Below are 72,089 nucleotides of genomic sequence, written 5' to 3'. Positions count from 1 at the left end.
AAAGTTTACAAATTGTTTTTTATATGAAACGCCTTTAGAAAGCAAGTGTACTGTGCATACTCAAGTTTTCTCTAGTCCCCACCACTCCCTAATGTCACACCTCACAATGTCTGTTACCTCTCTGGGATCAATAGCAGGATTTCTCAACCCAGCACTGATGATTCCTTGTAGTGCTGCTTGTCCTGTGCACTGTAGGATGTTTAGCCACACCCCTGGCTTTTACCCACAAGATGCCAGTAGCACCCTCATTTACTACCCATGGCTGGAAGTTTTCTGACAACCAGAGAGGTAAAGCAATTTCCTTAAAGTCTCATTAGGAGTAGTTCTATGATTTCATACTCCTGGCATGGTGCCCTTTCTTCTATAGTATGGATAGTAAATCCCCACATCACTTATTTTCACATTACATAAAGAATCCCCTGAGCTGCCTAAGCAGCATTTATAAGAGGTAGGTTACTTGCCATTTTCAATATATAGTTTGTGGTAAAATGGACAGTTGTCTAATTCTGAGGTGATGCCCCCATCTCTAAACTCACCTTTCTAACCCAGTAAGTGAGAGAAATAGTGGTACCTGAGATCAAGCCTGTCTACACTTATATGGCTAGAGGATAGTTGAGGCTGACATCATCTGATTGGTTGGTGCCTATGACATGCCAGTGGTGAAATACTTTGAATATCACCCTGCCTGTCTTGTTGGGTTGTTGTGATGATTAAGTAAGACAGTCCAATTATGCTTGACACATTGTAAACTCTCAACAGCTATGAGCTATTGTTCTTACTGTCTCAATTCATAATCAGGTAAAATAAGGAAGTCCTCTATACTGCTTTGACCTTATATGGCACCCCACTCCCCTCCCCTGCTTGTCCCAGCTACAGTGGTACATTCTTGTTTCTCTACCTTGGCAATTTGGGCCAATTCTTGCCTCAGGGCCTTTGCACTTCCTGTACCTTCTGCCTAGAGTGCTCTTACCCTAGACTTTAATTTTGTTCCTTCTCATTATGCAGATTTATGTTCCAATGTCACTTTCAGAGAGTCCTTTCCTGACCTCCCTCTATAAAAGAGTACCCAATTCTACATACCCTTGGGCTATCTGAACTAATATTTATTATTATTATTATTTATTATGTGTCTTCCCTCTTCTTCACAAAAGAGGAAGTTCGTCTTCTTTGCACTATAGCTCTAGCATTCTTTCATGTCATGGTGGTAGCAGAGAGCCTAGCGTACAGCTCAAGTGCTCAGTAAATATTTGTGAAAGGAATACATTAAGCATAAACCCTGAGTCCAAGTCCAGGGCTCTTTCACTCCATTAGATATAAGCCTATCTAGAAGAAGATGAATAAGACTCATTGACTAAATGATGGATTCATTCATTGATTCACTGATTCATTCTTCAGTGTGTTCATTGATTCACTCATCTATTCATTCACGTATTCATTCATTAATTTAGCAAACATATACTAGGTACTCTGTTGGGAATCTACCTACTCTGTAGGGAGAAACTCAAATGAGCAAATTTCAGTTTCTATTATTATTCTTCATTATCATATGCAAGCAAGTAGGAAAAATTGAGGCTCCCACCTATGAAGAATGAAAACATGTTTTTCCACATTAGCATTTCCCCCAAAGTCTCTAGAGCCCATTGCCAAATAAAATTTCATACAGAGCCTCTACTATGTGCCAGGTGCCATCGAGGCACCATAGATTCTGAAATGGATAAGGTCTTGTTCCTAGACCCAAGTTGGTTTTGCATCTCACTGTCTTTTACTTTTTGTTCCTACTGCCTTATTCCATTGCTTATTACCTCTGGCCTGGACTATGGCAGAGATTTATATTAGAAAGCACACACACATGCCCGTTGTTGGTCAAGACAGTTCAACTACTGGCAGGGCTCTGGCATGCAGTTTGCTGTGTTCTTTTCTATTTAACTACCACCAACTCATTCTAATTCTTAGGATTACCCTCTTTTTCAAGGCCATCTGTGAGCCAGCACACCACCTGCTCAACTCTTCTCTGTTGTGCCTTTTTTAAAAGCATATACACCCTTTTCATTGTAAGGATTTTACGTCTAAACATTTTGTGTAAATAGACAGGAATAATGTAAGTAATGAACCATAGAGAATGCTCTGGATGTCTGTGGATCCTGACACACTTTCTTAGGTGATGCTTTTAAGGTCCTTTGTTTGGGAAATCAATCTGGTTGACTTTCTCTACTGGGTGCTAAACAGAGGAGTTTTAATTTTGGGTTGGCAGATGGCTGTTTTTGTTGGATTCTCAACCACTCTTAGAGCTCACATTCCATTGAACTCTCCGTATAAGTGCCTCTGGAGCTGTGCTCTGCTTTGGTTTAAGAGGAAAGGGCTATTCCCCTTTTGCTTCCTGAAATTCTTCCCCTATAGTTTGTGCAGCTGTTCAACAACTTTACAGATACCTCCATCACCTTCTCAGCTCCAGCTTCTGAAAGTGCACCTCATCTCTCCTAATTATCCCCATTGACCCTTCTGCCTGCTCAGGAGATGCAAATGCTAAAGGATAGTTTTGACAAAGGTTTAAATGAGTGTGTGTGGGTAAAAGAGCTCAATGAAGCATTCAGGCCTTGCATGTGAAAGAAACATCACCCATCTAGGGCTTTAAACAACAGAATGTCTTGTTGCCTGAGTGGAAATTCGACATCAGAGCAAACCCCATTATAGAAACTCAATATGCCATCTAAAGGGATGACCACTCTTCCCTTTACAAGAGATTTTAGAGCCAATCTTTGTTGCTTTACCATTGTACTCTGTGCAGTACACACAGTTTAGCAAGTAAACCAGATTCATGGCTTCCAGAGTGCCTGAGGATAAAAGGGCTGAAGAAGTTTGCTGGTTCTCAGTGGTCATTCCAGTGTCATTGTATTGCTTTAATATCCCTAAACCTTGATGCTGTTCCAATATGGTCTTTTGCAAAGAGGGAATTGATTGGTGCTCAATGAAAACACTGAAAGTTCTTCATTTCATGACTGTAAAAGAGACACACGACAGGGCACTACCTGAATCTTCTGTTTTTTTTTTTTTTCCGTCCTGCTCATACACTCCCCAGACGTTTATTGGGGTTCTTGCTAAAATTCATTCCTGTGTTCACCTATCAGTCAATATCAAGTCACCACTTAGCCTCAGTCATATTTTCTCTTTCCTGATGTAGTTCTCCTGATTAGAGTCTTCAACTTCCAAAGTCACGCAGGGGAATCTTAACCACACTATTCCTAAGGTTAACCTTGATTTTAACACCAATACTTATGCCAAGGGGACCATCACCTTAAGGTGTTGGTTAAGGGTCGTGCTATGGCCTGAGCTAGTGCAGTGAAACACTTCCCAGTGCTTTGTCACACATTTCAACCTAAACAGCATTCACAGAGCCCTTTATGGTGGCAGCTTCCTTTGACATTGCCTCTAACCCCTCTAGCCATGGTCCGTGAGGCCAGGGTAGGATACTAGACACCATTTCTTTTTCTTCATCATCATCCAGTGTTCACAAATACTTACTCTGCCCCTTTCAAATGAAAACGAAAGCCCTCATGAATGTCTATTGCAGCCACACCCACACATGTCTGAATTTTCTTTAATCACAGCCAATACCATCTGGACTGTGCTAGGAAAAAGAACACAAGTTTTTACCTTTACAGGATGACAGAACAGAACTGATAAGTGTCATCACCATCTGTCCACGTGGGATTGACTTTGTCTCCTCCCCTACCATAGCTATGGTCTTTTGCTCTTTAGTCCCTGGCCTGTCATCTTCGTTTCTTGAGATTTTACATGAATTCACAGCCTAAGCCCATAAGGAATTAAATGCAGGTCTTGTGTGATTTGGCCCCCACAACAGAGACTGGGCAGGCAGGCATCTACACAACTCTCTCTCCTTGAGACTTGGCTTTGTTCTGTTGTTAGTCTACCAGGAGTTCCCAACCCCAAGCCACTGACCAGTACCATTTAGGAACCAGGCAGCACGGCAGGTAGTGAGCAGCAAGCAAAGCCTCATCTGTATTGACAGCTGCTTCCCATCACTCTCATTACTACCTAAGTCCCATCTCCTGTCATTTCAGCAGAGGCATTAGATTCTCACAGGAGCGTGAACCTCATTGTAAACTGCCTATGTGAAGAATCTAGGTTGTACATTCCTTATGAGAATCTAATGCCTGATGGTCTGTCACTGTCTTCCATCACCCCCAGATGAGACCATCTAGTTGCAGGAAAACAAGCTCAGGGCACCCACCGAGTCTACATTATGGTGAGTTGTATAATTATTTCATTGTATATTACAATGTAATAGTATTAGAAATAAAGTGTGCAATAAATGTAATGGACTTGAATCAACCTGAAACCATCCCCTCTCTGATCCATGGAAAAATTACCTTCCATGAAACCAGTCCCTGAGGCCAAAGAGGTTGGAGACTGCTGAGTCTACCACTCAGCACTGAGGCAACTAACGAGGCCAAATGACCTGCTGGTTAACAAGGGATGGTCAAAGAAGAGGTATCAGTGCAGAACTCTCGGAAGGCCTCTCTCCATGAGAAAGTACATGGTATTCCCATATGTTCACAGTGTTCTTTACTTTAATTCTACCCTCCCTTTCAGATCCAATTAGATGTCATTTTTTCCCTCATGGCCTCCTTCCTTTCTCCTCTCACATTCATCCTAATATTGTGGATTTGCATTCTTCCTCCACAGTGTTCTCACAGCTTTTCATGACCCCATGAAGGCCATCGAGGCACCTTGCACTGTTCATATGTCACCTCTAATAAGATCCACATTTCTTGAGCATAAGTATGGAGTCCTTTAACCACTGACCTCTTGCCTTGTTCTGTACCTCCTCCTGGTAGAGGCCCCATCATGCTATTGTTGAGTTCCATTTCACAATTTCGTTAGAAAGAACAATTCCTTGAAGCAAATGTGATAAATTAGCCTTATAAGAGTGTTCCCCATCATTTTTATTAAACTCTATTGCACCCCAATTCATAAATAAGAAAAGGGTTCAACCATTATTATCCAAAGAAAATGCAGTTCTTTTGTTAAAATTTGAATAGATTACCAACTTTTTTCTTTTCATCACAAATATCTAATTTGAAGGAATGATCCCCATTCCTTTCCATAAAAATCAGGATTTTAGTTATAGTCAGGAGCCTAGAATAATCCTAATCTGAACTTTTCTTACATCCCATCCTATGGCTAGAAATATGATTTTCAGAAAAATATGAAGGCTTCAGGGTTCTTTGTGGTGAAGAGACTGGAAGTGATACTGTGGGGCTTGTTGAGATATGACATCATAACATCATCATAATATTAATTGCTTGATAATATAAAGTGTCCTTAGTGAAGTACACAAGATAAGCTATGTCTGGCTCAAACTAGGGCTGAAAATATTGAGGATGTTCAAATATTGATTAGTATTCATATGTATATTATTTACTTACTTACTGTTCAACTATTCAAAAAACGATTTATGGCAAGAGATGGAATTTGGATTTAGTTCATGAGACAAAGACCTATGAGTTTATTTAACCCACAAATTCAGTATGACCCGAAAGTAATCATCTCATGGTGACTTGCCCCAGGAAGGACAAAATCTCTGGGTGCAGCATCTTGGAAGGGCAGACAGGGATAGAACAGAGAGGACAGTGACTAGGACAATGGAGGGCTTAGAACTTTTATGGTATGAGGAAACCTTAAAAACTCCTTGAACCCAGGAGTCTGATATTAGTCTTGAGAAAAGTGAAGAGTAGAGATGGGTCCGAGAACTCCTGACTAGCGGAAATGCCTATTGCAAGAGCTTTCACATGGACCAGGCTGGACTGCTATTTAAAGCTGAACCAGGACAGAGGCACAAAAACTACAGGGAGGCAAATTCTAATGCAGTAAAAGAAATAACTTCTAAGTTTTTGAACAGAGCCACACAGTTACCTTGTGAGGCAGCGTGTTCTTCTCTACCAGCAAGGCTCAGATGGGGGCTCTGTGGTCACATGCAGAGATGTTGTGCAGAGAGTTTGTTCTTTCTGGTCCTCCAGGGCATGGGCCAAGAAGTGAGTGAAGCCTGGGACTAAGTCAGCCTGAGTGGCACCTACTCCTAGAATAGCAGCCCTAAGAGGTTCTGTGCCAAGAAAAGTGATGCTAGCAGTAAAACGTGGAGTCATGCGGAAGGACCCAGAGCCAGGTGTTTCATGAATAGGTTACCAAATGGGAAGGGCAGAACAGATGGAAAGTAGGATGAATACAGTAGGGGTAGGTGGAGAGAGTGGGATCTGATTTCATGAACTCAGTACATCTGCATCTGCAGTGGCATTGTGTCAGCACCTAAGTTGACTTGCTTCACTGAGGCAAGTGTGGCGTATTTTTTAAATCAGAGATCCACACCTGAAACGTTCTTCCTTTAGTAGTAGGTAACATTTCTAACTCTAATAATCTGTAAGCCATCGAGTCAATATCCCCTTTGTGTGAATGTCCTACATATATTAATCTCATTATGATCAACAGAGACGTGAAAAAGCCAGTGGATTCATCTGTACCCTTCAATTTTTTTTGTATCTTCTCAACAAAGGAGCACTAGTTAAAGAGACACATTCTTCAGCTCTTCATTTATTTGCCACTCTCAACTAGGGCAAATTGGCCAACTGTTCTGGGCTTCAGATTCATTACCCACAAAAAGAAGGTCTTTCAAGAGAAGAGAAACTCTAATTCCAAATCTAAATTCTGAAAAAAGGACTACAACTTTCAATTTTCCTCTGTCACTTGCATAAACTTTCCCTTACCCAAGGAATCATACTCTATGGTACATATTAACTAACTTTTTTTTTCTTGGCCTCCAAGTGTATTCCCCTGGTTCTCAATTGATGTTACAAGTTGCTGAACCATTTAAAACACAACTGAACTACTTCCCTAGCAGTACTGGCTCTAAATGTCATGGGGCTCTGGAATATGGAGGTCAGACAAAGCACAAAGGAGATGGTAGGAAAAGGGAGAGAACGTCAGAAATCTCTAGGTATGGAAATATGTCTTCAAGGTGAGAACAATGTTTAACTCAAAATGACAAATTTGTATTGTGGATTCCCCCAAACAGAGTCTGAAATAAGAAAGATGTGTGAGTGGTTTATTCAGGAATGTGATGCTGAGGTACAGAAGTGAAGGGCAGGGAAAGTAAACTGGAAAGGAGGGAGAGTCAACCCAAGGATGCACCACCGAGTTGGTCACCACTGGAGCAAGTAGGTGCTTGACCTGTGGAACTATTTCAGAAGCTTTATAAAATGCATTTTAGAACTGTTCACCCAGGGGGACAAAAAGACAGTAATTTCCATTTCCCGCTGGTCAAGGGTTACACTGTAGGTGTTAATCCTCTAGCTGTTTGGGATCGTGCATAAGTGCTAAGGGGTTGCCACAGGCCCGCCATGTTGTGACATCAAGGAGCTTCATAGTATGGAGCAAGGTGAGTGGCTCTCAGGTGATTTGTGACTGAGGATTGATGAAGTCTCCAGGGAACTGGACACCAAAGCCTCGGGGGCATGAGAGGTGAAATAGGATTTGTGATAATACACAAGAGTTGTTAAATACATGTGTAACCCGTGTTTCTCAACATGTCACCCTTTGGGGTCTGCAAATTGAGTGCTTCTCACTGCTTCTCACTGCCACTCCAAAATTGTAACGCCAGCTGATAATCTCACATGTGCTCTCAAACAAATCAGATCCACTGGGGATTCCCCTGCTCCTCCTGGGGACTACTGGTCCCTCTAAGCACTGTTACCTCTGCTGGCATCACTTCAGCTCCTGCTAAAAATTGCCAACTTGCCCCTGAATGTTGTACTGCCCTTTAAATTCTTTCTCCTCTGCAACTTCAGTGCTTGGTTATTGACCCAAACTTCTTATTGCCAACTCTTCCATTTTGATGAGTCCCTTCTCAAGAGGCTGTTCAGTCCCTCATGGAAATAGAGGTGAAGTCTCTAGGCACCCTGTTGGTGAACCAAACCTTAATTTAATGCTGGGGCTATACCTGCGTAAATGTTAGCTTGAACATCTACTGTAAACATAAAACAAATGTTTATTTATTGGGGGAGGGATTTAAAATAGTTGGAGCTAGAAGTGGAAAATGGAGAGAGAGAGGCAGAGACACAGAGAGATGCTCAGCTAGAAGGCAAAAGAAGTGAATATTCTAAGTCTCCTAAATTGTTCCTATATAAATAACTATGATTACTTCATGTCACTAGATGCATGAAAAGGGATTCATTGCCTTGGGGGGAAAATGGGGTATTCTTGTACTGGACCGCATTCTTCAAGTTTCTCCCCCACTCGCCTTTAACTAAGCCATTCTACTTGAGTTTCTAACATTTTCCAGAGAAGGTATTTCAGTGACTTTTCATAATATATCTAATGCTATTAAACTGTGGTCACTATCTACAATTACTTACAAATGATTACTCGAAAGCCCATGTGTTTTATCCTAAGCCCATTTCCTAGTCAAAACTCAATTGAGACAGAGAACAGCTGCTACATGCTATGTACCCTGTGAACTTTATAAATATGCTTTCACTGATTAAGTGGGTGGTTACTACTCCCTGCATCTCAAAGAAAGCTAGGGATCAGTTGTTCCAAAGTCATTCCTTCTCAAGTGTAGCTAATTCCATTTCTAGTGGAAATATAAAGAAAGGCCATTTACTAGTCATTTAACCTGCAAAAGCTCCTCCTCTCAGTCCCTCCAGTTCTGCACTCAGAGTGTCCCAAGGATACTGAGGACCTTTGGAGGTCCTCATCACAAGGCTTGCTGTACTCCTTGTTGGAATATGTAAGTGAGATGAAGAAAGGACAGAGGCAGGGAGTCATGAAGAGGCATCTTTAGGGCCAAGAAGAAACTGTCATGAAAAGAGTGATAGGATGGAGAATATTGGAGGATGAGCTACAATTCCTAAGTAAGCTCTTTTCCTGTTTGTTCATAAAAACACTGACTCCAGCTTAGCTGTTTTTGCCTGCTGATCCTGATTGTTCAGCTTGTGGACACTGACAGACAGAAAGGGACCTGCTGGTGCCATTTTATATGGTTTGATGTCTCCAAACAGAACAATCCTTAATGCACTTTACATGAAACACAGAAGAGAGGTGGTAGAAATAAAAGGGCTAGAAATGGAAGGCTGTATAATAATAATACCAGCTGACATGCATGAGCACTTACTGTAGGGGAGAATCTTGCTTACTTGCTCCTCTGTTAACTCTATCGGATTAGTCTGGACCTTTTCAACTGCAAGTGATAGAACCTGATTCAAGCCAGCTGCCAATTTTTCTTGGCCTTGAATCCAGCTATGCCTTGTTTTCTAGGTTCAGGTGATTCATATGATGTCAACTGGACTTGCACTTACTTGCCTGCCTTAGACTTCGCTTTCCCCAGTTTTCCTCTATCAGAGAGTCTCTCCTGATGGAAAGTTGGACAGCAGTTAGTCCAGGCTTATGTCTCATCTCTATGGAAAAGTGGAGCTATTTCTTTGTATGGTTCTGACAAATTTCCCTAACAGGGTCTCATTGACTGTGATGGTGTCCTGAGTCCATCTTTGAGCCAACTGATGGTCATAGGCGTGTGACATTCAGTTGGCCAGGCCCGAGTCTCATGCCAGTCCCTGGCACTGAGAGGAGGAAAAGGTGGTGCTGAAGTGAGCCCTACTCAAACCACAAAGTCTGAGAGTGACAGGCCTGCTTTCCAATGCAAATTCAGTTACAGACGAAGCAGGAGAGGACATATTATTCAATTTGTCTAAGGTTGGAGACCAAGTTTTCAGAATCCATTTTTTCTATGGTACAAGTTTAGAGTTAGCTGAAAGAGGGATTTGTGGGAGACTTGAGACTGTGAGAGTTTCACAGAAGCCACTCCTCTCTAACCACTGTCACAGCCAGACCGTCATGGTTGGATGCAAATGCTCCCAGTTTGTTCCGAGTCCAGCTTGTCTGCTCCACTCTTATCCCTGCTAAAGAGTAGCACCCCAGGCCACCACCAATCACTTAGCTGTGGATCCACCGATGTGGTGGTGTCGAGGACCCCCTCCCAAGCTTACCTTCAGTAGTCTCACTTCCATCGCTGTGTTGCTTGGTTTCTCCAATTCTCCTGCAAGCTTGAATGTGTCCAGCCTCACCACAGACTTAGGATGCAGACTACATAGTGACTAATCCTCCAACACCCGCTTCATGCCTGCTTCTACATCTGTGCAGGCTCTAATTCTGAATAAAATCCCTTATTCCCATAATGTTTACAGCAGTTCTGTGACCAAACCCTGACTGACGAGCTGGACAAGTAAAGGTGACATGTTCAGGATATCCACTGCCTCTATTTCATAGAGGAGAAAACAAAAACATGTTTCTCCAGAATGACAGGGCCAGGATTTAAACCCAGGCCTGTCTGACCCCAACACCCAAGTTGTTAGCTAGCAGGTACTCACCTGACGTGTACTTTTTCTTGTTTGCTTCTAAATCATGAAGATTCTACTCTCGCCTTTGATGGGCCATAGGTGCATAGTAAGGCAGGTTCTTTTGGTTTTCTGAGAAGAAAAGAACACAAAACAAATAATTTTTAAAAGAAGGAAAGAGACAACAGATTTAGATAACCCACTATTAAGTAGAATAAATGAACACGCATATTCCACTGCTTGAGATTTGTGGAAAGAAGCCTGGGGGCCTCAGGAGTTCTCATTTGCCAGAACGAGCCTTGGTTTATGCCTTTTGGGGCTGTGCTTCCTTCCCTGGTGGTTCTGTCCATCTGTGGACCTCAGCCTGATTTCTGCATATCTAGCTGTCAGTGGGAATGTCTCTAGAAACTTGCCACCGCCACCCAGCCCAACCATTACACATTTTCTGTCCTGCGTGTACGTGTTCCATTCATACTTGCTTCTCATACAGCTGGTTCAATATGTACCCCCCATCCCTGCTCTTTTGGGCTTAAAAACTGGGAAAAGGCGATAACCTCCTTTCCTTAGACAGGCTAATCAGGCCTGAGGTCATTGTGGGGTTTTCACCAAAGCACCCAAAGTCTTATGAGAGTGAATAGAATTGTTACTTCAAATAATACTTAAATCATTTAGTATTGGGAGATTTGAATGGGAAGAGAAGGAAATTAAAGTGTTCAGGTTAAAATTAAAGATGCAGATGGTTTTTGGAAACTATAAAGCAAGTGAATGAATGGAGTTAGATGTTGAAGAAACCCTCTGACGTGTTGGCTCTAGGAGAACATACATTCCACTACTAGAAGGTGAGCAGGGACTTGGTTCACTGTGTGCCTGTCCCATCAAGGTGCTCAAAGACAATGTTTGTGGAAGGAAGGGGTAAACTGAGTGAAGCTTGGACTCAGGAACTAAGAAGAATTAAGAATAAGTAGAGAGGGTGTAAGGGACAGTGAGTAGCTAGGAGTTGGGATGTTCTTGGCAAAACAGTTCAGCCTAGTCAGAATAATGTAGCAAAACTACTGGCATGGAAGGACTAGACTCTCACATCCTGATTCCCAGGCCTTGGCTAATTCAGGATGACCACAGGAATCTCACTTCTCTGAGTCTGTTTTTCTCTTCAATTAAATGAGATTGAATCAGTTGGTCCCTGAGAACCTTTGAGTTATGTGATTAGACAGAGTTGAGGAAAACCCAGGAAAGACCAGTACCCAATATAGGTGTTGCCAGTGGCTTGAAGAGGTGAGAAGGGCGTGTTAGCTTTGCTGGGCTCCCATCTATCAACTCCATTCTGCCCATGCTCTTCCCTTGCTCTCTGCCCTCAAGGGCATGGGCTCTTTCTCTGCTTTCTGCTTTCCCATCTTTCTGAACCAGCTCTGTTCAGTGCCCACATTTCCTGGCAGCATAGTTGGCAGGCACCCTTAGGAGCAGCACAGAAGGGGCGCCTCTGAGCAGAGCAGATGAGGACAAAGGGGCATGTACCTCAACACGGGGCAGTGTTGTGCCAGGTCAGAGTCAGAGGGCAATTCATGCCCCAGCCAGAGCAAGGAGGTGGCACAGGCGAGCAGAATGCTCTCCCTGGGTCCCTCTAGATGCCAAACAGCACTGGAAATTTTCACGAATGCTAAATTCACTTGCCACTTTACAGGAAACGCTGAGCCTTGAGCCATCTTTCCTTCAGCAGTTCCAATTTGTTTTTCCAGTTGCCTTTTTCCTTTGCCATCAGGACCACCTGCCCTTGGACATGTGGATCTAAATTGATGATCTTGTTAAATATCCAGAGACTCACACTGACACCTACACATGAGTGAAGTCACATGATTGTCACCTACACTGCCCCGTAGGCCAAAACACATTTGTATACTTCCTGGCCTTCCCCCCAAATAAATTTCTGGTCAATGAAATTTAGAAAGAATCAAGAAAACTAAAGCAGACTTTCTTGCCGTATGAAAGCCTAAATTCAATTCAAGGCCCATCCTTTTTTTTTTTGAGATGGAGTTTCACTTTTGTTGCCCAGGCTAGAGTGCAATGGCATGATCTTGGCTCACCGCAACCTCCACCTCCTGGGTTCAAGCAATTCTCCTGCCTCAGCCTCCTCAGTAGCTGAGATTACAGGGATATGCCACCACGCCTGGCTAATTTTTTGTATTTTCAGTAGAGACAGATTTTCTCCATGTTGGTTAGGCTGGTCTTGAACTCCTGACCTCAGGTTATCCACCCACCTCAGCCTCTCAAAGTTCTGGGATTACAGGCATGAGCCACTACCATGCCTGGCCTCAAAGCCCCATCTTCACCCAACTTTATCATTATACTATTATCTTGTAAACTCATTACAGTGTTGTAATGAGTTTACATTTTGTAAGCGCATTTTGGCATTTGAGATTTTATTTTCAAGAATTTCAGAGAAATCCATTTATAGAATGAAATCACCTGGCAGAGATTAGAAAGACGTGTAGAAGTACCACTCTCTGGATTATCATTGCTGTTATTTATGGTTATCAGTGATGACAAATATAAAGATTGTGGACAAACAAGAGGAGTGGTAGAAAGAATATTAGACTTAGATTCAGAAGTCCTGGTCCAAACCCTTATTACTAGCTCTGTGCCCTCAAAGAGATAGTGTAACCTCTTAGAATTTCAATTACCTCTTTGGTAAAACTGGAATAACAGAATGTACCTAATGGCTATAAAGTTTAAAAGAAATAATTGAGGTAAATGTATATGGCATATATAGATATTCAGTAACTTTTGAATAAACTCTGATTAATCCATGCTCATCCAGCATTCATTAATCTGGAGGTTTTGAAAGCCTAACTAATCACATTTTCCTTCTTAGTGCTGTTGATAACTATTGTTCAGAATGACGTCTGTGAGGCATTCCAAGATTTTGGTGTGTTCCCTGAATAACCAAATAAAGATAAAACCATATGGTTTTTATGTTACAGGGATTACTGATTTTCAATAAATTAGTATACAATAAAATAATTCTCATGTGATGCAATGCTCAGATTTCAGATAATAAATGCAGCCATTGAAACCAGAATAATCCAGTCTTACTGACACAATCATTTCCATGTAAGGAGGCACACCTGACACACTCAGAAAAACAGCTCCTTTGTGATTTTTTTTTGTGGAACTCTAGCATTAAGGAGCTGCCAGGAGGAAAAGAAATGCCCTTTTCAGTCCTCTTTAATTCCTTAGGCTCATATTCATCAAGATTCTGGACATTTTTAGAAGGGGCAGGCTTCTTCCCTCATTCTCTACCCTAGTCATTTTACTACCTAGAGGCTATTTAATGAGACATGACACAATTGTTTAGTTTTCTCTGAGACAGAAACTGGGCTTTTTGTGAGTTTAACACCCAACAATGTTTGTGGCCTTCGTTCTCCAGCCTCTCATTTAAAGTCATAATTAAAGGAATGTCTTGAGAGGATTTTGTCCTGGCTGCAGAGGTTTCTGACCAGACAGCCAGTGAGGCACTCAGTGGCTTCATCCTTACTCTCAAGTCTTCCTAGAGATGGAGGGAGAGAGGAAATGCTTTCCTCACTGCAGTTTTTCATTTTGGGGGATTGGTATGGACATACCTTCGTTTAATAAACTTGCAGTGAGTCTAATTTCCCAGAAGATAGCACGATTTACCTAAAAGTTTTGAATTCTTAATTCATCTGTTTATAAAACATTATACTAAATTAGATTAAATTCTAAAGCGATACAAACTAGATATAATCGAGCATCTCAGAACTTTTAAATATTTACTAAATCTGGCTTAGATCAATATCATTTTCCTGGACTTGAGTAGTTATAGTTCACCTCCCAACTTAGTAATTCTAGATCAACTATGTCAAATATGGTGGAACTCAGACCTTCTAAGGTTAGGACCCAATAGTATCAGTCCTTGTCGTTCTTGTAGCTAAAAATAAACAACTTGCAAATCCACATTGTGTTATCTAGTCTGACAATCTTAATCTTTTACTTGGAGAATATAGCCAATATTTAATGTGATTACTGGTACAATCATGTATCAGATTGCAATCATGTATATATCTGACCTTCTATTATTTGTTTGCTCTTTGGTTCACCTGTTTTCCTTTATCTTTTTTAATCCTTTTTTTGGCGTATAATGGATTAATAACATTTTTTTATTATTCTACTTTTTCTTCTATGAACATTTTTTAAACTATATTTTAGTGATTATCCTGGAGATTATGACATGTATAATCTTAATTTATGATGGTCAAAACAGACTAGCACTTTTACCACTTTCTCCACAGTGCTAGAACCTTTTAATTCTACTTACTTCCCTTTGCAATGCATTACGTTTGTCATCAATTTTAGTTTTACATATATAGTTGAACCTTGGACAATGCAGGGACTAGAGACACTGATACCTTGTGCAGCCAAAAATCTGTGTATGATTTTTGACTTCCCGGAAACTTAACTACTAATAGTTCACTGTTGACTGGAAGCATTACCAATAATATAAACAGTTGATTAACACATATTTTGTATGCTATGTGTTATATACTGTGTTCTTCCAATAGAGTAAGCTAGGGAAAAGGAAACGTTATTAAGAAAATTCTAAGAAAAAGAAAATATATTTACCATTGATTAAGTGAAAGTGGATCATCATGAAGTTCTTCATCCTCATCACATTTGCACTGAATAGATTAAGGAAGAAGAGGAAGCGAACGGGTTGGTCTTGCTGTCTCAAGAGTGGCAGAAGCAGAAGAAAATCCGTGTATAAGTGAATTTTCACAGTTCAAACCTGTGTTGTTCAAGGGTCAACTGTATTTGAAATGACAAAATATTGCAATTATTGTTTTGAAGAATCAATATGAATTTAATATTTGCCCACATAGTTATCTTTTCCAGTGCTTTTTATTCTTTCCTACATTTTCATGTTTTCTTCTGGAGTGATTTTTTTTTCTAAAGAACATTTTTTGGTCTTTCCTGTACGGCATGCTTGGTCATGACAAATTCTACTATTTCTTTTCCTGAAATATATTTTTCTTTCAGTTTAAAGTGTCTTTTCACTGGGTCTAGAATTATGTTTGGTATTTCCTTCTTTCAGTACTTGAACTATATCCTCTGTTTCCTTGTTCCATTTTCTCTTGGCTTCCATAATTTCTATTGAGAAGTCAGTTATAATTTTTACTGTTGCTGTTTTGAGAACACTTGTCTGTTTTTCTCTGGATGCTATTGAGATGTTCTCCCTGCTCTTGGTTTTTCAGCTGTTTGGCCATCATGTGCTTGGATATGCTTTGGTTTGTATTTATCTTGCTTGGGTTTCATTAAGCTTTGTAAATCTATGTGATTGTCACCAGCTTTTGAAAATTCTCAGTCATTATGTTTTCCAATATTGCATCTGGGCCATTTCCTCTTTTGCTTTTCTAAAATGTCAATCGTATATATGTTAGGCTTTTTGACATGTTCTGCATGCCTCTTACAGTTTTTTGTTCCTTTTTACTTTTTTTCCTCTCTGTACCTCAGTTTGGAGACAGCAAAATAGTTGAATCAAAAACACCTTAACTGTTGCTAAGTCCATTTAACGAGTTCCTAATTTCAAACATTGTACATTTTATTTCCAGAATATCTGTTTAATGCTGTTTTTAAAAAGATTCAAATTGCTTACTAAATTTATCCACACTTTAATCTCTTCTGTCCACCTTTTCCTTTGTTTTCTTAAAAATATTATTTGTACTTATTTTAGAATTTTGATCTTCTAACTCCAATATCTGAATTATTTCTGGGTCTGCCTCTATTGTAGAATGTACATTGTATATAAAAGAACCACAGATGCTCCCGATGAGATGAACTTCAATACCAAGAGTGGTCCCCTTTGATCTGCTAGGCAGAAAGGGAAGGGGTCAGTCATTAATTACTTCAGTATAATCAGGAATTGAACTAAGCCTGGGCTGGGTTTCAGTTGTAAAACCAAGTTCTACCATAAAATACTACCATAAAATAAGGGTTGGGTAAAACTATCTGACAAATTATAGAATGCTTTTGAAGGTTCTAAACTAGATTGCCTGGAGGTCTCTCTTATTTTTAGCTTATAATTTTACTAAATAAACCATCCTTAGATGAACAAGTTACAGATGCTGATGCAATAAAGAAAAGAAGGTAACTTTACATGTTTGTATACATTGATAACATGATCTCATTCCTTTGATTTTCTTCTGTTTGCCAGGTATGGCTCTTAAGATTTCTTCTGTTTGCCAGGTATGGCTTTGTGATTGAGAGCATTAGTCCTGAAAGTGGTGGGAGATTCAGTCCTTCCCTTCACAGATTGTCAGTGTAGCTCTTTAGCCTTACTTTCTACACAAATTCTAAATTTGGGAAGTGTCTTAAGGTAGACCCTCTGCTCTTATGGGTCTTTCTTAACACCATGTGTAAAATTTTATGCTTTAAAGATTTCTATCTAGTTCATTAGGCTTTCTTACACACCCAAAACTAGGTAAACGTCCCATGTGGCCATGCCTTTGAAGCCTTCTAAGTTTTCTAATGGGTAACTTTAAGTCTGTGTCACTGCCAAAAGCTTTGCCTGTCTCTCTTTACTTCTGCAGGTGCCCTATGTCTTAGATAAGGCAATTTTCATCCACATCTGAATTTGTCAAATGCTCCCAATGAGGAAAAAAAAAATAACATGTTCATCAGATCACCTTGAAATGGTTTTCTCTCTCTGTAGCTTTAGTTGTTCCAGTTCTCATTGCTTCCAAAGATCTCTGATTCTTCAAAATTGTGGCTTTTTGAATAATTTGTATAGGCTTGTCTGACTGTGGCAGTGGGAACAATAATCTATTATATCCTGCCCAAAAGGTGAAACCATAATTTTTTGAAAAATGTTCTGATTGGTTGACTCTGGTCAGTATAATTTTTTTTTGACAGAGTCTCTTTCACTCTATCACCTAGGCTGGAGTGCAGTGGTGCAATCTTGGCTCACTGCAACCTTCACCTCCCAGGATCAAGCAATTCTCTGGCCTCAGCCTCCCCAGTAGCTGAGACCACAGGCACGCATCACTGAACCTGGCTAATTTTTGTATTTTTTTGGTAGAGACAGGGTTTTGCCATGTTGGTGAGGCTAGTCTCGAACTCCCAGCCTCAAGTCTTGACCTCCCAAAGTGCTGAAAATACAGGGGTGAGCCATCATGCCCAACCAATAATTCTTATTGTAATTAAACATTCATATGTTGACTTTAACATACATATGTTGACTTCTGTGGGTGGAGGATTACCCAGGTGCCAAGGCAAGAGACTGAAGGCACAAACTGTTTCAGTATAATAAAGAAAATAGTTAGAATAAAAATAATTATAATACAAATTAGATATAGAGATGATCATAGACAATTATCAATCATTATTATAAACGTTATTAATCATTAGCTTTTAATATTACTCTTTGTTGCATTACTAATACAACCTAAGAATAACCAGGGGGTATAGGGTCAGGTGCTGAAAGAATGTTGTGAGAAGTGACCTAGAAGGCAAGAGGTGAGCCTTCTGTCACGCCCGTATAAGGGCCACTTGAGGGCTCCTTGGTCAAGCAGTAACACCAGTGTCTGGGAAGACACCCGTTACTTAGCAGACTGCGAAAGGGAGTCTCCTTTCCTTGGAGGAGTCAGGAAACACTCTGCTCCACCAGCTTCTTGTGGAAGGCTGGATGTTATCCATGCCTGCCCACAGTCATCCGGAGGCCTAAACCCCACCCTGTTGTGCAGTGCTTCAGTGGTCATGCTCCTTGTCCACTTTCATGTTCCTCCCGTACTCCTGGTTCCTCTTTGAAGTTCGTAGTAGATAGCGGTAGAAGAAATAGTGAAAGTCTTAAAGTCTTTGATCTTTCTTATGAGTCCATGGGAGAAAACACTGATGTATGCTGCCTTCTCTCTCTCTGCTTCGGCTACTTAAGAGGGAAGGGCCCCCTGTCCTTCGATCACGTGACTTGCTTCACCTTGTCAATCACTTAGAAGATTCACCCTTCTTACCCTGCCCCCTTGTCTTGTATGCAATAAATTTCAGCGTACCCAGCCATTCGGGGCCACTACCGGTCTCCGCGTCTTGATGGTAGTGGTCCCCTGGGCCCAGCTGTTTTCTCTTTACTTCTTTGTCTTGTGTCTTTATTTACTACAATCTTTCCTCTCTGCACACGGGGAGAACACCTGCTAAGCCTCGTAGGGCTGGACCCTATGGACTTCCAACTCTTCTGGACTTTTGATCTATATTAGACGTGTAACAGATACCATATATGAGGCTAACTATATAATATAAACTCTTATGTTTTCCATATTGAATCTGCATTCCTGCACTTTGACACTTCAGAAAAATGAGTGTTGAGTAAAACTATCTGACAAATTATAGAATACTTTTGAGGGCTCTAAACTAGATTGTATTCTGGTCTCTCTTATTTTTAACTTATAATTTTACTAAATAAAACCATCCTTAGATGAACAGGTTGCAGATGATGATGCAATAAAGAAAAGAAAGTATACATTGATATATTGTATACATTGATAATATTGTTTCATTGTTACAAATCAGAGGTGACTTCAACAGTTAGATCTAGCCCTCAGTTAATGTGGAAAACAAGTTCAAAACTGAAATTATCATAATTGGCTGCTAGTTCCAAGTTTCCACTGGTTTCTATCAACTTACTTTCAAGTGAAGAGTAAATTATTTAATTTTGAGATTTGAGGGAGAATATTTTGGCGCTATTTCAACCTGATAGATTCCCTAGGAACTGGGACACCCCACATTGGTCATTAAATAGTAGTATTATTAAAGCTTTCATTATGTTTTTTAGGAGACAGGTTGAGCAACTGGTAGGAATATTTTTCAATTCTAAATAATCTTGTGCAAAAGCTTCATAATGGAGCACTTTGATAAATCAGTTGAGACCTTTTGTGTGCTGGAATCTGTCCCAAAGCCCCTAGTATGGAAACCTCTGGTTTGCAGATGGCAGGCAAAAGACCTGGGTGAGCTACTCAACTTTATCTTTCTGTCAGGATTTGGAGCTTATAGGTCTGTTCTCAAAAACTTTTGCAAACACCAACTACTCACCAATGAATGCAACTTTGAACTGTTTGCTATTCAAAATCTAACAAAAGCTTGGCTGACAAGGGAGATTCTAACTGCTATGTTTCGTTCAAGTTTGCTTAGCTGAAAGAATGGGCATTCTGAAGCTGTCTTTTTTATTTGTTTAGTTAATAATAATTATGTCACTTTTGCTTTGTAATGCCAAGAAACTCAGGGGTAAATTTGAACTCTTTTATTATATTTACATTGGCCTTTATACATCAGTTTTCTTCTTTGTCATGGTCTAGATTTTCTACTTTTCTATTTATTTTTGTTCTTATTTGGTCTTTATTTTATTGTTTATATTTGTGCTGTAAGCCACCTCAAGTTCTTTTGAGCATCAGATAGCATATAAATGCATACATAAGCTAAATGTAAATTTTCTTGAATCTATGGTGTCTCCGTATCTCTGTGATCCCAGTATGTTTTGAATGTTATTCAAATGGTACAAGTGTCTGTTTATCCTAATCTGATCTCTAGTGGAAAATGCCTGAAAATTCCCCTTTGAATGATCAAGAAGAGGTTCTACAGTTTTGTGAGCTTCTAGCTCTCCCAATTCTGCTTTCTCTATTTCTGCCAGAATTAGTTGTTATGGGAACTGTGGTTTTGGATTGTTTATAACGACAGCATACTTGGCCTAATCCTACTTAATACAGCCACCAAATTTACACAAATCAAATCTGTAACCAGGATAAATCTGGTGAACTGAAGTAGTGATTTGGGGTTGTCATGATTAGAGGGTTAATTACAAATAGAGCTCAATTTGGAGGAAGGTCTCCTTCAGTAGCCGCAGAAGGGGAATGGAAAATAAAGGTAGTAGTCTAGAATCTGTTAGATGCTAATCTCCTAAGAATCTAAATGATGAGACTGACCAGATATAGAAGGAGAGGATTTCAGCAGAAATTAAAGATGCTTTTGATTGAAGCATCTTCCATAATGAAACCTGGACCATAGGGAGTGATCCTTGGAAACCAGATGCCAAAGTTTACCCGGAATAAACATAAGGACAAACTTCCCATTTCTGTGCAAGAACCAACAGCAGTGTAAGGAAGGGAGCACCACAATGGCCTCACAGAGGATCAGGGGAGGCACCTGCAGAAGCAGATATGGGGAAACTCTTTCCTTGAAAGACTTGTGGGCAACACTTTGCCATGAGGAAACTGAAGCAGAAAGGGACTGGTTTCTGAGCACAAGTGAAACACCACCTATATCTCACAGGATACTACTTGGGGATGCTTTGAGAAGAGGCTGTGCTCTGGCCTCAGCAGCAGGTGTGAAGTCAGAGTGATGTTACTAATGTCATTGGTAAAGGTTATGTTGAAGGCATCTTCTTTCCATCCAGGGTTTTTGCCAATCAAATATACACAGAAATACTTGAGCCAAATGGGATCAAAACACCAGCTTTGTTATCCAGATGATAAATCTTCCCGGAAAACTGGTTTGGGGACATACATTATGTGGGAGGTCAAAATTGGGATTCCTATTACCCTTAGAACTGAACTAATTGGCCCCCAGTATGACATGTCCACCCCACTTTCTTACCCAGACACTGGTGGAAAAGCAAAAAAAGAAAGTGGGAGTATTTCCTGGCTTGTCCACTTAACATGAAGATACTGCCAGAGTAAAGTGAGTCCTCCACAAATCAGGAAGGCACACTAGAGAATGAATGTTTTGCTTTTGAAGAAAAGTCACCTTATTTAGTAGCACAGGCAATACTGTCTAATGGTAACCAGGCCCACCCTCATCAATTGGATACACTTTTTTTTTTTTTGGAGAGTTAGTAAGGAGCAGAAAAATGGTGTTAACAGGTGACAAGAGTTCATTTCTCTATGGGCCAAGGCAGTCACTTGGTTAGAAAAAGAGAAACCTTCCTTTGTGTATGAGCCATTGGCTGGTGGGTCCACATAACATCTGGTGTATAATTAGACAAAGGCAAGTTTTTTACACAAAGTATTAACAGGCCATGTCTATGGGGATAGTGGCTATAGGGTATCTACTAAGTCAAGAAGGCAGTAGCTAGCCTAACCATGAGCAATTGCGGAAGGGGGGTGATACGGACGGGAGACCGAAATACTGGGTAGAAGAGGGTGGTTCCTGGCAAAGGCCGCACCCTCAAGTCTGAAGACACGTGGCACTAAATGAGGACAGGCATTCCTGTTTTTGTGCCCCAAAAGTTGCCTTTTGGCCTGCCATGCTGCCTATTATGCACCCATGTAAACCCCAAAGCCCGGGCTCCAGAAGCAGACCAGCAAACCAGCAGACCAGCAGGCAGACAGCCGAACGATGCGGCAGAGAAAGAAGGAAGAGGAGGAACATCTGAACACTGAGAGGAGTTCCGCTGGGGGCGGTTGGAGAGGAGTCCAGCCACTCGGCAGCCTACCTCCAGGGGAAGATCACCGTCCCATTCCATCCCTGGCTTCTGGGTTCCCATCTATCTGGCTGAAAGCCAGCTCCACCACTCTATAAAACCTCACTTTCATCCTTCAAGACCGTGTGTGACCCAATTTTTCTGGGACACTGGGCAAGAGCTTGGGATACAGAAAGCTGTCTCACTGGCCTTCTGCCCTTGTAAAAAGGCAGAGGGTCCACTGAGCTGGTTAACACTCAAGCCATCTGTGGACAGCAAAGCTGAAAGAGCTTTGTAACACTGGGGTTGCAGCACCCATCCCTAGACACTACCATGGGGCTGAAGCCCAAAGCACTCACCCCAGCCTCTGCACCTGCCTTCCTGTCTGCTCTCCCTCCCACGAGGGGTTTCAGCAGCAGGGCGACTGAACAGGCGGCCCACATCCCTGTCAAACGTCTTCTGAGGGGCATCAGGGAATTCTCCTGTTTCAGTGCCACGCATCTACCTGATGTAATCAAAGCCAGAGTAGTCAGTGTTGGAAAGTCTGACCTCTGCTTTTCACGTGTTGCCTTACATCTATGTGCTGTCATTGTTTCAGACTGAGTCAGCCCTTGTGATGGAACTCTCTGAGTTGTCAACACAGCCATCTCATGGAAGTGGCTCTCAAAGTCACCTGATGGGATTGTTAATGGAGAAAAGTCTTCTGAGGCCACCCTATAAGTGCAAAGCATGGAGCCATAAATAATCCTGGAAAACTGGTTTGGGGACATACAATCAAGTGGCCAAAATTGGGATTCCTATTACTTATCGCTAGAAGTGAACCAACTGGCCAGCAGTGTGACATGTCTCCCCTGCTTTCCTACCCAGACACTTTCCTACCCAAAGTGAGCATGGGGATGGGGACTACACATACAATACAATAGGTTCTGGATGTCTGTGATGGATATATGGCAGGTTTAAAAAAAAATCACTCAATGTAAGTCAATGAAGTTGCATTAAATTGTTTCCATAGCTCTTGTAACAAAGACCTACTGAGAAGCAACCCCCTCCTCCCAGATTCGGTTCATATCTAATAAATGAATACTGTGATACTAGAGTGCAGGAGAGAGCTAGATGGCCATTCAAATTCCTGCCCTGGAAACATTAAAAATTACCCTGTGTCTTTCAGGGTTGCTAGCAAATGGATGCAGCCAGGGATTGCAGATCTATGAGTGATAAGAATGGTCTATCAAATCTCCTTATTGAAACAAGAGAAGGAGGCAGGGGGACAGGGGTGACATGACATGGGAGAGTCAGCACAAAGGGGCCCAGAAAACAGATATCAATTCATTCCTCTTTCCAGTGATCCCAGAGACTGTGTGGTGTCAGGGGAGATCTTGGAGCAGGGCCTCCTGGACAGGGTCAGGTAGATCATCCTCTTGTCTGTGTGAGGGCAGCTCTGATCTCCACAAGGCAGAGAATGCAACAGTGATCAAAGGGAAATGCTTTAGGTTTCTTTCTGCCAAAAATACATACTCTACAATACTTCTTTCTCTGAAGTCATTTATTATTATTGTGTGGACTCCTCACACAATGCCAGTCACTTGTTAAAATTTAAAGAATAATGATCATTTAATTGTTTTGTCCACTTGAAACCCAAAGGTAAATCTGGCTAATGCTGCCACAAAATGGGCCAGGCATTTATTTGGTCATTGTTGTCTTTGGGCTGGCTTTGTTTTCTGTTGATGTTTGGTTTCCCTTAGTTTGGTTTGGTTTAGTTGGACCTGATTTGATGCTGGTATTCGGGCTCACAAAGCCCATGGCTCTGCTGTCCACTCTCTTTCCACATAGAATCCATCTGGCTGAGGCCTGTCTGAGCTGCCAGTGCAGGCCCTGGAGCCCTGACTCTGTACCTCATAGAATCTTTCTTCTTTTCAGGAGAGCTAAGTGTTAACATTGTCCTGAACACATTTGCCTTTCAAGAAGATTAATGGAGTTCAGTGTGCAGCAGATAAGCTTGTCTGGGAGGAGCAGGCAAGAGCTAAGCTGTGTCAACACAGCCTAAGGGCAGGAGAGAACCCAATTGATTACTCAGATACTCTCCACCTCTCCCTTCTTCCCCCTCCCATTTTCAATTCTAATACAATTTGATGTCTGTGTATAAATGCCAAGATAGATGGAGAATAAGCTTATGAAATGGCTGCTTGAAGTGCTAATCCATAAGAAATGCTAAAATGCACCCAGAAATGCAGCAAAATGGATAAAATTGGATTTCCCAGGACGGGCATTCCATGAAGTTGTCAAAGATTATGAGGACATGCCACACTGGGGGAAGGGCTGCAGGTGCAAACAGACAATGCGAGACCCCCAGGGGGCCTGCTGGAGGACTGATGACTGCTAAAATTCCTTTCTGAGGAGGGTGAATCTGTTGATGCTATAATTCATTTTCCAAAGAAAAAGTGCAGCAAATTATTTTGCAAGGAGAGAAGTAGAAGGCATCCAGCAAGGGTTACCGTCCTCCACCCTTTCCCCATGTAGCAATGACTATCACCTATCAATAAATTAGAAAATAAATGTTTAAAGGAGAATATCAAAGTGCTATCCTGCTAAAGGCAGCTGTATTGAATTGCCTCCCGTGTCTTTTCAGCCTGCAGGCCTTCTTGCTTCTGTAGTGGGTGGGAACAGCTTTCAGACAGCTCTGTTTTGACCTTCCCTGTAACAACAGCCTCTGCAAAGTTATCATGGATTCAAAACTCCTCCTTACTTGGGATGCCTCCAGTTGCTAATATTTGTGGAGCTGCTCCCCATCATTTTCTCTGGGGTTTTCTCTTGTCTCTCAAGTGTCTCTCAGTTTAAATGACCTAGAGATAGCAGACTTCAGGGAGGTTTTGGGTTCTCTTGAATTTAATAAAAATGGAGATAGCCACTTGCTAGCAGGGTGACCTTAAAGAAGTTACTGAACCTCCTGAGGCCCCATGTTCTCGTTAAGAAATGCATTATTATCTCAAGTTGTCAAACGTAAATTCTCTCAATTACCCATTTTTTCAGGATTGTCAAAGAATATTAGTAATGTCAAGTTATTAAACAGATGTTAGCTATTGAGAATACTACTGCTACTGCTAACACTGATAATAAAGAGAATAATAGTGGTGAATTTGCCAGCATTATGGAACGTATCAGAATTGCACAGGACAATGAGCAATAGTCTTAGGCAGGGGTCCCTAACCCCCAGACCACAGACTGGTAATGGTCTGTGGTGTGCTAGAAACTGGGCAGCACAGCAGGAGGTGAGCAGCAAACAAGCAAAGCTTCATCTGAATTTACAGCCATTCCCCATTACTTGCATTACTACCTGAGCTCTGGCTCCTGTCAGATCAGTGATGGCATTAGATTCTCAAAGGAGCACAAACCCTATTGTGAACAGTGCATGTGAGGGATCCAGGTTACACGCTTCTTATGAGAGTCTAATGCCTGATGATTTGTCATTGCCTCCTTTCACCCCCAGATAAGACTATTTAGTTGCAGGAAAACAAGCTCAGGGCTCCTGCTGATTCTACATGATCATGAATTGCGCCATTACTTCATTATATATTACAATGTAATACCAGAAATAAAGAGCACAACAAATGCAATGTGCTTGAATCATCCTTAAACCATCCCCCACCCCACCATCTGTGGAAAAATTGTCTTCCATGAAACTAGTCTCTGGTACCAAAAAGGCTGGGGACCACTGGTCTAAGGTGTATATTCCCATCAGAAAATGGTTTCAACCCATTCAGATTACTGTGTTTGGGGAAGAAAAAGATGAGAGAACTTGATGACGTTGTAGAAGAGAAACTTTGTACAGGATGAATTTGCAGCTGAATAAAGTGTCTATCCCCTACATAGCCCCAGTGCATGAATGGTTGCTATGGACTGAATGTTCGCGTCCCTCTCCAAATTCATATGTTGAAACTCTAATCCCCAATGTGATGATGGTATTTGCAGATGGAACCTTTAAATGGGAACTCAGTCTTGAAGATAGAGCCCTCATGATGGGATTCATGCCCTATTAAAAGAGACATGAGAGACCTTGCTTCCTCCCTCTGTTCTCTGCCATGTGAAGATACAACAAGAAGACAGACATCTACAAAGCAGGAAGTGGGCCCTCAACAGACATTGGATTTACCAACACCTTGATCTTGGCCTTTTAGTCTCCAGAACTGTGAAATAAGCCTCCCAGTTTATGGTAATTTGTTATAGTCACCCAGACTGACTAAGACAATGATTATGTGCTATAAAATGCCATGCAGTAAAATATTTTGGCTGGTCATAGGGCCTGCAGCCCAGTTACCATGGCAGAGTCCCTCTCCTCAACTCTTCCTTTCCCGCCCTCTGTGATAGACGAGTTTTCTTCTGGAGTTCAAGTGCTCCTGGCAGGTAAACATGGGTGATCCGCCTTCCCTTTTTATCCATGCGGCCATAGGTACAGGAAGAGATGGGCGGTATGAGAATTGCGCACCCAGTGTCTAATAAACTAGGGTGTTCCCGATTGATGATAAGCCACAGGACAGCAGAGCAAGACTCCTGAGAAGGAACTCACTCCAAGGAAAGCAAAAGTCTGGATTTACAAACTAGACTGTACATCACCATGAGAAAGAAGTAGTGGAAACAGTGTGCTGCCTGAACTGAAACTTGCCTGGATCCAAATGGGCACGTGTGTCCTGTGAGCAAAGCGTTATCACTATTTCAATATAGATGCTGTGTCACTTCGACATTCAAGTGACACACAGAGGAGCTTCTCACTACACACAGGCCATGAGAGGGGCCTCTGGCTTTGCCGAATCAGGTTGATCACCATTTGAAATAGCAGATCCATTAGGAAACCCTGGCAGATCACGTGGTGACAACCAGAATTCTCTTTCAGGGTCTCATCTTGAGGGGAGCATCTAGGCTCCTTTCTTGCTTATAGAAGATTGAGCAAGATTTATTCACAGCCACAGAGTATTCTCTGCAATAGCAGGTCAAAAGAACCATGGAGAGGGCCTGGAATTCCAACTATTAAAGGTGTGGTTTCAGAGCATTTTAGTTTGGGGCATAAATATATGTGCAATCTAAATAATAATTAATACTTGCCATTTGAAAAAGTCTGCAACACAGGGTGATCTAATGCCCCAGTCTTCTCAGGACTGAGGGTTTCCTGGAATGCAAAACTTTCCATCTTAAAAGGGAGAATGAAATATAACCACAACATAACATATATATAATGTATGTGTATGTGTGTAGAACATAGGTAGAGATACGACGATAAAAGTACATAGGTGGAGATACATACATACATAAGTAGAGACAGGACAATAAAAGTAACCAGGTAACCAGACCATAAGTAACCAGGTAACCGGACCATATATGAAACTGTACAATACTCATGCCAGTTTGGAAAGCTGTCTCACTCTGTCACTTGTCATATGTTGGACCTTATATGTGTTGAGAAAGTACCCACCCACGTTCTCAGGTAGGTTAGTCCAGAGGTTTCAAGAAGATGTACTTCTTGTGAGCCAACTTTGAGAAAGATGGATTGCAAATAACAAAGAATAGCACCCATTGTGCAGTTTCCAGCACCTGGAATCATCCTCGCTACCTGCACGCTACACCTTTTCTTCTTCCAGCCAGGATAGGGCAGAGTGGATTCTGTCCAAAAAGGAGAAAGCAGAGCCCCCAAAAGTAACAGTTCTCCATTCAGAGAAATAAATGTTTCTTAAAATTTTCTATACTGCCCCATTCAGAAGCTTTCCAAGGGGTGGGCTGATTCTCGCCCTTGTGGAAACAATCACTATGAAGGTTTAATGCAAGACTTAAAAAAAAAATCCCATTTCCAAATTGAATAGTTTGTCTTATAGGAGGGATTTTGTTTTCTTTTCATGCTGGACCTAAATTTGGCACCCTATGGAAGTTTTATTGCATGGCATTACCCAAGAACTCAGCCAAATCTCCCGAGTCCGGAATGGCAGCTGGGGAAAGTTGAATGAATGGGCTATTTTTTTTTTCCTTCTTTCCTTCCCTTCACTCCATATGTTTTTCAATTTCTGGCTCATAAATTTAATTAAATAAATATTTTAAAATATGAAAGATGGAGAATGTGAGAACTTGATAAATATGAAAGGAGCTTCTAAATCTATGAACATGGCATTTGTGGGGCTATGCTCTAAGTTTAGGTAAAGAGGTATTACGAAGCCTTTATAGGGAAGATGAATTAAGACTTGTCTGAAAGTGAAGAAAGATTTTGGTATCTAAACATGGGGAATGGAGAAGCCATAGGAATGTGGATAGCCCTGGGAGATAAGACTCTTATTATAAGCTCACAAGCGCATTTGTGAAAATGAAGATATTTCTGTCATCTATTTGTTGGATTAGCTTCACAGGAAGGCGGAGTGAGCAAACATGCATTGAATATTTACTTGGTGTTCCAGAGAGACATGTGTTGGCTCCAGCAGCAGCACCAGAGCACCAAAAATGAGGCTTTAGCTTACTTTGGAGATGGCTAAAACAAAGATTCAGGTCATGTCTCAAAGCGATGTTGAGGAGGGGAAATAAGGCTGGTGCTAAAGAAGAACTAACCTGATGCTAAAGAAAGAACTAACCCATGTATTCTTTGACAAGATGTCCTCGGGCCAAAGAATAAAATTCTAAACAATCATTGGTGCTGTGGAGTGAGGCTTGCTTTTCATAGAGGCACAGGATAGCAATTCTGAAACTATTCTGTGGGAATTCTAGTATTGAGCAAATAAGTAAATATATTATAGAAGATGGCAGCCAGTGTTCTCCTTTTCAGAAAAGGTAGTTACAAACATGCTGAGGGGAAATGTTGGCAATATTTCGGTGATGCTGGATTGCAATCGGAGCTTTCAGTGAGAATGCATGGCATATACTATATAATAGCTATAAAAAGAGATCAACGTATGTGGATATAAATATGGAAATGTATGTGGGTGCAGGTGTGTGTGTGTGTGTACATACATCTATTTCCTAGCTGTGTGTTCTTAGAGGGCCTAAAACCAAGGAATTGCAGTGCAGTGAGACCACCTGGCTTCCTGATCTTGGTTTTTAAATATTATTCTCTACTAAAAGGAATTAGGGCTCTTTGAAAAAAAAAATGACTGATTCTGTGGCTAAGGGAGAGAAAGTAAAAGATGAACCTGAAATATGTATATATTTTTTTCAGAAATTAAGAATGTTCCCAAAGAATGATGGAGACATTTCAAAAGGATACAGAAGCCAGATTGTGGGCGCTTCTACTGGCCAACTCTGGGACATTGTGGACATCAAAATAAATTTGTAATAGTAAAGGATTATAGCCTATTAAATTCAATCAGATTTTTCTGATGTAACTAAATGAGTAGAAGGAAAAGAATGCTCTTCCTTATATTAGAAAGTTAATTAATAAATGCAGAAAGGAATGAAAAAATCAGAAAAGCCACCATTTGGCAATCATGGCAGGCAGAATGGGGAGCATGCTTCCAGACAGTAATTCCTTACAAGCTGGTTTGTAGGAACTCACTGAGCTTGCTGATCGACCTCTGAAAGGCAAAGTTTCTGAATTTTGGAGCACTGATTATATAAAGTTAGACAGAGACATGCTTCATTATTTAATAGGACTGTGTCAAAAGCCTACTATTAGGATGATGTGTTGGGTGTGGAACAAGGTCTCTCCCTGCCAGGGACACTGGTGATTTCACTCCATGTTCAGACTGACCTTTGAAGTTGAAGACAAGCAGAAGAATCCTTTTAAAATTTAGCTATGCCCATAGGCTGGGAGGGACACTGCTCCATTCAGAGGCAGCAAAGCACATTACTGTATCTCCTATAGAGCTTTGAGCAGTCCAGTGCACATGGAGAAACTCAATTAATATTTGTTGAATTAATGAATGAACAAATGAATGGACGAAGTCAGGGGTAAGTCTTACATTTGTCATCTAGGTGATTAAAAAAGGAAAAAGTGTCTGTTTCAAGAGGATTACAACCTAGTTTTACTCCAGTAGTAAAGTTTACTCTTTTGGAATCTGAAGACATTCATGAGTCTTTGCATCTTGTTTCCTGAATTCTAACTTCCTTTGCCTTTATGAATGACAGGGAAGATGCATACAACCTTTGTAAATGCTTCCTGAATTTGAACATTATGTTGCTTTGTGATTGTTTCCACTCAGGATTCTAAATGACCTCATGTGGATTCACTGGAGGCCTTGGGTTGCTGGGGAACTGAGGGGATAAGATGCACACATGGTACACAAGCACACGTACACCAACAAAGTAAATAGACACGTAACTAGAAACAGCTGTGCAGAGCCATTTAGTAAAAGGTTGAGTAGCTGGAACCATCAGGACTGGGTGGGAATGAGTTCAAGCTCCCCCCATGAGGCCTTCCTAAGGCTTTGCAGGAGGGCAAGAACAAGGTCTGGGAAGTAGGGAAATGGGATGGCTCAGTCTGTCCTTAGCATCTCGATTCTGGCTGACTCTCCACCTCTCCTCACCCCTGCAAGATTACACACTTTGATTTATGTGATATTTAGGCAGAAAGCAGCCTAGAGCACTCTGGGGGTATTAACCAAGAAGACATACAAATCAGACTGGACCAAAGGGGAAAGAAGCCTCAGACATCTGCATGGGAATAAGAAGGATATTATATGCTACTTGACCTGATCTCTTTCCTACTCAGGAAAGTCAGTGGATAAATAATAATATTGATAGAGCATGGAGAGTTGAGAGGCAAGACTTGCAGCATCCGAGTCTGAATTCCTGTCCTGAATATGATATTTGTACTCCCCCAACTCCCTGGTCTCCAAAGGAATCTGGTCTGTCACTGGACAGCATCTTCTCAATCTCCTCCATGTCGCAAAGTGGGAGAGTGGGGGTAGTGGAAAAGGCATGTCTTTATTTTGAAGATAAGAAATTTACATGCTTTTTAGTTAAACTAATCATTTCTAAGGGGTAATATATCATAGGATCAGAGATTTCTAGAAATGGAAGGATCTTTTAGAAACCATAGAATCTAAGCCCCTTATTATACAAAGGAGAAATCTGAAACATGGAAAAAGAGAATTTGCCTGATGTCTCAGAAAGACTAAGCAGCATTGGCTCTATGAACAAGAGCTACAAATCCCAATTCCAATACTAAAAAGATGAAATGGTACACGAAACTTTACCATCTAAACAACTGAACCTTCTTTCTTTCTCATCACACTTTGGTTGTCATGCAAAAATATCCAGCTTGATCACTCACCTTAGTCATCTGAAACATCTGAGACAAATCCAATTCCGGTGCAGCTGCCACGCAAGGTTATGCCTCTCTCCAGTGGCCTCTGTGTTGCCAAGAATCTGTGGATTTGACAACAGGAATTTAGATGGAATTTTGAACCATGGCGGCATGATTGGAACAGGCATGTCATTCCTAAAATTTATGAGTTGTGATTGTGTATGATAGTGGTTTAAGTTTGGAGTTTGAATATTGTCTCTGCCACTTCATAGCAGAGTGAATTTGGACCAGGTGCTTACAGCCTACCTCATTAAATGAGATAATATGTGTAAAGCACTGAGTATAGCATCTGCATTAAAATAACCACTATTCATGTAAAATGTATTAATACTGTCTTATCACTTCCGTTTCTAGAATAAGTCTAAGCCAATATTTTTGTAAGTTTTTTCTTTTTTTTTTGACATGGAGTCTCACTCTGTTGCCAGGCTGGAGTGCAGTGGTGCAAACTTAGCTCACTGCAACCTCTGACTCCCAGGTTCAAGCAATTCTCCCGCCTCAGCCTCCCGAGTAGCTGGGACTACAGGTGCCTACCACCACACCCAGCTAATTTTTGTATTTTTAGTAGAGATAGGATTTCACCATGTTGGCCAGGGTGATCTCCATCTCTTGACCTCATGATCTGCCTGCCTCGGCCTCCCAAAGTGCTGGGATTACAGGCATGAGCCACTGCAGCTGGCCTATTTTTGTAACTTTTAGAGGCCAATATGCAGGCCTTCTCTTGCTGTCCTTAGGTCCTCTGCCACCAAAGCATGGGAAGAAACTTAAGCTAGCCTACTGGAGAATAAGAGACACAAAGTCCTATGTCCCACATTGCCCTGACTGGCAGCTAAGCAATTGCTAGACTGTGTGAGTGGGACCATCTTCAGTCATCCAGCCCCCCGCAGACTCTCCAGCTGTCTACAAATACATAAGCAAGTGGGGGAATGATCAGTTGAGATGTCCTAAACCAGAAGAACTGCTCAACTGACTCAAAGAATTGCCAATTAAATAAACAGTTATTGATTTAAGCCATCAGTTTTTGGGGCAGGTTGTAACCAGCCGAAACTAATGGATGCAGTGTCCTATGTGTTCATGTCCCGAATGAATGAGAGATGATATATGTAAGGAAGGTGACAAGAACCCTCCACCAGCAGGATTCTTCTTTCAGCAGAGAAGATGGTTTTGCATGGAGTTATCCCCACCCTCTCCCTTGGCTCTTCCTTTCTGGGGAAGAGTGAAGTATGTGACCCCTGAAAGGAGACTGCTGGCTGGGTGTGGTGGGAGACCAGGATATGACCTGATCTCATTAACACCATGCGCCCTAACTAGCTGGGCCAATCAGTCTGTCTCTGTCCTCCTGGAAACTCTTACCACCCACTGTCTCCCAGACTAGAGCACCCCACCCACCAATCCTCCCTTCGAAACAAAGATGCATGCGAGCACGTAGTGGAAATGCCAGGCCATGACACTTGGCAGAAGCCTGCCTCCAGGACTCTGTTGGGGTTCCAGGAGGCAGAAATGTCAAGTTGGATTCACAGGTGCCAGGAAGGCCTTACTCCTGGGTACAACAGGCTCCCATAACGTGGCTCCAGGAAGAGAAACTCCATTTACTCCTTCAGAAACTCATTCTCACCTTTCCAATCCTTTCTATGAAAATGTTCTTACTCATGTTACTTTAATCTATTTTCTTTCTTTCTTTCTTTTTTTTTTTTAGACGGAGTCTCGCTCTGTCCCCAGACTGGAGTACAGTGGCACAATCTCAGCTCACTGCAACCTCCAACTCCCTGGTTCGAGTGATTCTCCTACCTCAGCCTCCCTAGTAGCTGGGATTACAGGCAGGCGCCATCACAGCCAGCTAGTTTTTGTATTTTTAGTAGAGACACAGTTTCACCATGTTGGCCAGATGGTCTCGATCTCTTGGCCTCAAGATCCACCTGCCTTGGCCCCCCAAAGTGCTGAAATTATAGGTGTGAGCCACCGCTCCCGGCCTGCCCATTTTCTTTATCTCAATTCCAGGCCATATCAAGTGCCAATTTTATTAGCATTTAGTATTTCAAAGACATGGATGTCTTGTTTGGAAGACGCCATTCAAACCCTCCAGTCCTCTTCTTTGTACCAGCATATGAGGGTAAGAAGAGAACAAAAAATTATGTCCTCAGGTAGGTCAGTTTTACATGGTTTTAATTCACTGTTGCACCTTCCATCTACGTCCACCCTTGTTTTTTGAAGACTCCCCAGCTCCTGGGCCCTTAAGAAAATGATATATACCAGAAGGATGGATTTGGCAACCCTTCTGGAACGGCCTTTTCTGCCCTAACATTCTTATGCCTCACTACATTTGTTTTCAGCTCTTTGGTCCTGAACACTCTCTTGCCAATGGCCTTTTCAGCATTATCGACTTCAGCTTTCTCATCTGGTTTTATTCTCTGTTTATCTCTCTGATTTTAGCATTCCCGTGTGAACCAGATGAGAACCCCTGCTCCAAAATCAGTGTCCTAGGCTGTTATTAATGTCCTCATTTCTACCGTTAGATAATCTTTGCTTTAAGTGAGGAGCCAGAAAACTTTTTCTATAAAGATCCAAATAGTAAATATTTTAGTCTTAACAGGCCACATATAGTCTTCATCGCATGTTCTTTCTTGCTTTCTTTTTTAACATTGAAAATGTAAACATCATTCTTTGCTTGAGAATTGTGCATAAACAGGTGTGTGCTAGATTTGGCTTGCAGGCTCATGGCTTGCCTTTAAAGCAGAGTCTATTCTTTAAAACACAATTCCTTTAAAGTAAAGCAGAGTCTATTCTTAAAACACAAATATTCCTGGAAATAGTGAATAACCAGCAACTCAATGTGAGTTAGTTCATTCTCCTTCTTTCTAGTTCCAACTGGATGGAACAAGGTTGTAAAGAAGGGATGGGGAGATAAGGATTTTCAGGCCATTCCAGTTGTACAGTCAACAGGAAGAATAAAAATCCTGGGAGCTTTGAACAAGGAGGAGGAAAGAAAAAAGGTCTGAGTCAAAGTGCTCTACCATGTGTTAATGGCTGTGGCCAGGATGATATTCAAAATATGTAACAGCTGGTAAAGCATGTGCATGACCAAATCAGAAGGACAGCAAGTAGCCTTTGTGCTGGATCAGGGACTGGAGGTTTCTGCTGTACCACACATGAATGCTTTTGTTGCTGGATCTTGGGGCAATCCAGATGCAAGCTGGGTACAGGGCTGGGAAGTGAGTGGTCATGTTTATTACAAGGCCTAAAATTTCATGTGCTGCCTTGACATGTTTTAGCTTCACAGGACCCAAAATAGCCAAACTGTGAATTCTTCTGTTCTTGTAACATATACACCTTCACTCACCTCTCAGGTAGACCAGCTGCACACCATATGGGCTTCAACCTAGTGAGCTTTAGTTCCCTGCAAGCCTACAGAAGTATTCAGACAAACCAACTACTTCCTCTAGTGGGAATCAGGGGGCACCTCACCCTCTTGTTACTACAGAGTCTGCCTTCCACAGCCTCTGCTTGCTCACTCTATTCCCAAGTGCAATCTCCGTGAGGCCCTGCAAGGCATTTGGCATCCTCCTTACATAGGCTGTGAGTAAATGTGACTACTAAACTGCTGTTAATCTCATCTGTCCATTGTTGGGTATCATGTTCAGCCATCTCATTCTATGTAGGGTGGGGAATCTCTCCCTCACAAATGGGGTGAACAAGACTTGATCACAATGAGATATCACCCTGGATTTTTGAAGCAGTGACTATTTACCAACCAGTAAAGAAGTAGTTAAGTGTTTTAACAACCAGCACATCTGTATTTGAACCAGCATGGTTGTGATGTGATTTGGAGTTCCTACTACTCCTCTCCTGTAAATTTCTTGGATTGGAAACTGTCACTCTTCAGTTAGGAATGCTGAACAGATCCCAGTGCTTTAGTGGTGGCCTGGACAGAATGAACTAGGGAGGCTACCACATTCGTTTGAAAGTACACTGTTCTAGACATCTCTGTAAGGAATAAATTACTAGGCTCTGTGCTAATCTGTTTGTGTTGCTATAAAGGGATACCTGAGGCTGGGTAATTTATAAAGAAAAGAGATTTAATTGGTTCATGGTTCTGGAGGCTGTATAGGAAGCATGGTGCCAGCATCTGTTTCTGGTGAGGACCCCCAGAAGTTTAAAATCATGGTGGAAGGTGAAGGGGGTGCAGGTGCATCACATGGCAAAAGCAGTGTGGAGTCAGCAGGGAGGTGTTCCATGCTCTTTTAAACAACCAGATCTTGCATGAACTCAGAGCAACAACTCAGTTATCACCAAAGGGATGGTGCTAAGCCATTCAGAAGCGATCCACCCTGATGAATGATCTAATCATCGCCCACCAGTCTCCACCACCAACACTGGGAATCACCGATCAACATGAGATTTGGGGGAACACACATCCAAACCATATCAGGTTCCCACAGTATGACTACAGTTCTTGTGTTATTGAGAATAAGAGAAAATAATAAAGAAACCGTATGTAAGGTCATCATGGAATCTCAGGGAAGGAAAGGAACTCACAAGTCGTCTAGTGCAGTCTGTTCATTTTTCAAATGACGTTGAGGCCCATGAAAGGAAAGTGATTTGCACAAGGTCACACTGGGGAAAAGCCTGGGAGAGAAAGGGCAAGGAGAAAACAGGAAGAGAGAAAACAGGTATGAAAAAGCAGATGGAAGGTTCCTGTATGTGGTTTATGGTTGCCCATGAATGGGGAAGTAAAACTAGAACCCCACAAAGAGCAAACCTGTCGAATGCTTGGCTTCTAGCCCCACTCAGGAGTTATTATTTCAGTCAAAAACAAATGGAACTTGCAAGTAAAAGACATGGATATCATCATCATGATTAGTAACATTTTCAGATGTACTCATGTTAACTCCTTGACCTTGTTGTCAACTCTGAGGTAGGCAGATGCAATTTTTACTTTTATTAACATACCAGCATCCTGCATTGTATTACTGTGCCAAGTCACACATCAGAAAGATTCTGACTCCAGGTCTCCCATTAGGTGAATGTCCTCTTTGAAAAAAGCCGGCGTGCTGCTTTAAGCCCTGCTAATCCCAGCCACTGTTGGGAGGCCGCAGAACGGGCTGATCACGAGTCAGCGAGATCGAAGACCATCCTGGCTAACCGTGAAACCCTCGATCTCTACTAAAAAATACCAAAAAAAACGAGCCGGCGAGGTGGCGGGCGCCCCTGTAGTCCCAGCTACTTGGAGCTGAGCAAGAGAATGCGCATAAACCCGGCCCGAGGCCGGAGCTGTGCAGTGAGCTGAGATCCGACCACTGCATCCGCCTGGGCCGATAGAGAGAGACTCCGCCTCTCAAAAAAAAAAAAAAAAAAAAAAAGGCAGAGAAAGGAGGAGGAAAAACTTCATCCCTGTTGGATGGACCTCTCTTTTTTAAATCAGCAGTCTGTTCAGTTTTAGTGAAATGCAGGGGTTTACACTGAAAGCAGGTGCTGAATTCCGAGTGAAGGCAGACATTGTCAACAGTGCTCTAAGAGCTGGACGATGTAAAGCCTGTCCCAGGCTTTGGCACTAACCAGTTGTGGACACGTCATGCCTCTCACTGTAAAATGAGGAGTCTGCAAAGGGTGACGTCTGAAGTGCCTTCCAGCCCTGCCATCCCGAGGTTATGATGGTGTGATGGGGTCAGGCCTGGTCCTGACTTCCCTTCCCAGTCAGCTGGTGAACGGGATGTGAGCTCACAGGGAGGAACGCACAGGAAGGCTTTGGGTGGAGTGCGCCTGCTAACATACATTAGAGTACAGAATAATCTCACATCTTCCCATAAGTTGTAGTGAGTCACCAGGGCGAGCTGTGGAGCATTTTTCTCTGGTGTCTTCCAAACTATAGACTCTTTCCCACATTTAAGACCCATAAAAAATAATCGAAAAATGTATGTATACACCATATGGGAAAAGCTGGGTGAAATAGGCACTGCCCACCCACTACTTATGGAAATGTGTGCTGGAGCCATCTCATTGAAGAGCAACTGTCAACATCCATCAAAAGGACAAGCACATATTCCTCTGACTCAGCAGTTCCTCATTACAACGGACTAAATGTTTACATCGCTTCACAACTCAAGTGTTAAAATCCCAACCCCCAGGGTGATGGTGTTAGGGGCTAGGGACTCTGGAAGGTCACTGGGGACTCTGAGCAAGGAGCCCTAGTGATTAGGATTAGTGCCCTTAATAAAACAGGCCCTAGGGAGAGTCTCACTCCTCCACCACCTGAGAATACAGCAAGAAGGTTTACCAAACACTGAATATGCTGGTGCATTGATCTTGAACTTTCCAGCCTCTAGAATTCTGAGGAATACATTTCTATTGTTTACAAGCCACTCAGTTTGTGATATTTTGTTACATCAGCCCTAATGGATTAAGACACTCATCCTGGAAATTATCTGACATTATACCAACATACATATTATGTCACTCAAAGCTGTATTGATTCTAATAGCAAATGACTGAACACAACCTAAATGTTCATTAATAAGAGACTAGATAGCCATTAATAAGAGACTAGATAGAGATTGCTGTTCTGTAGCAATCTCCTTAGGTATAAATTAAATGAGGAAGATTTTCACAATTGGGCATGATTTCTAAACTGGATTATTAAATGACAAAAGCAAAGTGCAAAGTAAGGAAGTGCTAAAAAATGTCTGCAATGACAGGATTATATCAAAGGAACACAGGAGCCAACTGAAAGAGCTCCCAACAAAGAGCTCCCAACAGCCAAAACTGGAACAATTTCAGCAGCAAAATAAAGTAGAATTAGATTACGCTATGGACTGACTTATATGCCCCCAAGATTCACAGGGTGAATCTCTTACCCACTATGTGACTGTATCTGGGAACTGGAGATTTATTTAGGAAGTAATTAAGGTTAATTGAGGTCACAGGGAAGGGGCCTGATTCCATGGGATTATTGTCTTTGTAAGAAAAGGCAGGAGAGAACTCCCTCTCTCTCTTTGCCATGTGAAGACACAGGGAGAAGGAGGCCTTCTGCAAGCCAAGAAAAGAGCTCTCACCAGAAATCAAACTGGCCAGCACTTTGATCTCAGACTTTGCAGTCTCTAGAAGAGAGAGAAAACAAAATTCCCTGTATATGACATTTTGTCATGACAGCTGATTAACACAGGTTATGACACAAAGTATAAAATGTACATGTATGTGTCCACGTGACTACAAATAAATGACTGGATAAATAAATACATGGGGGAGAAAAGACAAATCTCTTATGCAAAAAGTTTTCAAATAATTTGTGCAGTCATTCTCAAGGCGATAGAGCATAAATCCCAATTCTGAAGTGTAGGCTGTACCTAGTGCCTTTCTTCCAAAGAGTACGGTGTACAAAGAGAGAAAAAAAGTAACTTCATAGTGAAGAAACCTAGCAAATACCTTCAGTCAGGTGATCAAGGTTAACATCCAGTGATAAGTCATATTGACAGCAGGTACCTTTGATACGAAAAATGACAGTTTACCTCTGTGGTCACCCATAACCCTAGTCTAACCCTGCAAAAACCTCAGGAAAACCCCAGTCAAGGAGCATTCTACAAAATAACCTGGCAGCATGCGTCAAATTTGTCAAGGTCATCAAAAACAAGGAAAATTTGATCATCTGTTAGAGCCAGGAGACTTCTAAGGAGACACAACAACTAAATGAACTGTGGTGTCGTGGAGGTGATCCTGCAATAGGAAAATGACATGAGGTAAACACAAAGGATATCTGAGTAAAGTACAAACTTTCATTAAATATAATGTGTCAATATTGGCTTATTAATTGTGACAAATGTACCTTACTAATGTTAAGCTATTTAGTAGAGGAACGTGTGTGTGTGTGTGTCTGTATATGTGTGTGTATGTTTGTGTGTGTGTGTGTAGGGGGTTAATGGGAACTCTATTCTACTTTTGCAATTTTTTATAAATTTAAAGCTATTCTAAATCAAAAGGTTTATTTAAAACAAAAACCAGTGTAGAGAAATATGCTTTGCATATTCACTCTTGTATTTTTTAAAGGAATAATAAGAGATAGAAAATAAGCCTTTCTGGAAAAAATACACAAAACTAGAGAGGAACTGAATGCATAAGGCTTTTTATAGTATTCCCTTTTGTACATTCTGAATATTGTTCCATGGGGATACATTATCTATTGTTTAAAAGTTACATGTGAAAATTAGTAAAGATCTCAATTAAAAAACCATCCCTTATTCTGGCACAAAGAGAGTGGTAATGACCTCAGAGACTCCGTGCAGACTCAAGGTTGTGAACCTAACTGTGGTACTCCAATCTGAGTGGACTGTCACAGAGGAGAGGATAACCGGGAAGATGTGTCCATATGGCAGGTGCTTTACGCAAAAGAAAATCAGCATAGAGAGTAAGTTGTCAGAAAAGGTCATAGATCTTCAGAGACTTCATGAGATCAAGACATATAGGCCTCAGCATCTGGAGAAGAAAGTTGAGGCACCAGAGGGAAGAAGCAAGGTGAGATTTAAGACAACAAGACTATAGCCAGTGCAGCTGGCCCAGATGGTCCCTGCCTGTTCAAGCTTCCTCAGGCTCCTGTCCCCAGGAAGGGATGTGATGAGAGTGTGAATTGGAAATAAGGACTTGGATGCAGAAAAAGAAAATGCCTCAAACCTTTGGTCAGTCCTTAACCCAGGGCTGTGAGAGGCATTAAGGGAGTTTCATGGGCTTCTTTTGTTTATTGTTTTATATATACAGAAAGATTTCTATTTTTTTTGTACTGCTATTCTTTTTGTTGAACTGGTTTTCCATTTTATGTGCTCCAGCCTAAGAAGCCTTAGTTTGGAGACTTCTGCACACAGTCATATTTCTTTCACTATCCACACCGTATATTTGGGCCCTGATTAATTAAATACCGAACTATATCTGTGCACTTTCCTGCATTGTTCTCTAGAAAAAGCACAGTGTGAGTCTGGTGCCCTAGACATGATCAACAAACTCCTTGTGGGGGAAGTGTGTCTTGTACATCTCGTACATCCTGCAGCCAGCTCAGGGGTGGGCTAACAACGATTTCATTATTCTAGATCTACCTCTTCTCGGTCAGTTCCCCAACTTCTGTGTTAATGTTGTATCTCATAGCTGAGCAGCGCACATGATTTATTGTCCCCAAACAGGACATAATTGAAAATGAAAGTGTGATGGTATTAATAATACTGCAGGACATCAGGCATAAACTCGGATTGTCCTAGGACAAACCAGAAATGTAAGGTCGGGCCCAGGCGTAACATTTACTGTGCCCAGGGGAGGAGTACAAAAGGAGGCCCGTCTGTCACATCTAAATATGTAAAAGCCCTACCTGAAGCTAAGGAAGTGTTAAATAAATATGTCCTCCTGCCACAATATGGTGGCTTGTGGTGAGCTGGCTGCAGTCCCAGCCCCTGGCCCCATGATCCTGGGTTAGCCCCTTTCTTTTTCCTCCCCAGGCATCTTCCCACATCATGAAGGGCCTGGCAGGCTCATGTGTAGGCAAACTGGCTCACATTCTAAGCACTGTTTTGGCTCCCCTGAAATAGCTGCTCCGTGGCCACCCACTGAGTGGGAGGCAGGGTCTTTCCTTGGGAAAAGAATTTTGGGGTACCATGTACCCAGAATATAGTCTAGAAGGTGGAGCACCAGCTCTGGATGGACGTGACCCTGTAATCTGGCAGGTTCCTCATGCTCTGGGAAAGAGCACGACCAGAGGGCCAGAGTGGTACCCTCTAGATTGTGGGACCCATCAGAGAGCTCCTCTTGTCTGATTTTATGAACTTAATGGTATCCCCCCAAAATCCATATGTTGAAGCTACGATCCTCAAAGGGATTATATTTGAAAACAGGGCCTTTATTGGGGTAGTTAAATAAAGTTAAGTGAGGTCATAAGAATGGGGCCCTAATCCCATAAGCCTGGTGTCCTTACAGCAAGAGGAAAAGATACCAGAGATTCGCACTCTCTCGCTCTCCTTTTCTTTTTCTCTCTCTACACATGTACAGAGAAAAGGCCATGTTAGGACACAGCCAGAGGTAGCTATTTAGGAACCAAGGAGAGAGGTCAGCAGAACCTAACCCTGCTGATACCCCAATCCTGGGCTTCCTTCCAGCCTTCAGAACTGTGAGAAAACACATTTCTGTGGTTTAAGGTCCCCCGTTTGTGGTGTTTTGTTATGGCAGCCCAAGCAAATTAATGCAACTGGGAATGAGTGTGATCCTGCGTATAGTCACGTCAATCTTAAATGGGCTCTAAGTGCCTTCCAAGTGTTAGGAAAATGAGAGAAAGGGCCCTTGAAAAAGAAGGCATAGATCAAGAAAAGAAGAGTGGGAGGTAAAGAAAAAAGGCCGTAGATTCTGGAGCACAGTACATTGTCAGGAAGATTGGGGCCCGTGGAGCCTCCTTCATTCATTCCTGCGTTCATTTAACAAGCACGTGCTACATTCCCACTTGTGCCAGGCATTGTGCAGAGCGTTGGAAATGCAGTTTGAAGTATTAGGTTGCTGTTAAAAAAAATGGCAAGAACTGCATTACCTTTGTACCAGCCTAATGCAAAAGGCCTCTGTTCTCTATGGACCTACTTTCTAGTGGGATTCACTGGGTGATGGGGTCAGGATGGCCCAGTAAGTCCTACAGAGGTGGATGAGCAGTGTCCTTTTGGAAAGGCATGCTGGTCCAGGATCCCTTAACCTCATTCTCCAAATGTTCATCTCAGAGGGTGACCCAAGGTTGCAGGAGGTCCCTTTGTTGCCTTGGTGATCACCTCTCCCTGGGCACCTGGGGCAATTGGAGGAGGATGGGTGTGATAAACCTTTCCAACATCTGAGCTCAGCTGGGACCCAGATGTGTCTCTGGGTAAAAGAGTAGGACTGGGAGGTCACAGAGAGGTGAGCTCAGACAGGCTGTAATTCTTGGCTCTGGGTGTGAAAAGGTCGGTCAAGACAGCAGCACTTCAGAGGGCAGGTGTGGGATTCCTGAAGGTCCTGAGGTGGGCATAGCTGGCTCCCAATCCCCCACCTGTCAGAAAGTCACTGGACTAGACATTTCCTGGACTCACTGGCTACTTAATCCACCTGGGATTAGTTAGCCTTGATTTCCCACCAACCTAAGAGGGGTATTTCAGCACTTTCTTGCTTTATTTCAAAAGGAAACAAAGGAAAAACTGAGCTTTCCTCCTCCTCTTCCCCCTCTTCACCTCCTCTCCAAACAGAAGTGGATCTAATTTCTCAAGCTTAGCTCGGTATCTCACACATGGCATTATTTTGAGTCAGGATTTTTAGTAACATGTGGTTCTCAGGGCCTCCAAATAAAATCAATCTGATTAGTATTGATCACCCAAATAATAAAAAATTAGGACTTGTTTACTTTTTTAGGGAGGAATTTTCTTTATTTTCCCCATCCCACATCTTTTTAATTGTCAGCTCTTTTCAAAATTATAAAAGTGCCAGTTGGCCCCCTATCAGAACATGCCTCTGGGTTTTCGTGGTTGGAAATTAGGAGTAAAAGAACCTAAATATTTTCAACTGCTGCTTCCAAGTGAGGGAATGGAAGAATAATATGTTCCACTCACACCTCAACCATGAGACCAGCTTTCAAAGGTTCTGGATACTGCTTTGGACTCCTCTTTGAAAATTTTAATCAAGCAACTCTCCCAATTAAAATGATATGGGAAAAAATTCAAAATACTAAAAGAAGAGTCAATCTTGTATTTTACAAGCCAGCTTTACCTGGAAGGATAAGCAGCAACCTATGATTCTGAATGGTGTGGTCATCACTTGCGTTCATTTTTATTCTGTCTGTCTGTCTGTCATCTGTCTGTTGTCCTCAATTCTTTGAGTTTATCAAGTAACATTCACCTTCAAGTCTTAAAAGGATCAGTGTAAAAGGGCTATGCCAATGGAGGACATTCTGCTTCTGAAATGGAGGAAAAGATTAGCGTGAGTAAATATATCGACTTATTAGACTGAAAAGGCCTTTTCCACTTTTCTCAGGAGACTTTCACACTTCTGTGCCCATTACTGCACCCCTTATTTATGCCTGCTCCATGGGACCCACAAAGTCTTTCTTGTGCATATTCTTAGAGAGTCTTAGGCCCCAACATTTAGCCTTGAATCTTCAAGTGGCCTCCATCCAAGATCCCCACCCTCATATCTGGTTCCTACCCAGTCCCTGTATCTAAAATTAGCCAATGTCCTAGTATGCACCAGTCTGGTCTTTCTGGCTCTTCGCTCACTCATTGGGTTGGGTTCTTGGCTGGTGATGCAGGAAGCCTTTGGGGCAGAAGAAGTGATCACACCAAACAGTCTTTAGTGATTCCTCAGATTCCTAAGGAGGCGAGGCATGGCACCAATACCAAGTGACTAGAAGTGACTGCTAGCAAGATAATGCCAGAACCGGCTTAGCTGGGGGATTCTGGCCTGGTGTCCCTTTCAAGCCCTTAAACAACTCCTGAAATTCTTCCCCCTCATAGAAGAACCAAAGGAAAAAAGAGAGTGTGGGACTCCTGTTCTTTAAATGTGCTTACTTTCAAAATATATGGCATATATCATTGTTGGTTATCTACCCAATTGGCAGACTGACTATGTGCTACAAAGCACCAGGCTGAGCAGGATATAAACAAAAAATAGAAAAGCTCATCTGTAATGAACTTTCGCAGAATTTTGCAACCAAAACATCTAGGGGGCAAAAATTTATTTTCCCTTTAGTAAAATTTGTAAGTCTAATTGTTTTAAGTTTAGTGTTGTATTTACTTTTAATGTTACATCACTTTTTTTTCATACCTAGGGTCTCTTAGTGTCTTACTCTAATGCAGTATATCATGAAAACAGCACAGTGTCAGAGGTTCTTGCAAAACACGGACTAATACCTAGGTGTCTTAGTTGGTTGTGTGACCTTGGTTACATCATGTAACTTCTCTGGAACTTCATTTCTTTTTGTGTCAAATAAAAATTGGTCTCAACTTTTAAAATTCCTTTCAGCTCTAAAGTCCATGATGCTATAATTTGTCAGCAATATGCATTCCTATACATGAACCAGCTGAGGTTTAGAAGTGATAGTCAACTGCTTCTTGCTATCATGGCTGGAAGCCTCAGAAACCATCGTGGCCCACAGGGCAGGGATGAAGCTTTGGCATGTGCCTTTGAATGGGTGCTCCTTTGGGATATGGCACACAATTCCATGGCTTTTAAGTGGGATGAGGAGTTCACCTTCCATGAAACAAAAAACTTTCTAGGGCCTAGATGCTTAATACAAACTTTAAACCCATCAGAGACCACCATGTTTCAATGAAAGAGGCTAATGGAAAACAGACGCTGGGCCCACATTTGGACAATCCTGGAATGCCCAGCTCCTTCTTAGATCACCCCTCTGCTCTGTCAGTCATTGAGAAAACCAAAAGGACCTTTCCTGGCTTCCTTTCCACACCCAATCTGCCCACCCCAAAGGAAATCCTGATCAGACGCCCTGGGCCGAAACCTCCTGGGAAATGTAGTCAAGTCCCACCCAGCAGGTGATCCTTAAGGAGCCTCCAGGCTTTGGTGCCTTGTGACTCCTGGGAAACCTGGGGTCTCTGCGACAGGAGGTTGATTTCCAGAGAATTTTCTACAGCTCTATAAGCAACCCTAATGTCCCTCAGCCATCTGCTTTGCCTGGGGTGCAGAAGGTGAGCAGTCCACAGGAGATGCAAGCAAATGGAAGGGGCAGCTTTGACATTGCGTATGTGGTTGGGCAGGAGGAATATAAAGTTTCTGCAGATATTCCAAGGAGGCTTCTAAGAGGAGGTGGGAGTCTGGAAGTATTTTAAAGGATAGGAAAGAAGGCAGCTTGGTAGCTTTGAGATTCAAAGGGAGACTCTCCACAGGCAAAACCAAACTGATTAGATGCCTAAGTGCTAGAGGTTGTGAACTCCGTACCGCCTCCGTGGGTGGTCTCCCTGTTGTGCAAATTACCCATTGACCCCGAGATGAAAGCTGTGGGCTGTGCTGCCCAGGTTGGGGTTGCTGTTACTGCTTCCTTTAGTCCAGGGCAGGAGGCAGCCAGAGGCCTCAGCCTGACAAGGAGACCAGGCAGAGCTGAAGAGGAAGAGGTGGTGACAGACTCTCAGAGGGCTGTGTCAGGTCCAGCAAGGCAGGCATTCTGTCCACAAGCCTCCACGCTCCTCCCAAAGACCCTCCAGAACCAGCACTTTTCCCGCCAGATGTTTTGAATCTCCTTCCCTTTCCTAATTGAAGACAGCTTTCCTTTCTGCTTGAGAGGGAATGAGAGGAACATGCCCTGCAGCCCTTTCCCTCCTCTCCTCCCCTCTCCTTCCCCTGGAGTGGGGAAGCTCTTCATTTCCAAGCAAAAGGTGGGGTTACGTGGTTCATCCAGCCCCTTCCCAGCAGAAAGCAGTTCTCAGAAAGGAGCCAGCCCCTTTTTCCTGGTAGGAGGAATGTGGTCCACATCTCCCCCACTTCACCTCTCTTCCCTATAGGCACTTACCTCAAAACGATGACAGCAAAGCCCCTTCCCACAGGGAAGCTGTATTTCCCAACAGTCAGCAGGGAAGAGTGCCTCAGTGCCCCAGATCAAACATCTTTCCCTGAAGAGCACTGTGGCCAGTTAGAGAAAGTATTCACTTTCCTCGCCAAACAGTGCTGGGACCACCGCATTAGGAATAATCATAATTCAACCCCAGTTAGTCCCAAGGGCAACAAATTAGCATCAGAAATCCTTTCAAGATTCACCAATGGATCTGCACTGCATTTGCCAGCCCTGGTGTTTCTGTCAATGGAGTTTGAAATGCTGTAATTCTGGGAATCATGAGGCAAAGTGAAAGACTGTTACAGAGCACTGTGGAGTTGCACCCTTCCATCTCATCAGTAACCTACATTTTTCAGACCACCCAAGTCTGAGGGTAAAAATAGGATCTCAAGAGCAAACACAAAATTTCTTCAGGAAAATACACTTCTGTTCTATAGAAATTAAAGCTCTCTCTCAAATTTCATTCAAGTATGATCCTGGGTTTCTGTCTCCCGTGGTGTCTCCCGGGTAGCCTTGGAGGGTTTCTCACATGTGCTCTGCAAACTGCTCCTCTGGGCTGCCACATGACATCTAGTGCATTTATCCCCTCCTGCCCTGGCACATTTGGGGTAATGACTCCCAGTCGCTGCCGACACTGTCACTGATGTCTGCTCAAGACATTCAATTCCTGCCTGTGTCCATTGTCAAGGTTGTTGATGTCAATGGTCAGGCATCCTCATCAATTACTACAGAAGATGCTGGCATCAATTCTCCAGATGACCTGCATACTAATATCCCAGGCTTTTTTGTTTTTACATTGCTCTCTTGCTGGCACCATAACGTTGTAGTGACCAGCATCAAAAGTAAATAGAATCTTCCCTCTGCTCTAGAACCAGTGACTCCCTGATGCTAACCTCACTCCGGTTTCCTTGTATAACTAAATGCCTGGCAGACCGACACCTTCAGTTCTTCACAGATTTCACATCTCTTCTGAATCCTAGCATCCAGAGAGTTCAATTTCAAGCTGAAACTGATTTATAATGACTACGACCATGGTGGTTAAGAACTTGGGTTTGAATCCGGTTCCACCACTTATTATCTCTGAAACTTAGTTTCCTTATCTGTAAAATACAGACTTTATGAGACTGTTTATGTTACGCTAATTCCTATGTCACAGGGTTGTGTTAAAGGTAATGCATGCAATTAACCCCGTTTTTTTAGATTGCAGTCAGTAAAGGCTGACTATTAAAATTATCACTACTTTATTTTTTTCTTAAAGAAGAAGGAGCTGAGATCAAGAGGAGTGAGGTGACTTATCCAAGATCACATAGCCAATGAGTGGCAAAGCTAAGACAACATATCTCTAGGCATCTGACTCAAACTTCAGCCCTCTTGAATAACAGTGTGTTCCCATAGCTCCACAGGTGAGCTTCCACTTGAATTGTATTTGCTTGGTAGTTTTTTAAAATTTAATATCATTGATGAGTCTCTAGCTGAGAGGACTTAGTGACAAATGTAATCGATTGATGAGTTTTTCCTGCCTGCTGCACAGATAAAACCATTCACTGGCCGGGTGCGGTGGCTCAAGCCTGTAATCCCAGCACTTTGGGAGGCCAAGACGGGCAGATCACGAGGTCAGGAGTTCGAGATCATCCTGGCTAACACGGTGAAACCCCGTCTCTACTAAAAAATACAAAAAAAAAAAGGTAGCCGGGCGAGGTGGCTGGCGCCTGTAGTCCCAGCTACTCGGGAGGCTGAGGCAGGAGAATGGCGTAAACCCGGGAGGCGGAGCTTGCAATGAGCTGAGATCCGGCCACTGCACTCCAGCCTGGGTGACAGAGCGAGACTCCGTCTCAAAAAAAAAAAAAAACCATTCACTGAGACCATGGTATAGAAGTAAAGAGTTTAATGAATACAAGGCTGGCCATAGAGAAGAACTGGAGTTTATCACTCAAGTCAGTCTCCCTAAGAGCTCAGAGGCTAGGTTTTTTATGGAAAATTTGGTGGGCAGGGAGCTAGGGAATGAGTGCTACTGATTGGTTAGGGATGAAATCACAGGAGTGTGAGGAAAACAGTCCTCATTTGCTGAGTCCACCTCTGGGTGGAGGCCATAGGACTGGTTGAGTCATGAGTCTAGGAGGCATCAGTCAATTGCCAGAATGCAAAATCTGAAAACATCTCAAAAGACTGGTCTTAGGTTCTACAATAGTGATGTTATCTACAGGAACAATTGAGGAAGTCACAACTCTGTGACATTTGGCCACATAACTCCTGAGCAGTAAGGAAGTATAGAAATGATGCCTCCATTTGAGAAGAATTCAGGCCCTTTCCATAATCCTAATCTTGTGGTCTTTCCTTATGTCTTACAAAGGTAGTTTCAGAACCCAAACAAGGAAGGGATCTGCTTTAGGGAGAGAATATTATCATCCTTACCTCAAAGTTAAACTATAAACTAAATTCCTCTCATGGTTAGCTTGGCCTGTGGCTCGGAATGAGCAAGGGAAGCCAGCCTGTGAGGCTAGAAGCAAGATGGAGGTGGTCATGCTAGACTTCTCCCCCTTTCATAATCTTTGCAAAGGCAGTTTCATAAACACAGCTAAAAAAAAAAAAAAAGGGGGGGCAAGAGATGATGAGAATCAGACTGCAAATTTCACCGAGGCAGTGGAAATTGTCCACTAGTCATTTGATGATGGCCAGTGTCTTCAGCTCCTTGTTTGAAGTAGGAAGTTAAAAGACAAAGCATGGGTGATTGTTTCTTTATTTAAAGAGGCCAAACTTAAAAACCTACAAAGGGAAAAGGATTTTGACACATCCAGATCTTAGAGCTGGAACTAGAACCTAGGTCTAATACCCATTTTAATATGATCCAAATCTAGAATATTTTCCTAGGGTTCCAGAGTTAGCCCTTGAGAAGAGACACATTTTTCCACATCAGTCTCATACAAGGTGGACTGGAAGAGCAACCCAGGCTTATCAGGCTTCAGACCAAACACAGGATGCCAGAGGGTAGCCAGGAAGCCTTCACTCTTCAATTCTTCTTACTGTTGAACCCAAGTGCCAAAGCCATGAGAGGAAAAAAGTTCTTCAGCAGGTGGTTTTACCTTTTAATAAAATAGGCAGTTGATTTTATGGTGGTAATTTAAGAGAGGCTGGTTAATTCTCTGTTTTATGTGGTTAATTTTGAAGAGAGGCTATCTTATTCTCTTGTACTAAGCTTTCTATTTATTGCTGCATAACAAATTTCTCTAAAAATGAGTGGCTTAAAACAACAAACATTTATTATCTAAGTTTCTGTGGATCAGGAATTTGAAAGCAGCCCTCAAATTCCAGGTGGGTAGTTCTGGCTTGGAGTTTTTGTTGTCGTTGTTGTTCTTGTTGTTGTTGTTAAAGTCAAGATGTCAGCTGAGACTGCAGTCATCTGAAGGCTTGACTGGGGCTGGGGGAGCTGCTTCCAAGATGGCTTCCTCAGATGGCCATAGGCAGGAGGCTGCTTCCTCAAGATATGGAAACAAAGAGTCAGAAGAGATGCTGGTGTCCCCTGGAGGAGTTACTGAGAGAGAAATTGAGGAGGAAACTGTAATGCCTTTTATGACCTAGTCTCAGAAGCCACTCACTGTCATTTCTGCCACATTCTAATCTTTAGGAGCAAGTTACTAAGTTCAGTTCACACTTAAAGAAAGGAGAATTAAGTTCTACCTCTTGAGAAAAGAAATACCAAAGAATTTGTGAACAACACATTAAAATTATCACCTACTCTATCAACCTAACCTTTATTCATTTGTTAGAAATTACATCATTAGTGAACCCAAGAGCTAACAAAATAACTTATTTTCATGTTCAAACAATTTAAATTTAAATTTAAATTTATGTTAAATATAAATGCCTGTATAGCACTGACTGAGAGTCAGAGGCTTCAGGTTCTATTTTACACTTTGCTTCTGGCACAGCCTTGGGCATGCCACTTCTTCTGGGCCTCAGTTTCCTTTTCTGTAAAATGAGGTGCCTGCCTTTTCAACACATGGTCCTGGGAGAACTGGATATCCATGTGCAAAAGAATGAAGTCGGACCCTTACCAGCACCATATACAAAAAATTAACTCAAATGGATCAAAAGCTAAATGTAAGACCTAAAACTATACAACTCTTAGAAGAAAACACAGGGTAAACGCTTCATGACACCGGATTTGGCAGTTTTCTTGGATATGCTACTAAGGTCACAGGCAACAAAAGAAAAATAGACAAATGGAACTTCATGAACAAATTTTAAAATTATTCATCCAAAGATAATATCAGCAAAGTAAAATGTCAACTAAAAGAATGAGAGAAAATGTTTGCAAATCATATGTCTGATAAGGGATTAATATCCAGAATATTTAGAGAGCTTCTAAATCTCAACAACAAAAAACAACCTGATTCCAAAATGGGCAAAGAACCTGAATAGACATATCTCTAAAGAAGATACACAAATGGTTAAGAAGCACATGGAAAGATGCTCCACAGCACAATTCATTAGGGAAATGCAAATGAAATCAACCACGAGGTACCACCTTACATTTATTAGAGTGGCTACTATTAAAAACAAAACAAAATAAAACCCAGAAAATAATAAGCCAGAAAAGCATTAGCCAGGATGTGGAGAAATTGGAACCCTTGTGCATTGTTGGTGGGAATGTAAAGTGGTAGAGATGCTGTAGAAAACAGTGTGGCAATTCTACAGACAATTAAAAATAGAATTACTGTATGATCCAGCATTTCCACTTCTGGATATATAGCAAAAGAACTAAAAATGGGTCTTGGCCAGGCACCGTGGCTCACGCCTGTAATCCCAGCACTGTGGGAAGCCAAGGCAGGTGGATGACTTGAGGTCAGCAGTTCGAGACCAGCCTGGCTAACGTGGTGAAACCCCCTTTCTACAAAAAACACAAAATTTAGCCAGGCATGGTGGTACGTGCCTGTAATTCCAGCTACTCGGGAGGCCGAGGCAGGAGAATCACTTGAACCCGGGAGGCGAAGGTTGCAGTGAGCCGAGATTGTACCACTGCACTCCAGCCTGAGTGACACAGCAAGACCCAGTCTCAAAACTAAAATGAAATGAAATGAAATGAAATAAAATAAAATAAATAATACAAATAAAAATGAAAGTGGGGTCTTGAAGAGATATTTGCATACCCTTGTTCATAACAGCATTATTCACAATACCAACCCAAGTGTCCATGGACAGATGAATGGATAAGCAAAATGTGGTGTATATATATAATGGAATATTATTGCCTTAAAAAGGAATAAAATTCTGACATGTGCTGCAACATGGATGAACCTTGAGAACAGTATGCTCAGAAAAATAAGCCAGTCACAAAAGAAAACAAGATTCCATTTATATAAGGTACTTAGAGTAGTCAAAATTATAGAGCTGGAAAGTAGAATGGTGATTGACTGGGGCTGGGGTTAGTGAGGAATGGGTAGTTATTGTTTAATGGGTATAATGTTTCAGCTTTACAAGATGAAAAGGAGTTATAAAGATGGATGGTGGTAATGGTTGCATAACATCGTGAATGTATGTAATGCCACAGAACTGTACACTTAAAAATGATTAAGATGGGAAATTTTATGTATATTTTACCACAATAAAAATAATTGGGAAAAAAGCCAGCAAAATAAAGGTGCCTGAACTTAAAAATTTTTAATGTCCCTTCTGGCTCTGATATTCTCTCCTCTAACATTATTTATTCAATTTAGAGTTTATAATCCATTTCTGACGATCTCTGTCTATTTCTCTCTCTTTCTCTCTCTATCCATCTATCTGTCTATCATCTATCTATCTATTCTACCCATCTATCTATCTACATATGTATATGTTTAACATGTTTTTGTATGTGTCTCTATGTTTCAAAAGCCTATTTAAATAAATCTTTCATGGCCTTTTAGTCTTTAGAGGGAAGGTGAGGCTGTTTATGTTACAGGAACATATTTTATTTGCCCACAGCAGCCAGAGCACAGCATGCTATTACTATAAATGGGGCATGATAGTGTTTTGTTATGAAATGCCTTTTGATGTAGGACAGCTACAGTCCAATGACTTCCAAATATATTTCATCCTACTGTAAAAAATAAAATAACAGATCTTCTCATGGCCACGGGGTCTCTGCACACATTTCCAGGAACTTGAGACCATCTACTAAATCCAAACAGAAAAACATTGTTTTAATGGTTATAGATGTGTCCACTCACCTTTGAACGAGGCATGCCTCCTACTCCTAACCTCTCATGTCTGAAGCCCAGCATGAATCAGTCGGCCTGGGTAAAAAAGGAGGGACATACCTAAATATCTTTTCAAGACACAACACCAATCCTCCAAGTTGTTCCACAGACCACCCCGACTATTCCTTACCCCACCATCCCATTTGAAAAAAAACCATTAATCTGGTAGTCTCTTTATTTCTCCTCAAAGGCAGCTCAACTTTAGAACAAAATGCTTAGGGGGAAAAATACCTTCATTTAAAAACAGCAACACTCTCAGTTTAGGAATTGAAGAAAGTGAGATTATTGTTCCAAGTTCTTCCCTAGTCTCTAGGTCTTCCGTTGCAATCCCTTTGTGCGTATACATTTCACGCAACTGTTCGTGCAGGTCTGGAAGGAGGTCTTGCTGAAGATACTCATGGCAGTGGTGTTTGTAGTAGTAGCAGGAGTTAGAGTCGGGCAACAAGCAACCCACCTGCAGGGAGCAGACAAGTAAAATGTGGTAGAGATATGCTATGGACACCATGCAATGATTAGAAGCGTATCAGTTATCTATTGCTGTGTAACAAGTTACTCCAAGTTTAACATCTTAAAACAACAAACATTTATTATATCACAGTCTCTATGGGCTAAGAGCCAGCATGGCTTAGCTGAGTCCTTTGGCTCAGGATCTCTTACAATGCTGCAATCAAGTGTTGGCAAGAGCTATGGGTCCTCTCAAGTCTCTACTAGACTAGAATAGGATTTGCTTCCAAGCTCACCCACGAGGCTGTTGGCAGGATTCAGTTCCTCACTGCTGCTATTGGACTGAGGGCTTCAATTCCTTGCTGGCTGTTGGCTGGAAGCCTCTCTCCAGTCTTTGCTGTTAGGTTCTCTGTAAGGTGGCTCTCAAAATTTCAGCTGGCTTCCACCAGAGCAAGCAAGGGAGGGCACAAGAGAGGAAGACAAAGGGTTTTTATAACTTAGTCTCAAAAGTAACATACTGTCACTTTTTGCCACATTCTGTTCACTAAGAGCAAGTCACTAGGTGTAGTCCATGATCAAGGTAAGGTGATTGTACAGGGACATGGGTACCAACAGGGCACCATCACTGGGAGTCACCTTAAGAGCTGCCTACCACAAGAAACAACAGATCAAAGGATGATACAGCATTAAACACAATACTTAACAAAAAAAGGCAAGAGTTAAGGTGAAGTCTGCAGCAGAATACAATTTGTTTAAATTAAAATACCCAGGAACAATGTTATATGCTTTACAAAGATACAAACAAATTCAGAGTATAAAACAATCACATTATAATGTTTCCCTGCTGGGCATGGAGAGCTGGTGGGGAAATGTGAATAAATAACCACATAAATCCAGAGAAGGGCCTTGCAGATACAGAATTAAATTGTATACTATAAACTCAAGACCAAGTTCAACTCCTTGCACATGAAGTTCAAAAGAAAGGAAAAGTAAAGTAACAAAACAAACACTCTGGGTCTCTCAAACACTCAAGTTCCCATGGAAGGATCTTATCAAGATCGAGGTCTGAGGGAGCGCCCCACCCAATGTCACACTGGATTAAAGACATCTCAAAGTCTCAGAGATTTTTACCAAGTAGAAGCAGCGTCTGTGTTAGTGTGGCATACCTTGGGGTGTAAGACAGCTTTAAGAATTCAGTGTACATAAGACATACCCACGTGGAGACCAAATGTCTCAGGACTAAAGGCTTTCCTGAATGTGGGACTTTCAATGCCAAAACTTAGATAATTTGGTCACCTTATCACCTGAGGAGTTTGTTTAAAAATGCAAATTGAAGCATCCTCACAAGTGATTCTGATTCAGTGTGCCTGAGCAGGACCAGTAATCTGCAAGCAAAGCAGAGCCAGAAGCCCTTCTAATATAGATGGTCTGTGGACCACCCTTCTAGAACTCTCTGTTATAGAAGGACAGTTTTGAAAGCTACTTCTGGTAGCACCAAAGGTGACAGCCACTCTCAAGTCTGTAATCACAAATCTCATGCAGCCACCCGCTACAGTATCACCATTACCTGTTGATAATCCCAGGGCTCTAGTTCAGTTTATTGATTCTAGAATTTCTCTTCCACAGAAGGCAGACCTCAAGATCTAGGAGGCAAAGTACAGGAAGGGGTCAAGACAGGAGTTTGAGAAGCAGGATTTTCCTGACTGGCTGTTAGAAGAAACCACTTCCCACGGCTGGATTAGCCATCTCCAGAAAAGTCTGGCGGAAGTTACCCACCCACACGACAATCTGAAGAATGTGCTTATAAGATAAAAGTGACCTCTGGGTCTTCAGGAAGCAGCTGCGTCAAATATAATCTCTAAAATATTTTTTATATTTAGAAAATATAAAAGGTTACGCAAGTACATTAACATGATAAGATAATGAAGAGATAATGGCAAGTACCTCTCAAATCTAGCCAGAGGTGGGCGAGGAGTCCTGACGCTGACATTGAGGGGAGGGGACTTTGAGAAGCTGCAAGTGTATTAGGTAGACCTATCCACATTAAAAGGATGTGTCGAACCATAAAAGTTTGCAAAATATTCTTAGTAACCAATCAATATTCCTTGCTCTATTTTAATATTCATAGAGTAATCTTTTGATCTACCATTATTCTTTCTTCTCTAAATACAGATTGGGTAACTTCTATGTGAGAGGTACTGTGCTAGGCACTGTTGAGAAATATACATATTTTGGTCTTAATTTTTTGTTGGATTTTAGGTTTTATGAAGGTAGACTCTAACTAGCAGAAGACTAATGCAAACAAAGCAGTATTCTGGTGGTTTCAAAGAACTCAGCTATAGTGTTAAGAGCAGATATGGTTTTAGAGTCCTCCAGAAGCCGACCCCAAGACAAGAATCCAAGTAGTTTTGAGAAATTATCCCAGGAAATACATAAAAGAGAGTGGAGAGTAAGTTAGGGAATCAAAGGAGCTGATAAAAGGTATCTGCCAAGCCAATTACCATTGCGGGCAACTGATGTTAGAGCCTGCTGGGGAAGTCTGAGAGACAATAAGAGATTCTATGCTGTCCACACTCTAGAATAGATTTCAGGGTTATTCCTAACAAGCGGTATTCATCCATTGACTCTCCAACGGTCATTGTCTGAGTGTCGCTTCTTGGGAGATTGATTACATCTCAGGCACTTCTGCTCTGCCCTGTATGAGAGCTGAGCATGCTATCTTGACTACATAGAGTCACAAATGTTTTCTATAAACAGGTTGAGAATGTAGAGACAAATACCAAGTGGATGTGGGTGGGCTAGCAACAGCATCTGCCATAATAGCTTGCAGTTGCTGCATGCTTGCAGGGTTCCACAGACTAGATTAAATGTATGTTATGTCATTTAATATCTGATTAATATTCTTCATTTTCCAGATCAGGAAACAGATGTGAAGTGAAAAGAGACTTGTATATGATCTCACAGTCAGCACACAGTGTGACTGGGATTTGAACCTTGACAACTGGGTTTTAGAATCCAAGATTGTGGCCACTGCACTCTACTGGCCCCTTGAAGAGTTTGTATCTAGGTGAGGGAATAGAAAGAGATTTCAAGATGTGGGTGTAAAAACCAGCTGTTTCATGAAATATGAACCAGATTTCAGTTTGGGATTCAGCACTGGTATAGAAGTACAGACATGCAATGAAGTTCAAGATTATCAAGGGTCTTGTTTGGCTAAAATATAAATCATAGGTAGTGGAAGATATTGGGGAGGATTCTGAATGCCCAGTTAAGAAACTCACATAGTGGGCTTGACCGTAAGAAACTGTTGAAGCTTTTTGAGCAATGACATGATAGAAGATGGGCTTGAATAACATTAAAGAGTATTAATAACATAAACCATATTATTATAAAATAACATTCAACAGGAAGCCATGAATTGGTTGGATTGACCAAAAAGGGAAAGATGAAAGAGCATGTGAGAATTCAAGAGTTTCAGGACACTTATCTCAGAGACCTGGAGTCACTGAGGGCATGATAGGAGAGCTAAGAAGAGCTGCTTCCAGACCAGGTCATGGGTATATAGTGCTTAGGAACTCTAGTCCCAGATATCAGGGTCTTTAATGGAATATAATAGAGAAAAGGATCAGAGTGGCTAGCTTGGACTTAGGTATGGCTGGACTTTCTAGTTCCTCTTCAGCTTATAGTCCTAAGATTTGCTACTCTAAAGCGAATTTAATCTGTTCGCCCAGCATTGATCAGACTTCAAATGAACTGGTGGAATTTCTTAAAAAAAAAAAAAAAAAAAAAAAGCCTGGGCACAGTGGATCACACCTATAATCCCAGCACTTTGGGAGGCCAAGGCAGGTGGATCACAAGGTCAGGAGTTCAAGACCAGCCTGGTCAACATGGTGAAACCCCATCTCTACTGAAGTTACAAAAAATCAGTCAGGCATGGTGCTGCATACCTGTAATTCCAGCTACTTGGGAGGCTGAGGCAGGAGAATCACTTGATCCTTGGAGGCAGAGGTTGTAGTGAGCTGAGATCTCACCATTGCACTCCAGTCTGGGTGAAAGAGTGAGACTNTATGGCTGGACTTTCTAGTTCCTCTTCAGCTTATAGTCCTAAGATTTGCTACTCTAAAGCGAATTTAATCTGTTCGCCCAGCATTGATCAGACTTCAAATGAACTGGTGGAATTTCTTAAAAAAAAAAAAAAAAAAAAAAAAAAAAAAAAAAGCCTGGGCACAGTGGATCACACCTATAATCCCAGCACTTTGGGAGGCCAAGGCAGGTGGATCACAAGGTCAGGAGTTCAAGACCAGCCTGGTCAACATGGTGAAACCCCATCTCTACTGAAGTTACAAAAAATCAGTCAGGCATGGTGCTGCATACCTGTAATTCCAGCTACTTGGGAGGCTGAGGCAGGAGAATCACTTGATCCTTGGAGGCAGAGGTTGTAGTGAGCTGAGATCTCACCATTGCACTCCAGTCTGGGTGAAAGAGTGAGACTCCATCTCAAAAAAAAAAAAAGAGTGAATGATAGTTTGATGACTCAATCAAAGGTGGGTTGACAGATAGCTTTTTTTTTTTTTCTTTGAGACGGAGTCTTCCCTTGTCACCAGGCTGGAGTGCAGTGGTGTAATCTCAGCTTACTGCAACCTCTGACTCCCTGGTTCAAGCGATTCTCCTGCCTCAGCCTCCCAAGTAGCTGGGATTACAGGCGCGTGCCACCACACCCAGGTAATTTTTGTGTTTTTAGTAGAGATGGAGTTTCACTACGTTGGCCAGGATGGTCTTGATCTCCTGACCTTGTGCCTCCCAAAGTGCTGGGGTTACAGGCATAAGCCACCACACCCTGCCTCCTTTGCCTTCCCTAACGTACTCTCCACTCTCTTTTATGTAGAGCAATGCATTAGTGCCACTCATATTGCTGATGAGCCTGAAATACTTATATTGATGGCTGGTTGGTGTATTGTTTTCCTGGAAAGAGGCACTTCTTTTTCTTCTTTTCCTAGCTGGTTCTTTCTATTCTGGAACATTAAATGCACACCTAATCCAAGATTCCATATTTACCTTCTCTCTGGACATTTAATCATAACCCTCAACCATGTCTTTTTACTGATGACATTTCAGTATCTCCAGAATTCATCTTTTCCCTTGAACATAGTTTCCAACTGCTGGATTGATCAAAAAAGAGGGAAAGATGGAAAAGCAGGTAACAGGTATGGAGTTTGAGGACACTTGTTTCAGAGATCCAAGATGTCACTACCAGGATATTCCACTAATGCCTCAAACTCAATGTGACCAAAAACAAGCCAGTCACATTCTTCCACAAACAAGTTTGTTTCTTTCTGACTTCCCAGTTGATTCATGACCCCATCATTCCTCAACTTGCTGATACTCGACCCTTGGAATAGCCTCTGACTCCCTCTTATCAACTGTCCACCCTAATTAATGCATGCCAAAACCTTGTTTATTCTACCACCACATCTCTTAAAGTTGGTCAGCCCCTTTGTCTTTAGTCTAGTATAGTGTATTATCAAGAGTCAAATTTACAACAAATATAGTTTAAAGGTCTAGTGGGCTTTTATTTGTGATTCTAACATAGGGCAACACTTCATTGTATAAAATAAATGTTCCAAGAAGCAGAGCAGGAAGGGTTGGCTTTATAGGCAGAAAAGGGCTGGAGAAAGCAGAAACAGAACAAAATATGAATTGGTGGTTTCAAATTACTTTCCTCATAGAGTTAAAGCAGAGGGAACTTCTTTATCATGCAGGCTCAGGTAAATTGAACCCCTTTTGATTGGTTGCTGTGAATTTCCTGTTTTCTTGGAAAACTCTCACATTTTAGAGTTCAGTGGCACCTGAACATTGATTATGTGGCACTTAACATGAATGACTCCATTCTGGTTTGGTCTGGTCTGCTGGGGCCTAGTGAAAGGGACTAATCCAAAACAATGCCCTCCCATAAACTTTGTTTAATAATAGTATATAGTAGAGTATGGTATAGTATAGTCTAGTTCAGGTTTTTGTTGTCTATTGTTTAGCTTTTTACTTGGAATATAACCGCACTCCTTATACTGCCCTCCTCCAAATAAATAGCACCTCAACCTCCTCTGAGTCTGATATGGTTTGGACCCACCTGATATGTGTCCCCACCTGAATCTCATGTTGAATAATCCCCAGTGTTGGAGGAGAGGCCTAGTGGAAGGTTATTGGATCATGGGGGCGAATTTCCCCCTTGCTGTTCTTGTGTAGTGAGTGAGTTCTCCCAAGATCTCGTTGTTTAAAAGTGTGTTGCACCTCCTTCTCTCTGTCCTGCTCTGACCATGTGAAGACGTGCCAGCTTTCTCTTGGCCTTCTGCCATGATTATAAGTTTCCTGAGGCCTCCCCAGTTGAGCTTCCTGTACAACCTGTGGAACTGTTAACCAATAAAACCTTTTTTTCTTTGTAAATTATCCAGTCTCAGGTAGTTCTTTATAGCAACATGAGAATGGACTAACACAGCATCTCATAGTATTTTGCTATATATTGTTTCTGTTTGTAGCTCTCTTATGATAGTAATAGCTAAAAACAATACTAGGTGCCTGGCATTGTCCTGCATGCTCTACATATATTATCTCCTTTAGTCTTCACAGAAACCTTTTGGGATAATACAGTTGTGAACCACATTTTACACATGAGAAAACTGAGGCACAGAGAGGTTAAGTGGACTTTCCCAGGGCAGGAGCTGAATTTGAATCCAGACCTCTGCATCTCCTAATAACAAAGTGCCACGTTGAATCTCTTGTCCTCTTTTCCAGACTGTAAAGTCCTTAAGGTGAGGATTTCTCTATATAACCAAGTGACTCTTGCATAGTGCCTTATGAATTGTAACGTGAATGAATGACAATTTTGCTTGAAATGTCATCAGCAAAAAGACACGGTTGAGGGTTATGATTAAATGTCCAGAGAGAAGGTAAATATGGAATCTTGGACTAGGTGTGCATTTAATGTTCCAGAATAGAAAGAACCAGCTAGCAAAAGAAGAAGAAGAATTGCTTGACAGTTTTGCTTGATTCAGGGAAACATCAAGCTGGAAGTCACTTGGTCCTGCTATTCCTGTAGAAGCGAGATTGTGGCTAATTCATTCTGGATGATAAGCTTTAACCAGATGAGATCATTCAAGTAGGCCCTAGCTAGAGTAGAAATGACCCAAGAGAAATCAGGCTACAACCTACGTGAAATCAGACATTGGGCTCGAATGCATGTGTTAAGCTCTGCCTCTTCTTTAAGTTCTATTATTTATGGACTCTTTTTCTTTGCTGCATACCTGAAAACCCACACTCTTCTTAACTAACAAAAGAAGAATCTGAATTAGAGACTTAGAAACACAGAGTATGTAGTAAAAGAGTATTTGCAAATGTGGGTGGAGCAGAGGCTCTCTGGGAGGCTCAATACAATTACTTTTTGGCTGAATGAGCTTGCGAACCTCTTCTTGAGGCTGAGCAGAGCTATTTCATGCCTCTACCACAGGCATTTTCTCTCTGAAAAATCAACGACCCAAGAAAGCAGTTGGTGATGGGAGGAGGGAGAGTCTGTGAGCTAATCCTTGAGGTTGAGGCAGAAACACAGCTGTTTTGGATTCAGCCTGGGGAGATCAAGGGGAGACATGACTGCTGTATTTGGAGAGGCTTGTCTTCAGTTGGCATCATTCTGAGCACTCAAGTTCTCTGTCAATAAGCACTTTATGGGAGAGATAAATGGATTTGGAGCTGAGGATAGGGGAGGGTGTCTGGGAAAGAGTAAACATATTATCTGAGGCCTTCCACCAAGCCCCTTTACTGAAGTGCTCAAGGACTCAAACATTGAGTTTAGCAGAGGCAGCGTGGGAAGGAGGGAGACTCTGCAGCCCTTTGGGTGAAGCCAGCTGCAGAGGTCTGGTCTAACAATAATAGACAGCATTAGAGGATCCGGCCTCTGTAGCTTGCTTCACCCACAATGGTGCCAGGTTCCGTGCTGAGGGATTATCAAATGACAGTTTGGTCACTATCTTGACAATAAGACTAGAAACAATTGGACTCCTATGAAGAGAAAACATGAAGATTCATTCTAAAGGGGTATTGGTGAAAATGTAAATTAGTACAACCATTATGGAAAACAGTATGAAGGTTTCTCAAAAACTTAAAATAGAACTGCTATATGATCCAGCAATCCCACTTCTGGGTATATATGCAAAGGAAATGAGACTGGTATGTTGAAGAAATATCTGCACTCCCATGTTCATTGCAGCACTGTTCACAATAGCCAAAATACAGAATCAACCAAAGTGTTTACCAACAGATGCATGAATGGATAAAGAAAATGTGGTTATATAAACAAATGGAATACTATTCAGCCTTAACAAAGAAGGAAATCCTGTCATTTGCAACAACACAGATAAACCTGAAGGACATTATGCTAATAGAAATAAACCAAGCACAGAAAGACAAATACTGCATGATCTCATTTATATGTGGAATCTAAAAAAGACAAACTGGCCGGGTATAGTGGCTCACATCTATAATTCCAGCACTTTGGGAAGGCAGAGCTGAGAGAATTTCTTGAGGCCAGGAATTAGAAACCAGCCTGAGCAACACTGCAAGACTCTGTCTCTACAAAAAAATTTTAAAATTAGCTGGATGTGGTAGTGCACACCTGTAGTCCCAGCTACTTGGGAGGCTGAGGCAGGGAGATCACTGGAGCCTAGGAATCTGAGGCTGCAGTGAGTTATGACTGCACCACTGCACTCCAGCCTGATCAACACAGTGAGATCCCTTCTCTTAAAAAAATTAAAAATAAAAAAGACAAACACACAGAAGCAGAGAGTAGAATGGTGGTTACCAGAGGCTGGGGCAGGGGTGGGGTAAGGTGGTGGGATTGGGGAGATGTTAGCCTAAGGATAAAAAATTTCAGTTAGACAGGAGAAATGTTCAAGAAGTTTATTATTCAACGTGATGACTATAGTTAATAACAATGTTTTATATTCTCGAAAATTACTAAGAGAATAGGTTTTAAGTGTTCTCGTAACAAAAAAGTATAACTATATGAGGTAATGCATATATTGATTAGCTTGGTTTAGCCATTGCACAATGTGTACATATATCAAAATATATTGTATACCATAAATACATACAGTTGTTGTCATTTAAAATAAAAAATAAAATTTACAAAATTAAAAAATAAGCTTAAAATAAAGAGTGGGCGGCAGTATTCCAAAAACATGGGAGGTGAAAGTAAATACCTGAGTAAATGCAAGAAAATGTTGCTATCTATTTTGCATAATGACATCCCTTTCCTACATATTTTAGATCCAAAAGAACTCTTCCCAAGAAAGTATAGGCTTTGGGAAAGGTAGATGTGGGCACACTCTGGTCTTGAGATACCAAATTTATGTTATTAAACATGCCCTTTCCATAGACAGCACACCAAGGAATCGGGCATTAGTGTTGAGTTTTGAAGATCTTGATTCTGGAAAATGACATCCTTAGCTCAGTTCCCCTTCAGTGCAGCTCAGGCATTCCTAAATCTTATAGAAGAGTCTGTGCTGTTAATAACTGGCTGATTATAAAATCTTCAAATAAGTAAAAGCATACCTCCTATTCTTATTTTACCAGATAGATGCCATGTCCTAATCCTAGCACATTCCCTCTTCCAGTGCATTTGCTGATACAGTGCATGCATGCTCCATTCTGTTGCTCCTATTATACCCTTCTTTTATACACTTTCTGATCTGCAGCTACCCAAAGATCTAGTCTTAACATCTGTTACCTTCTTTGCCACACAACCCTCCTCTAGTACCCCAGGATAAAGAAGTTTTTCCCATCTCATGACATAGAGTTCTTTTGCTCTAGAATCAGTTAACTGTTCTCATTGCATTTTCATTGAAGATATGGATGTCCTCTGTCATACTTCTTTTCCGTTCTTGTATTTTCTATTTTTTCATATTTCTATATGAAGGACTATGCAGCTCTTTCTGCCTAGACTTTATCTCATGCAGCTCCACTGTAATATGCCCCAAACTGAACTCTCTTCTCTTCATTCCCTTGCCTCTTCCTCCACTCTGCCCCTAACACTCCCAGCCTCAGATTTCTCATCTCAGTGATTAACACCATCATGAAATCTCTTCCTGAAATAAAAGTTTAAATATCTTAGACATACCTCTTTTTCTCACCCTCCTATATTTCTCTATCATTTTCACTTTCAAATCTACTTCCTAACTTTCTTTCCTCTCCTTCTTAGCCTTGTTCCCATCACGTTTCAGTGGACTATGGCTATAGCCTCCTAACAGGGTTCCATGCATTTTCTACACTGCCTCTAAAGTTGCTATTCTGAGACAGGATGCTCAGTGGAACTTTTCCTGTGGTCTCACAACTAGCCCCCTCACCATCAATACTCTAAGAGGGGTCCTTCTCTCCTGCCTGAGCCCAGTTCTGTATAAACAGAAGATAAAGGAAGAGTGGTGGGGAGAATCATCAGACTGATGACTTGCAGGCCAAGTGGGGAACAAAGTATATTTCTCTTGTCTACACCAAGTGACGGTCAACCAAGATAATCACTTTTAGAGACTGCAGATGCTCCAAGAAGTGAACACTGGAATCCCATTCACTCATTAGAGGTTTGCTTGAGTTACACGCTTGGTGAATCTGATGAGCTTTCCTGCATGCATTTTCCCCTCAACAGCCCCCACCCCTTCTCACTTCCAGTAGGAAAAAAGACAACTTGATAGGAAAGGGTAACATTCCCTCCTCTTATCTTTGCATGGAGACATAGGATTTCTTTGGGTCAAATGGATACCACAGAATGAAGCTGAGTTTATGCTGCTTTGGAAGGTTTTGTCTCCCCTGCTCTCCACCCAAGAGATATGGCCAATGTATCCTAGCACCCAGTAACAATAGGTTGTGACACCATATGAAGCAAGGAAAACTCTGTTGGAAAAAAATAAGCTGGGACTTGGTCTCTCCAAATCCGGCAACTGATAAGAATTCCTTCTCCCCAAGGGGTCAAGAGGTAGCATTTGTAGAAGGCACTCACCATCAGCCACATTGGTAAGAAAGGCAGAAACAAGCATTGGAAAGAAGACTATGAAGGAAGCCGCTGGAATGAGATACATGCATCCCTTCTGTCTTGATGAAGAATTCCCAATGACTCCTTATTCCCTACACTATAGCATAAAAATATATACTCTTTGCATGACTCAGAAGGCATTTGTAATCAAGCACCTTTTCCCCTCATGCTGTTATTTACTTCTTATTTTCATTTTCGACACTTGCAATTGTCCCAATGGTATCAGACACCCCCACCCCTCTGTGTCTTCGCAGTTTCTTCTACCAGGACAGCACTTCCCTACCTAATCTACAAAAAATTCCTTCAAGTCTTGGTTTAGGCAAGGTATCTCTGTAAAGTCTTTCCTAATGTGTGCAGGCAGACTGATTTATTTCTTCTACCACATTCCTCTGGTACATAGAATTCAACCATCTTACTGAGTCGCTTCTCAAGACACTAGTTGTGCATCCGTCTTCACACTAAGCCCTAAGTTCTTTGAAGACATCTATGGTGCTTTCCTTTGTAACCCCACACCCAGGGGTGGAGGGAAAGGGCTGTTGAAGTACAAATATAGAGCCTGGACCAAGAACATAACCAGATACCATGTGAAATTTTGTTTTCAAGGGATACCTTAAGTCTGTGTTGATGTAGACTTTTGGCTGAAGAGAGAAAATCTGATTCTATCCACCAAGATTCTATTTGATTTATCTTCTTCTCAACATTTGATATGGACTCCTCAATTTCAGCCAATTCTAAAAGGCCTGTACCCACCCTGACTCAACGTACACCCTCCCTATTCTACCACAGTGGAGTCTCAGTTATCTACAGGAAGTCACTTTCTCCACATCTCTGACTAGGGCTGGTATGTGGTATTAGGATACAATGTAAAAAATGCATTTATTATATGCTATTTTAGTTGCTTCTCTCTTAGTATAAATCCAATCTTATTTAGGTTACAAGATTCTAGAAGGCAGGCCTTATATGCTCTGTATTCCACATAGTGGAAATACTTCTAATTCTGTAAATGGCTTCTTAAAAGTCATACTGAGCCAAACACTGTGGAAAGTGGTAGATATTATGGCCTCTGCGCTAAAGGACTTCACAGAGGCTGGCCTTTCTGTCTTGGAAGATTGTCCTTTTTGACCTTGAGGAAAACACCAGAGAGGGCCTATGGCATGGTGAGGACAAAGAGGGCAGTCAAAGCAGCTGGTCAGGCCATCAGGGAATCCACCCTGCAACCAACAAGGTGACACAAGTCCCATTCAAATGATCCTCACAACCTTTTTGCTTTCTAGCCCTGGAGCTCTCTTTATCTGTCCTACCTGGTTTTGACTACACAGTAACTGCCACAAGAATGGGAAAGAGTAAAAAGAGACAGACCTCAGAATCAAAAGTGATTGAATTTAAATTTAATTCGGCCTAAATAGAGGTAATGAAATTTAGTCACTAATTCAGCTGGGTTGACCAGTCTCACATAGTACCAAGATAAATACAGGAGGGTTGTTTGGATCAGGGGATTGTGTTGCCCTGATCATTTCCTAGGCTTTCTCCATTCCCTCACTGGCTGCTTCCTTACTGCAGATTTGCCCAACACACATGCATAGAAGCCACACAGAGGATACCCTTTCTTTCTCCCACTTGTCAACTAAATCCTCTCCCTTTTCCTGAAGTAATTCTCTACCATCACCGTCTCTCAAAAATCATGCTAAGTTGCAACAATTGATTTTATCTTGTTCCCATAAATTAGATATTAACAGTTCAGGTCTCTAAGGTCTTTCATTTCAATCAATAATACATATTTCTGAAATTCTAAATAAAAGTGGCCTCTGACTTTAAATTTCTCAAGTCTTAGACACGTATGCATGCAGTCTATAAACAGACTATATGTCTGTGTATGTGTCAGAGACTATATGTGTGTATGCATATTATATCCGTGTATGTATTGAGAGAGACACATGATACATATGATCAATCAAGAGTAGAAATATATTTTCTTCTACTCCTTCACTCTCCCTCTACTTTTGTCTCTAGGACAAAAGCTTTGCCTCCATCCCTGCTTGCTCACATCCACCCCTCCCTTCTTTCACTCTGACTTCTAACCCCTTTTCTCTCCATTAACGCCCCCCACCTTCATTTTAAACCCAGTTTTATCTGGATCCTCTCAAGGAATTGCACTGTGATAGTCAGTGCAGAGACCCAGCCTCCAGGCTAAACTCTGGTGTGTCATTTAGTTACTAAGGACATTAATCTTCCTCCTTAGTTCTCTCTTAAGGATTATTTAAATTGGGCAGATTGAGAATCCATCTATTTCTTTAAAGCCCAGTCTGTGAATAGCTGTTAACACAATGCAAGAGTTTAAGGCATTAAGCATGTACCTGCAAGTACTTTGCAGTTCTTCATTTCCTTCCCTCTGGGAGTGCTTTCCAGTAGACAGGGGGAGGGGAAGGAGCAGAGCATAAGTAAGCTGATTTATCTGGAAAAGCACTCCTCTCCATCTTTGCCATTTTAATAAAGCTTAGCTTGGGGAAAGATTTGGAGGCCTTCAGGAGCAGGCCCGTTAAAACAATTGAGGAGTGTGTGAAACACAGCTCAGGCTCTGCATCCCAGTCTTCAAACTGACGTCACCTCATAAATCCACAGGCACAGCCTGGACCCATCAGCGAGCTGCTTTTTCAGGAGATTAATTATTTGTTCAGACAGGGGTCAGGTGGAGGGTCTTTGAAAGATTCCTTCAGTGTTTTGCCCCACCCCCTCTCATGGGGTGAAAAATAGAACTCTCTGTACAGCCAAGCTGTAGAAAGAACACTGTGTGCAGAGTCAGAAGGGATGTGTGCAGCGTTTGACCCACACTGCCCAATTAAGACAGGAGGGGACTGAGGGGCCAGAGAAGTGAAGGGGCTGTGCATTGGCTCTCCTTACCTTGCTGTCCTAAGGTTATAGGTTTTGTAATTTGTCCCCAGGGCAGACTTCAGTCAGGCTGAAAATGCAATAAATTGAGAAAAGCATGGCGTTAGGGGAAGCTAGCTGACAGAAGGACAGTTGGACAGTGTCTGCAATCCAAGGGGGTCATGGAGGCTCTGGAAGGCCTCACTGTCAGCCCTGGAGCAGAAGTTTCTTTCCAGGAAGTGCTGGGCTTTGCACGTCGACCACCTGGATATGTCTCTGGGGAGTCACTCAGACACATGAAGAACAGCAATCACTTAACAAAAAGCAGAAGAGAGGAGAAAAGGCTGAGGTGCAGCAGTTGTCAAATGCACAAGAGTGTCCAGAAGGAAGATTGCAAAGGCTCTGTACTCTCAGGGCAGGATAATGGGAAAGGGAGATTTTCTGAGAAAGGGAGTAGGGATTGATTAAACTGGAGTTAGTCAGAAAGGTACTCAAATTTTGTTCACCCATGTTAGGAAAGTTGTAAACAGTGGTTTGTTAGTAAGTGGTTAAAAACTGTCAGGGGGAGGGGGGTGAGCTGTTCTACTTATCATCTGCTGATTTCTGTGGTGTAAATACCCACTTCGACCCTGATTTCAAGCACCAATGTGAGGTCACTGATGAGGAGCTGGGAAGAGATGGAAAAATAGGCTCTTCTGAGCTGGTGCAAGCTGGCTCCAGGTCACCCCTGGTTGTCATAAATACGCTAACAAGGTTCCTAAAAGAATGTTCTCAATTCTCGTGACCTAAGAGGCTAAAGGGGCTGGAATCCAGTCCTGGTGTCAATTTCTTCCTGCCATCCAATCCCAGCTGTCAGTTTACAATTTGTGCACTTTTCTCTGTATATTTCCATAAAAAGTTGAAATATTAAACAGTGCAAAATAAAGAAGTCTTCCTATCCCCTGCAATTACAAATGTATAAAATTTGGCATCCTCAATTCCCATCATCATTTCTCTAATAGTTCTTGCGTTTGATAAGGCACAGGATTGGGTTGTATTGGCAGCGAGCAAAAAGAGGAACTGCAGACTGCAACTGGTGGAACTGCAACCAGTGTGCGGCCCCCTATTTGAAGGAATGGAAAGAGAAAGCCTAGCTCTCCTTTCAGGTATAGGGTCTGATCTGCACAGCCTGATGGGAATCAGAGAGTTCTGGAACGCAGCTCCTTTCATAGTAGCCCTTGGCTCCTCTGCACGCCCCAAATAAACACAGATTGTCAGTAGTGGTTTCAGATGAATCCCCTTGCAAATGCTGGCATAGCAGGCTGGGGCAGCCACGAGTCTTACCCTCCAGGGAGGGAGCCCAGAGCAGGACTGCCACGCAGAGATGCAGTCAAAGAGGGGAAGGGGTGGGGGTCTATGAAAGCAAATTGCAGAGTCGTGTGGTTTGGCAGTTGGCCTGGGAGCCCTGGAGCCTTCTGGGAAAAAGCCAGGAGGGAGGACAGAGTGAGGGAGAGGGGGTGGGGGAACTGCTTCTCAAGGTTGGGCTGGCTGCTGCGCCTGTCAGGGCCAGAATTGTCAGCTCTTTTCTGGAGTGACTTACTACATACAGAGAGGTGGAAAATGAACGAAGGTGCACTGGGCAAGTCACGGTCAGGATTTCCCTCCAATCTCACAACAGTCTTACGAGGCAGATTTTCATCACCATTTCTCAAATGGGGAAACTGAGGCCCCACAGGTAAGAGGATTGGCCTGTGTCACACTGATATTAATGGCTAAAGGTGAGATTTGATTTCACCCCTTGCTGCAGCCAAGGCCCTGATCTCCCTTTGGCTTCATGCTCCTTTTTGGCACCTCTAAATCAAACCCTTTGACTCCACCAGCCAATCTAGTGTGACCCCTATTTGTCTGATTTTAGTTTGTTTCACTCTTTTGTAAACGGGTCCCTTGGTTGTTGAAGTGGCTGTCCAGGCTGACTGTGGTGGCCTCCCGTGAGGACAAGGGAAGGGACTCTTGGCCTCCAGCTTGTCTGTGGGACTGCGATCGATGTGCTCCTGTAATCCACACCAGAGAATCTTAGCTGTGTCGGCACAGCCAGGACACAAGTGCCATCCTCCTGCCAGAAGATTGTTAATAACACCAACAATTTCTTTGACTTCCAGCTGTGGATACCAGCAGCCTGTGTTAAGTCAACTGTGTGTCCTCACTAGCGTGTTGGCGCTGGTCAGCTGCTCAGTCATAAATCCAGACATGTCTATCTATCTGTCCATCAGTCCTTGTGGCCACACTGCCCTTGAAATCTTTCTTGCACAAACATGAAACTTAACCCGAACTCCTCACAAGGGTCCTCAGCCCTTGGCTTTCACTCGGAATAAACAGTCAGGTCTCTGGATGCAAATCCACTGTCCAAAGTGAAACACAGTCAGCACGGCCACCTGCTGCTTCCCCTCTTGCGTCCCTCACACTTCCTGGGTACTTCCCCACTGCCTTTTGGTTATTCTGTATTCGAGTGTCAAACGCTAAAGTTCCTAGTTGTTTTAAGAACTTTCGCTGAATTTCTACCGTTCTGATAAAGTATTCCATTTCCATTATTGATAAGATGATGGCTTTCCTGGCTGGGAGAGTCAGTAAGAGCTTTTTCTCTCACTTGAGCAGGTCTATTTTATCATCTTGCAAATAGGAATACTGTACATGGACTTCTACAGATGATAGTGATGCTACCACCCACTAATAATGATAATAAATGTTAGCTGTTACTGCAGCCACTGCTACAGCTAACGTTTATTGAGCACTTACTATGTTCTGGGCAGTATGTATTAAATACTTTGTAAAGATTAAGTATTTGATCCTCACAATAACTCCATGAAGTAGAGCCCATTATGTTCTCCATTTTCGTAAGAAGAAAATGAGATTCAGATAAGTTAAAACTTACTTAAGTTTTCAAAACTGATAAATAATAAATCTGGTGCCAGAATTTGTTTTTTTGACCACTTTTCTATAGTGATATGAATCCCAAATATGTGTGTGTATTTATGTACAAAATTAACCTTCACTATATGAAGTGGTCATTTCAAAGGTCAGAAACTGTTCAATATTAGCAATTTCATGATTCAACTTAAAACACTTCAGCCAGAATTATCTGAATGTGGCCGTGAGACTTGATTATCCTCAGACTTCAGTGCATTTCCTAGAACAGGCCCTTAGTGAGTAAATGTTTTCTGAGCATAAGAGTGAGGAATTGAGTGGGCGCAGGAATGCAGAGAGGGGTGTGAATGATCACAAGCAAAGGCAAGTTTCAGTTGCAGGGGGAATGAATTTCAGGGGGCACGGCAAGGAGTGTGGGCATGGCAAGGGGTATGGGCAGGTGCGTGTGGGCATGCGTGTGCATGTGTGTCCAAGGACCTGTGCCAGTGGTGAGTGGGTGCAAGCCCTTTTAAAAGCTACACCCTGTTATTACCTTCCCTGTGGAGTGATGTGACCACTCACGTTTCCATCCTATGTGACGTGACCACTCACGTTTCCATCCTATAGTTCTCATGGCTGCCACAACATACTACCTTCAAAAGAAATAATCGAATAGACATTCTTTTGAAAAAAGTGTTATAGGTTTAGCCACCTCCCATAACTCCTTTCTAATACCAATAACCTCGGTTGAGAGAGTGTTGATTTCAATTCAATGGGAATTGATTTGAGAGTGAATCATCCCATGGTCGAAGCCCCTGGAATCAATCTATCCTCTCATCTCACTTTTTCTTTCTCTTTCTTCTCACTATCTGTTAGGATCAAAGTAGTGTAAACCTGATTCTCCTTTGTAATCTCTGCAGCCCAGCGCACCTGGTGGGGAGGGGAGGCCGGAGGTGCTGGAGAAGAGTGAGAGGGAGAACGAGGAGCATTGGGGTGGGCACCAGGCTCTCTGGGAGGAAGGTGCATCGGGAAGGCAGGTGCAGCCCGACCTTGCCAGATGGGATGTTCCAGGCACCCAAGGAGCGAGGACACCAAACCCTAAGATCCAGAAAGCAAGAAGGCAAAGCTTAGAGCTTCATTTATCCTCCCTGGGACGCCTTTGGACATGATTCGGGAAAGAGAATGAATAAAGTCAGCACAAAGGTGTGAAAGGTGGGTCAGATACCAAGGGGAACAATATGTAAGAGAGGCAGGAAAACATACCCTCTGCTCACCCCTGCAAAGCAAGGTCACCACATGCTTTAATTTTGTGTCACACACTTCTGTCAGTAAAAATGTTTTTAATACATCTGTAAATAAATGCATGTTAATATTTTAATAATATACACACTTAGTACCATGACGATATACTATGTACATTATGAAACAGACACAAAATATAAATTAAAATTGATAAGATAAAATAATAAGTAAGAAAAGAAGTTATATTTTCTTTCCAAACTCCCAAGGAATCATCTCGTGTACCTCTGAGGTGAACTCACGTCATTCTGCAGGCCTTTGGGTTAGAACAGTGCTGCCAATAGAAATATAATGCAAATTGCATATGTAATTTACATTTTTCTAGTAATCTTATTTTGAAATGTAAGAATAAATAAATGAAATTACTTCTAATAATACATTTTAATCTAACCCAATATATCCCAAGTACCATTATCTCAATGGGTAATCAACATAAAATTATTAATGTGAGATTTAAAGTTCTTTATTTTACAATGAAGGCTTCTAAATTTGGTGTGTATTGTACACTTACATCACATCTTCATTTGGATAGCCCACATTTCAAGCGTTCGTCAACTACATGTGGCTAGCATCTACTATGTTAGATGGTATGGGGTTGAAGGACTGTGATACCAGGAGGAATGGGAATCCTAGCAGACACTAAATTTCTGTTTGCGGTCAAGGCTGAGAACATTAGAGTAAGGATGCTTAATGTGCTATTGCCAGCAGTAGAACTGTAATCTTCCAGTTCCTTTAACCAGATGGCCTTATAATAAGCACATTACTCAGGTTGCAGAGTAATATAATTCCATGAAAAAGGAATTACACATAAGTACGTAAACGTATGAGTATAGCAAAATATGCATGAGCACACATTAACAATGAATACCGATCACCTTGAGGATATGGAATAGGAGGACAGTGAGCAGCAGAGTATTAAAATTTTCTATATATGTATCTATATAGTTTCAGTTGTCAAAATCTGTATTTATTTTTTAAATATTCTAAAGGACAGTAATTTTCAAGCACATGTAGTTTTTTCAGAAAGTATGCAGGCTGGATCCTCACTGATAAAACAGTATTTCCTTCAGTTATAGAAATCTTCACCTAGCTGCAGAGTCAACGTGTTCCTCTTATTGAACGAAAGAGTCTTCTCTCTTTTTTAATTCTTTCTTTTTTACATGGAGGAAGAGTAGGGAAAGGGATTTTGGGCTTAGGGTTGCCAGATAAAATACAGGAAACACAGTTAAATTTGAATTTTATATGAACAATGATTAATTTCTTAACATAAGCATGCCCCATGCTGTATTTCCCTTGAATGATCCAGGGATAACAGAAATATTTGCTCGGAACATACGTATTTATTTATTTTATTTATTTTGTATCCTTACTAGCAGGATGTCAAAGTGCATACATATTTATGCTAAAAAATTATTCGCTGTTTATCTGAAATCCAAATTTTACTGGACATTTTTTTAAAAAATCAAATCCAGCAAGCCTGTTTGGGCTGTCATTATGACAGGTGAACTGCTGTGGTCTTGCATGACTGCTTTTCTCTGCATCTCAGGAAAGTGCTACCTCCAACAGGATTATTCCCGTCAGTGGTTCCCAACTGGGATGTGGTGGAGAGGTGCTTCTAATTCCTCCTGCCGACACAATAATTATGAAAGTAAATCC

At 41.9% G+C, this 72,089-nt stretch overlaps 1 long non-coding RNA gene across 1 annotated transcript; it reads right to left on the bottom strand.

Moving 5' to 3' along the window:
* Nucleotides 1-51,843: 51,843 nt before the first annotated feature.
* LOC108541852 (uncharacterized) lies at nucleotides 51,844-53,969 on the bottom strand. The gene is made up of 4 exons (XR_001889083.1): nucleotides 53,889-53,969; nucleotides 52,618-52,756; nucleotides 52,109-52,331; nucleotides 51,844-51,913 (listed from the first exon to the last, which is right to left on the bottom strand). It is a non-coding gene; the product is annotated as an uncharacterized LOC108541852 (long non-coding RNA).
* Between the last annotated feature and the right edge of the window lie 18,120 nt (nucleotides 53,970-72,089).

The sequence above is a fragment of the Rhinopithecus bieti genome, unplaced genomic scaffold (genome assembly GCF_001698545.2).
Source record: "Rhinopithecus bieti isolate Rb0 unplaced genomic scaffold, ASM169854v2 scaffold_21117, whole genome shotgun sequence".
Taxonomy (NCBI): domain Eukaryota; kingdom Metazoa; phylum Chordata; class Mammalia; order Primates; family Cercopithecidae; genus Rhinopithecus; species Rhinopithecus bieti.
Note: the sequence above shows the minus strand (reverse complement) of the source record. Positions and strands in the feature narration are given on the sequence as shown.